This window comes from Papaver somniferum, chromosome 7, assembly GCF_003573695.1.
Source record: "Papaver somniferum cultivar HN1 chromosome 7, ASM357369v1, whole genome shotgun sequence".
Taxonomy (NCBI): domain Eukaryota; kingdom Viridiplantae; phylum Streptophyta; class Magnoliopsida; order Ranunculales; family Papaveraceae; genus Papaver; species Papaver somniferum.
The window spans coordinates 39,925,953-39,998,041 of record NC_039364.1 but is presented as its reverse complement, the minus strand read 5'-3'; the positions used below and the strand labels follow the sequence as shown (position 1 = coordinate 39,998,041).

Here is a 72,089-nt window from a genome sequence, read left to right as displayed (position 1 = left end):
AAAGGTATGTGGAGACTTGAACTCATCTATCACTCAAAACTTTATCTACTCTATCTCCTGTTTGAGACAAAAGTCGTATTGCTATATAGACTTTCATTATACACATTTGCTATTTCGGGCCGACTTTATCTCGCTTATCTATTTCTCGAAATATATGTTGGTAAGCTTTCACTTTGGACAAGTTCATCTTTACTAATGACGAAAGTCATGTTGATCATTTCAATTTCTTGAAAAATGCTTTGATGAAAAATTGTTTGTGAACAACAATTATATAACATCCTCTAAGAATGTTTCAATGATTGAAATGAGAGTTTAGAACATGTAACCATCTTTGGATATAAACATAGTGTGTTCTCACATTTGTGTAAAAGTCCAAAACCGGGAACCCAAAGTATGCGTACCCGTATGCGTACTGGCGGTTGTTGGAAATTCGGGTGAGTATGCGCACCCGTACGCATACTGGCGGAAAGTTCACGTCCGTGAATTTTTGATGGAGTTTGAAAGTGAAAAACAAACTCAATCCGGTTACTTGAGTACGCATACCTGTTCGTATACTTAGGTAGGTTACTTTTTAAAAATCGGTTTGTTCATGAACTAAAACATTTATATGATAAGGAATGCAATCTTTGCAAAATCGATTTTGCAAAGGTTGTGTCTTGTATATTTCTATGAGATCTAAGCAATTGAACAACTCTCTAACTAGTTCATTTGAGTCATTTGAACTAGTTATGGTGAAGATGAATAAGGTTGATATGAAAGTGCTCATATGGCTAACCATTGGTTAACTATTGTTGAACCAACTAGGTGTACATGTTTAGGTACGGTTACCCAAACCTAAATGAAGTTACATTTCATTTGTGTATAACAAGCTAATTTTGATCTAACGGTTGAAATATATTAGCTTGAATCTAATCAGGTTTTCATCTAACAGTGAATATTGAATGCTTTGTTACCAAGGTAACTTAGATTGCAAACCCTGATTTGGAGACTATATAAAGGAGAACTCTAGCAACTGGGAAACCTAATCCCCACACCTCCTGTGTGATACTAGTTGCATGAGCTAGAGTTGTTCTCCTTTAACCTTAGGTTTCTCTGGAGACCTTGTAGGTTAACGACTTGAAGACTTCATTGGGATTGTGAAGCCAGAACCAACTATTTTTTTCTGTAGTTGCATGATCTGATCTTGTTGTCTCTATCGTGATTGAGTACAATCGTAAGATTGGCTTGAGATTAATATCTCTGATAGGCAAGATAGAAAAGTAGTCACAAACTTCTTCGTCTCATCGTTTGTGATTCCACAATATCTTGTTTGGCTAGTCGATTAAGATTATTGTGAGGTTATTGATATTTCTAGACTGTTCTTCGGGAATATAAGTCCGGTATATCAATTGGTTCTTGTTCACCTTGATTTATCAAAAAACGGAAAAAAAAACTCGTAGGTATTTCTGTGGGAGACAGATTTATCTATTACTGTAGACTTTTTTGTGTGATACAGATTTGTTTATTAAAGTCTTTGACTTTTGGCCGTAACAACTCTTAGTTGTAGGTGAGATCATCTAAGGGAATCAAGTGTGTAATATCCTGCTGGGATCAGAGACATAGGGAGCGCAACTGTACCTTGGGTCAGTGTGAGATTGATTGGGGTTCAACTACAGTCCATACCGAAGTTAGCTTGTAGTAGGCTAGTGTATGTAGCGGGTTAATACAGTGTGTGTTCAATCTGGACTAGGTCCCCGGGTTTTTATGCATTTGCGGTTTCCTCGTTAACAAAACTTCTAGTGTATGTGTTATTTCTTTTTCCGCATTATATTTGTTTATAACTGAAATATCACAGGTTGTGCGTTGAATCTATCAATTGGTAAATCCAACCTTTGGTTGTTGATTGAAATTGATTGATCCTTGAACACTGGTCTTTGGTACCGTTCAAGTTATTTCTCTTGTATTCAATCAGGCTCGCGAATCTCTATTTGTTTGAGTAAGGATTGAATCGAGAAATTGAGATATAACTCTTTGATATACTTTTCTTAAGATTGAGTCTGACTGTCTAGTTGATTTTCTTGAAAGTATATTGGAGTTAGTCAATATAGATTGCTAAGAGAAATATTGGGTGTGGTTGTTAGACCCCCGTTTTTCACACATATGTGTACGTATTCAATCAATTAGATACCTCCGCTTAATTGTTACCGATTATGAGACTAATTTCTTGTAGAATTCGTATCTTGAAATATAGATAACAAGTTTAATTACTTGGCGGAATTCCAATTGAATTATTTAGATACGATTAAATTGATCTTGCATATTGATTTTTGAGATCGTCCAAGTACTCTACTTAAGAATCAGGTTCATGGACCTTGTGTCTACATACATACTGATAAAGTAGAGTTTAAGATACTATATACATATTGTCAATGATCATTAAGTTGGTCTACTTGCAATTGTATTAAGTTTTGTCTATACAGGTTGTTGAACGAAAAAGTTGGGTGTATTTGGTATGCCCTGCGTTTTCACATATAGACCAGGTGATTTATTGTCTTTTAATGGAAATATTGTGCTTTTGACTTCCTCTTCTTCAATTGGCCTTCCTAACCATTACTGGCGTTTTGTAGAAATCTTTGTAAATTGCTCAATGTTAAGTTGGGGTCTCCTTGCATAATCATCTTGAAATAAGTTGGTGAAATATTTAATGAACTCATTCATAATATCTTGCTGAAAAAAATTATCATGCCCATCAATTACTATATTATGAATTGTGTTCCTTCTTATTTTCTCATTTTCCACGCACTAGAAGTATCTTATATTATCATCACCTTCTTGAAAGTTTTTTCTTTGGCTCTTGACAATAAATTTTTTTGATTGTCAGCACTAATTTTTTTCAACTTCGATTTGCATTCCACCATGTTCAAAAAATCACAAAACACATAGCGCAAGGTTAGAGTCGGAGCAACATACTACAATACAACCATCTATCTAGTATTATATCTTTTAGAAGCCCGTATCTTAACCATTTAGGCTTAGGGGCATAAATATAACTTAATGGGGTTATTTGGTAACCATTATTATAATGGATTATCAACCCATAATCCATTGTACTGTTCATAATAGATTATATATGTGTTTGGTAACCATTATAATAATTGATTATTTTAATTATAATTGAAAAAAATTATTATTTTCAGAAACGGAAAAAAGTTATTTAAAAATTATTAATTTAATTATTTTTTCTCAATAAAATTGAGTTGAGTTTTTCCTTCTTATTTTAGAGAGTTAAAAAAACACTAGGAAACTTAGTTTTTTTCACTCCTTTTCGCAAGCATTCTTCAAGGATAATCAATTATTTGAGAAAGGTGATTGTGAAAATTTATTATAAAAATGATTATACTAAAATTATTTATCTATTTATGATTATCTATAATCATAAATTTTGCCGAACAAGGCCAATGTTTACCATTTTCCCTGTAAAAAGAGAAAGTGTGATAAGCTTAGGGCAGGTTCTCTTCCCTTTTATGCACTCAATCTCACTACAACCTCACTTTTATGGAGCTTCTTGTAAACAAAAATCATAATACAAATCTAAACCCATAGATGTAGATCTTGGGAACGATCGAACCACATAAAAACTCTTGCTTATGTCTATTTAATATGTTTTTTATTATTCTTTCGTAGCTGTAGTTGGATGTCCATGCTCTAGATCTTGTTTGATGTAGTAGCTAGATTAATGTTTATGCTTTAGATCTTGTTTATCTAACTCTCTAAATCATTAAAAAAGACTATCTTGGTGCAGAAGACGGACAATGCTAATGAGCAATGGAGCTTAATAAACAAGTTAGAAAGATGAAGATCACAAAAAGGGTATCATAGTAGCAGAGCAGTGTTGATAGAGAGTTTCAAAGAGAAATATCCAGAGAATAACAAGAAGAAGAATTAGAAAACTAGGAATTACCAATAGGTACTATTATAATGATACTAGTTAGTGGCAGGTCCACCCACTAAAGTCCAGTAACTAGTGGTCCATAATAAGAAGAAAACATAAAAATGGACCCAATTTTTTAATCCCAGGTCCTGTACACGTGCGGGAAAAATCATGTGAAATTTTCAAATACCTAAACTACCCTTCCAATCCTACATATATTTAAGCAGCCTATTTCAAAGTTTCTAAAAAAAAAAACAGCGAATTCACATCCGGTTTCTGCTCTATTTCTTCTTCTCGCTTTTGGACTAGGGTTTTTGAAGATTTCTTTAGTGATTTTAACAGGTATGTTGCTTAATCTTTTCTATTTTCTTCTTTCTGCTACAGTTTCATGGAGATTGGTTGTGTTCTCTTTGTTTTTTATGAATCTTGTTCGTATTTATTAAGTTATTTGGTTAGATTGTTAAGTGTTTAGCTTATTTTAGCTTTCGATTTGACTATCTTTCTGTTTTCTTTTCAAAATCAGTTTTGTTCTCACTTCAGATCGTATTATCCAGCAGTACATATATGACATACTCATTGTTTATGCTCTTAGATTCTGTTTCTTGCATAGATCTCTCATTTTTTTTAGTTTGACCCATCAGTACGTATGTGAAATACTGTATTTTAATACTGTTACATCTTTGTCACATTTGCAGGTTCAAAACATGTCTGATGCAGAGTGTTCCAATCCAAATACCTACTGCTATGCATACATTTACTATAAGCATCATCATTTTGCTCACCTGGTTACTTTTAAGTCTAGTATTGATGACCTGAGATTTCTTATTTGTGAAAACTGGAGAACCTTGAACCCTTCTGAGATTATCATCACTTATGTTGAGAATGGTGTCAAAGTGCCTGTGATTGCTGACTTTCAACTTCATGGTCTCGCTGCCTTGCATTTTTCAAAGAAATCGGCGTTCTTTGAGCTGCATGTGGATTTTCTTTCTGCTGGTGGATGTAGTTCCTCTACATTCAGCGACGTCGACAACAATTCAGAACTGATTAGGGCAGATAGAGATAGTTATGAAACTGATGGAAAATAAATTGTTAAACCTCTTCTGTCCGATGGGTGGGAGAATGTTTTTGATGATCCTAACAAGCTTTTTCGTGGTGGTGTTGATGTTGTTCGGTTGGCCTGTCAAAAGTATTGTTTGAAGACTGGGTATCGCGTAACAAAGGTGAAGAATGATCGTGAAAGGTTCACAATGAAATGCAGTAAAGTCCCATGCACTTGGATGATCCATGCAGTTGCTATTGATTCTACTTGCGATGTTTTTAGGATAAAAAAGTATGTTGGGAGGCACACTTGTGGAGCTGGTGTGAAGTTGAGAAGTCCTAAAGTATCGAAGAAGCTGGTACACAACCTTATTCATGATCGTGTGATGCATAACCCACTTATCAAGCCTCGCGAAATTGAAGATTATATAAAAGTTGGTGCTGGTGTTAATATCAAATATCACCATGCATATCATGGTTTGGAACGGTCACACCATGAAATTTTTGGGAATGATGTAAAGTCTTACTCTGATCTGGTTTGGTGGGTGAATTCATTGAAAGAAACAAATCCTGGCTCTTATGCGTATTTTCAGTTTAACGATGCAACTCAGACATTTGAAAGGTTATTCATCGCAATAGGCACTTGTATTGAAGGTTATAGACTTTGTCGACCAATGATTTTTGTTGATGCAACTTTTCTGACCGGGAAATTTAGAGGTACCCTTATGGCTGCTACTTGTCTGAATGGGAATCAAGGCAAGTGCTCTTTGTTACGTTTTAATTGTTATTGTTTACAAGTTATTCACTGCTTTTAATCGTTGGAACTTTTTGAGTATACCATTTATGTACTGAAATTTTATTGTGTCTAACACACACTAATTCATATATGTAAGCATAAGACCTTTTTTTGAGTACAATATGTCTATTATGTACTGGAAATTCTTAGTCTATTTTCCAGTACATAATATATGTTACGTCTATGAATATAGCAACATATTTAGTGACAGTATATAATATATGTACTGTTTGTTTTTTCAGGTTTTTATCCGCTAGCCTTTGCATTGGTCCCAGGAGAGGATGTTGACAATTGGGATTGGTTTATGTGCAATCTTAGCAACATTGTTGATGACCGTCCTATCACCTTTATGTCTGATCGTCATGAAGGATTGTTGAGGGCTATTCCTAAACACTTTCCTACTTCCCATCATGGCTATTGTTACTACCACTTGCAAGGAAACTTACCAATCAGGAAATCGGACGAGAAGTACAAAGAAGTTATGGCTTGTTTCAAAAAAGCAACTTATGCTCTCACACCAGCAAGATATGAAGAAGCACAATGGAGTTAATGGGAAGGCCTGGGGTTGCTGAGTATTGCCGCAATATGCCTAGGGAACATTGGTCCAGCGCGTTCTTCACTGGCTGTAGATTTGGTCAGACTACATCAAGCGTTGCTGAGTCCTTCAATAATTGGATTCGGAAAGACAAGAGGTTGCTGCCTGCGCCCTCGTTGACATGATCAGGTTTGTGTGTGTGTTTTTTTGTTGGTGTTTTCTTTGTTTTTGGTTCATTTTTTTTTGTTCAAAATTTATTACAGGTGTTCTTTTTGTTCCATTCATAGGTTACGCGTTATGGAGTTGATGAATGAACGTCGCGAAATGAGTCTTTTGATGGACCCAGAGAAGCTCACTCCTACCTACGAGGCGTTACTTAAAGAACATATTCAAATTGGTCGAGTTTGGAATGTTACTCAGTCATCTGCGTATGAGTATGAGATTCATTCGCCTAGGTTAGCTTTATCCCATAAAACAACTTTTACTGTACTATAGCATACATGTAGGAGTGAATCATATGTTTTGTTTTTTTGTATTTGTTTGCAGTGCTGCATATATGTACTGCTTTTAAGTTATTTGTGCTGAAAAGCTTTTTACGCATCTGCAGGTCTCACACTGTTGATCTGCTGAACAAGACTTGCACCTGCCAAAGATGGCGTGTTTATGGTTTTCCATGCTCTCATGCTACACAGCTATATCTGCCAAGGGTTCGATACGTAGATTATATCGAAGACTACTTCAAAGTTACAAATTTTCAGCAGCTGTATTCAATTGCTATCAGACCAATCCCCAACTACAACATGCCAGAGCAATATCTGCCAGAGGATACTATTTTTCCACCTCATCCACGAGTTCCACCAGGTAGGCCAAAGGGAAATCGTATCAAGAATGCATGGGAGAAAGTTAGGAAGTCCGTCCGTTGTTCCAACTTTAAGAAGAAAACTCACCACAACAAGGTAACGTGCACTGTCATTCCTTCATACCCATGAGTTTTAGATTTTCAGTTCTCCCTTATTAGTTCTATTGGTCACAATGAAGATTCTGTTTTGCGCATCATTTTAAACACTTTTGTCTTTTTTTAGAGTGCTGAAATTATGTACTGTTTGATATCTTTCTGGGACAAGGTACTTTGTGCTCATTTAAGACTCTTTTAATGGTACTTTGTACTGCATTATCCACTTTCAATATTATTGGTTTTTCAGGTTGATTTCCAAGTTTGTTCAAGACTTTCTGAGCACAACTATTATGTACTTTGTGTTCAATTAAGACAAACCAAACAAAGAGACCAGCTCTGAGATTCATGTTCTCTCCCATCATGATTAAAAAATTTAGAGAGTCATATTCTTCAATTGACTCTAATAGCTGGTCTATGTTACATAAGACACACCAAAACACTTCATACTATGGACTTTTACCATCCAACATGTCAACATTTTTATAAAGCCAAACAACTGTACATAGATTAAACACAAACACCATAGTTTCGAGAACAATTGTTATCAAAATAAATAAGAATAATTACTAAACTTTGATATTGTCTAAAACAAACTAGGAAACTCTGAATATGTTCTCTATGATAACTTCTACTATGCATTCCTAATTCATATAAGCACTGTCTTAAAAACCTTTTGGAGCATGAATATTCCATCTCTCCTCAGGAGGAGATGTTGCTGAGAGTATTTTGCAGGCTAAAGAGATCCTCTTCTTATGTATTTTGTCCTTTAGTTCTTCTGGGTCTCCCAAGCTCATTCGCACTCCATCAATTACTTCCTCCTTTGCAACTTTCTTCATGATGTGCATGATATATATTGCACAATCTGGATAGTCTCCCTGTTGAGGTGTTGGGTAACTAATCATCTTTACTCTGTGTACAAGTGGAAGGAGCAGGCTCGACAAGCGTTCATTAATTGCTAACAAGCAGTATTCTGCCATAAGATTAGCATTATCGAGACACTCTTTTTTGGATACAGCTTCCCAAGTGTTGTAGTGGAAGAATTCTCCTTTCTCGCATTCATACACAAGAAGCGTCCAATGCACGTTTTGGTGTGACATTGGAATAATAATCTTCCTGATTCCTTCCTCCATATTCCTGATGGGTAAGAAGACAACAGTGTTTGCTGCTACTTGATGTACTGGGTCACTTAAATAAAACTGAAAAAGAATTAAATTTATCAGTGTAATAAATATGTACTGAAAATTATAGTGTAAAACACATATATGAAAGCATAATATTTGTTACAACATCAAAAAAAATTGTTTCGTTTTAGTTTCGCAGATATGCTATGCCCTTTACAAAGACATTATGCATGTTGTTTATCAAGATAAATTGGAAAACATACCCAGCCTGTTGGATCAATGTGGAGTACTGGAATGTACTTTCTCTGTCCATTCACCGGTTGCTCATTATGATATGCTTTTTTCAGTTGGTATTGCCTGTAATTTATAAGATCTCCCTCTAAAGCCCTGTTATGTAGCAGATCTTCAAATGTCTCTGCAGATAATATGTGATGACCAATCACAGCAGGAGCTTTCCAAGCACTGTTGCTGCAAATTCAAATAATTCAAATCAATTATAAGTTTGATTCTAAACGAAGTACATAAAGTTTTGTTAAAATGAAAGGGACCTATCCAAGAGAGACTCACATTGAGGTAGCTTTGTCAAAAAAAGGAGAGAGAAGCGCTCTTTGTTGTGAACTCAAATCCTTATGGAACGGAGATTTCCTTAGGCTCAACAACTTGCGTGCATTCTTCACTTTTTTAGTAAGTTTTTGTAGATTTGGATCACCTTTAGCTTTTCTCTTTCTCACATTCTCGATATCCTTTTTCTGAACTTTCTCTGTTGGGCAATCTTTTTCAACTGGGTTTTAGTTCTGGACTTTGTTTTTCGCATTTTAGGTCCCGACAGTCCTTTGCCACTAGCAAACTCAGGATCAACTCTTTTCTGCGGGTGGCTCCGAGTTACTGGCTTCTGAGGGGTGTATGTGATTTTTGGAGTAAGTTTCTTCTCCTTGGATGAGATAGTCGGATTTTTCTTCTCCTTGTCCATGACTGACGTAGTCGACTTCACTATTGGTTTGACTTCAATACTCTTTGTAGCCAGCCTATCTTCGAGTCTCTTGGCAAGTGTTACGTCATCTTCCTCTGATGTTTGACTAACTCCAGGTTCGTTATCCTTCAATATACCATAAACGTAAAAAAAAAAGAGAGACTAAAAAAGTAAAAAAAAAATGAACAGAATAGAACATATGTATTCTTGGATTCTTTTCAGTACAGAAGTTATGTACTTTTAGTTTCACTGAGTACATAACATATGTACTGTTGGGTTTTACCATGTTATTGAACATATGTAACATAAGTGGTCCATTAAATATTGATAAATTTGTTACTTTTCATTTTTTTGGTAATTATAATTACCTTCTGTAGCTCAGAAAAAAGTTGGAGAGTCTCAGCATATGCATTAGCTTTTTCGGCGCTCATATTCTTCTTCTTCAGTCGAGCTTCCTCTGCCTTTTCAGCATCTAAAACTGGATACTTCTGTTTGAGAATCGGCAACATTAGTACATATGCTAAAAGCATCATTAAAAACAAAACATAACTTCATTAAACAGAAGTAGATTTAGGTACTTACAAGACTCTCTAATTGTTTAGTAGGATGTTGCTTTCTGTCATTCTTCATTTTCTTCTTCCTTTCTACTTCATTGAATGGAAATGGGATCCCAAGGTTTCCTTATTCCCTGCATTTGAAACAAATCAGACTACAACTATTTGACCAAAAATTGATATACGTACTGCTGGTTATATGTATCAGAAGGATATATGTACTAGGTTTAGAACATGTTCATACTTCTTGTTCAGGTTGCTGAAGATCAGCTTTCAAACGAGCTTTTTCAGCTGCAGCTAAAACAATTGCAGAGGCTTCATTAAGTGTAGGTGCAGTATCGATTTGAGCTTGCTCATCCGAGGGATCCGTTTGAGCTTGATCTGATGCTCCTCTAGCAGCTGGAGCTTCATTATGCGCAGGCGCAGCTGCAAGATGGATTTGAGGTGGATCAGGTGCACCTAGATCAATTGCAGGCTGCTGCACCTCTTCTCCATTTTGATCACTTGGTCCTAAACCCAAGTCAAAAGTTGGTCTTGAAACTTGTGATGGAGGATCCAGATCTTTAGCATAAAATTTGTCGAAGATTTGAGAAGATTCCATTTTTTCCAAGCTTGGTAAACTACCAGTCGACGGGTACTCCAGACTAAGAATTCCTAAGGATGGATAAGGATCTCCCATAATTTCAGCTTGTAGATATTTTGAGTACTCATCGGTATAAATACCCTTCCCATGGATGGCCAGGTCAATCAGTTTCTCCATCGGCACGGTATGCAGTTCTTTGAGACTCGGCAGCTCACAAACCAAAGGCATAAACTGCATATTCGGCAACATTTCTTCAAGCGATGCACCCTACATAAATGCAATGCCAAACCGTATTATTTTATAGGATGACAAAGTATAAAATTGGTAACTAGTGTAACGTTCAATTCGCTCACCTGTCTATCTCTAAGAGAACCAATTTCCACTTCAATATTACCCAGAACTTGTGTCGCTGCTGTTTGTTGGAGTTCAGCCTTTTCAGTCTGTTATTCAACATAAGGTGATATGTTTTTAATCAGTATTGCAGATATGTACTTGTATGTTTTTTCAGTATAGTAGATATGTACTGACAAGTTTTAGTTTTTTACAAACTAAACTAATACTAGAAAGAATATAACTTACCTGTGATGGTTCTGGCATGCTCTTTTCCTCTTGCAGCTCTTTCACCTTTCGCTCCAAATCAGATCTAGCCCAAATTTTAAACTGTGAAACTTCAATATCGAACTGTGTGAGATTTTCTTCAGAGCCCCCCATAACAGGCATTGTTGGAGTAGCATTTCCCTGTTCATTCGACTTTTCTTGGGTATCATCTGGAATTTCCTGTTCATCCTCTGTTACCAAGGAGTAGTTGCTGATGGAACGGTGTCATCCAAATCATCATGCCCTTCTTCAGAGCTACTGCTAGATTCTTCTTCTCCCGAGTTTGGTTGTGGAGGTGGGTAAGCTCTGTGATATATATCATTCAAAAGCTCTTCTAGGATACTCACATCAATGGGGAGGCCGTCCTCTTTCCTGCTCTGTAACTCACACCATTTTTCTGCAATTGTCAGCCTCAAATCTTCATTCTTTACTTCCAAATCCTCGAATTTTTCTTGCCAATCTACTGTCAATGGCACTTCTTCAACTGGAAGCCTTTGAGCAATTTCATTCAACATTTCTTTTTCATACATAGTATATTCATCCTTAAATTCTTTAGAGAACTGGAAAAGTACATATAACGCACACATATAACCAGTTTTTGTATCAGTATAACATATATGTACTCAAATAAATAGTGCATATGACACACACACAATCATTTTGGTCAATCAGAAAACTGCTTTTCTGATAGTGTCCTACCTAAAACAAATCATTTAAGTATAATTATTTATGAAAACACAAATAATTATACTTAAATTCATCAACTTTAATCAGTTTTTTAGATATGTACTGGTGCATCATTGTTTCCTAAACCAAAACTACAAGAAGCATAATGAAATAAAACTTATCCTAGTAATATGTATTGTTTTTCTTAGGGACTTACTGTGTATTGCGAAGCCTCCATATCCTTTAGAAACTCAACAGATATTTCTTTGATGTTCCACCTTGCCGCTCTTGGAAGGTATCGATCATCTGGTAACGTCACTGGTTTCACCAAGTGAGTATGCTCCGCATACAACAACTATGACAAAAATAACATCAATAGAATCAAATACAGAAACTTAAATGACAGTAGAGTAAATATGTACTTGGAAAAAAAAAGCTTGTACTAGATGATCGATACCAACAAATAGACGACACAACCAGTGATGTCCTCGGGAGTGTTGTAGTTCTGATTGATTTTCTTCTCTAAGAAACTATGTATCAGGTCAGGCCAAGATACATTCTTTGACTTCTCAAGATCATCAACTAAACCAAAGTACTTTTCTTTGAGTTTATGAGCATCTTTTGTTGTAAAAAACAAAGTAATACACATAAACAGGCATAATAGCTTAACCATATCTTCAATTGTTTGTTCAGTTTCTACTCTTGGTATCCTGTACTCCATATCTTCATCATCTTCACTATCGGTTACTTGTTCATCATTGTCATCATCACTGTCTTCGCCACCTTCAGATTTACAATTCTTGATACCAGTACGCTTGAGCAGTTTCAAGATGGCATCTTGTAGCATTGGTCTTGTAACCGTGTTGCTATCACCAAAGTGTCTAATGTAGAATGGTTTCTGCCTCCATCCACCACCTACCATCAAAAGTGTCATCAGTTCTTCTTCCTTCCATTCTTGGCATTCCAAACATTACACCCATTTTTTCTGGTGTCGACGTGATAATGTGTGTTTCACCTCTAACAAACTCAAATGTGCGTTCATTCTTGACTCGACCCCTTTTGTAACACTTCAAGTACTTTTTCACTGCACCTTCCAACTTTTCCCAATGACTTTATGAGTACTTAGTGTGCCAGAACATCAAAAACATCTGTCCATAAGAAGATTCGGCTATCTTTTCCAATGTGGCTTCACTCAAAGTATATTTACTCCTTCATTCTGGCAACCAGGCTATGTAATGCTGTGAAACCAGACCTATACAACTTCCTAACAGATTTTGGCACAACCTTACCTGAAAAATTTAATTGGTTTATTTCAGTACAACATTTATGGACTACACATTCATCATCTCAGAACACAATCAATCACTATTGGCCTTATGTACTTCATATCCAAAGATCATTATCACATAAACAAAGAAACAAAATGAATTTAGAGTACATAACACTACAATGTCTCAGTTTTTTAGTTATGTACTGCCAATTATGTGCCAGAAACACAAACAGTGGTAAATAGACACATAAACAATGTTACCCATTCACTACTGGACTTATGTACTGCCAAAAAACAACCTAATTAAGAAAAAACCTCAGTATTTGATATATGTACTGCTGGCTCTATGTATCAGAAATAAAATGAAACACATTGCATATCACTTTTGATTCTTATTCTACAGTTTTATAGTTATGTACAGTTTTATAGTTATGTACTGCCAATTCTAATTGCCAATTTTATAGTTATGTACTGCCACTTTTGATTGTTCTTCTCTGCCAAGCAAAGTAGAAGTTGCTTGTAAACTCTGATAGGTTTTCATAAATTTTTAATCAGTACTTCTAATATGTACTGGTGGATCTATGTCCCAGAAACAAAAAATATACTGAAAGTGTTAGAAATAGTACCTTTTTTTTCTGAATTGGTGCGTTGTTACTCGGTTTTCTTCGTTTTCTTTTTAGTACATCTGTATATTCATCGTCCGATGAACTTTTTGAAGTTTTTTTCTTCGATTTCGGTGTTTCAACCTTGTTACTCTTTTTCCTCTTTGATTTTCGTCTTGAAATTCCTGATTCTTCTTCTGATGACCTAAGAGCAGTACTATCATCTCTTATTATTTCTTCTTCTCTGATTGTTCTTTTGATTTTTCTTGTAACCATTATTAGGTTTTTAGATTTTTCTCTGAATCAGACGTTGTTTTCAAAGGGAAATCGTATGATTGAGAATGAACTTTGAGATCTGTTTTGTTAGAATATGGATATCTCAAAATGATTGAGATTCTCTTTGAATTTTCTCTGTTAAGATTTCAGTTTCTCTGTGTAACGTTATAAACATTAATGATTTTTCTGACCGTTTCAGCGGTTTTGTACGGGAGTAGATAGTGGGTACTATTATAGTGGGTGCATTCTTCACACATGGTAACTATTAGGATAAGCTCGTCATTTTGCTTTTTTTAAAATATTATGGACCTAGTGATAAGTCTAAAACCCGGTTGGACCCTACTATAACTAAATATATGGGCTTAGGACCAAACAACAAATTTTCCATTAGAAAAAGAAAATATTTTGAAGAACCAATAAGGGTCTTTTATAAAGAAACAAAATCTTGAAAGGGGGAATATCGACCAGTTACAGCAGGTGAGAAGGTCATAAAGGTACGAAACATGGGAAATTTTATTGTGTGGCGGTTACCAAGTGATATTCTTAGGACGTGACGGCAGTAAAAAATAATGGGTGGGATCTTCTTCCCATCATACTCTTTGGGAATATGAAAAGAAAAGGGATTGTGATAGTAAAATATATGGTTGTCACGTGGAGCAATCCAAGAACATTGGAGTAGCGAGAAGATATCACCGAGAAGCACCAAATAGAAGTTAGAAAGTTATCACCTATACCACTTTCATCTGGTGTAACCGCGTGGAAAGCATCTTGACTGCATCCACGGTTGAGTTTGAATTAAGAGACAAAGCATTCAATGCAAAGGACAAGCCTGCAGAGTTAGATTTTTCAGAAGCAAGTGGTGGTAAAAGACACGTTATGAACTGAGCCCAAAAGACTATGCGAGCTTAATAACAAAAGGATAAGTCATGATCCGAACAGGGGAAACAACATACACGAGAGGAAGTGCCCAGGCCACGTAGTAGGTTATATCAAGCAGGATGTTCTACAGGGACATCAAAGCATGATGTATAAGAAATTATGTTTATAAAACCAAAGGAATACCAGTAGAAGGCAAGTAGGTTCTAGAGAAATTAGATAACTAGCTAGGGTTTTAAATATTCGTCGTTTAGTAATATTACCGAACCACGAACTTATGGTGTTCTTTTTCTACCTTATGTTCCATAGTTATAACTTAGTTTTGTGTTTGAATCTATGATATAGATCTTTGTTATTGTGTAAATACATAAGTGGATATCACAATCATGTTGCTGCGGAGGACCTTATTCTTCTAAGAGATTTAATGCATCCAATTTCTCATTTAGATCCTTCTTTAAATCCTGAGACCCACCATAAATTTCCTTGCTCCACCTCTTTAAAATGAAAGAATCAAAGTAAATCTCAATGATGACCACCATAATTGCAAATTGGTTAGGAAAATTTTATTTTGTAACCAGGATGCTTCAAATTTTAAAGATGAGTGTCGTCTAATAATGTTAGCAGTTGTAACTTGTAAGCAGTAAAGGTGATCAGATGGTGATCTAGAAAGTAGATTTCAAGTCAGATGACGGAATTTAGCTGTCAATGAATTTGACACCAGGATTTTGTCTAGTCTGCACCAAGAATGATTGGTGCACCGTGACGTGTGTGCACCGTGTGAGAGGAGAATGGGATCCACTCTCCTGCCCCACTTCCTATCCCGATGTTGAGAGGGAATCCTGGACTGTCCGATCTCCCCTCGGTGCAAATCACGGTGCACAAACTCGGTAAATCTATCAAATTCCAGTCTGCATAATGGTTGTTGTGTCTGCATACTGGACCAAGTGTAACATCTTCCATGTAAAAAAAAATCAATGAGTTCATGCTGCTCCATGAATTCATTGGAGAGTCTTCTGCTCCTTGTTCTGCCTTCATTTGTTGCCCATCAAGTTAAGTCCTCCATTTCTACTTAGAATTCAAACCTCTCCTCATATTCACAAGGGAAATACATATGCAATCTAACGTATTGAAGGACCATAATTATTGTATGCATCGAGCAAAAAACTACACAAGGAGGGAGAGTGGGGGTTGGGCAACCATGCAATCTATTTTCTTTCTACCATATTTATAACCTAGCGTTTTTAGGGGCCACCTCAAAGAATTTAGGGGCCATCAATTTATACCCAGCCAAAGACTCTAGTTAAGGGGTACCCTATATGATATTGAAGTTACATAAATGCCCTTATGGTAAAACTGTATGAAAACCAAATCAAAAAGAATTCTACTCATTTCAACTCTTCTTCTTCCAGTTTCCTATTATCTTTAGATTGTGGAAGAAAAAAAAAATTCCGCTCCGAAGTCAAATGGCCCCAATTAGGTAAGAATCTATCATTTTTGGGGTTTATTTCGCTTTAATTCGGCGAATCGAGAAAAAATAATTCTAGGGTTTTCGGTTATTTATCCAGATTCGGGCGATATTCATGCTCCTTTACTTCCGAATGTAGTCGTGTTCTTCATTTCTCAAGAACATCGACAGTATTCGGGAGAAATATTTGATGGTTATCGGCCGAATATTGTTGGTCATATCTTCCTGGATACAAACTGGTAATAATCGGTAGTTTAATGAATTTTTTGTCTCCCGAATATATTTAAGTAGACACACAGTATTCGGAAGTACACTCACTACCGAATATATATATATATATATATATATATTGAAAAATCTCAAAATTTCTGATATAGGAAAAATTCCATTTTGGGGCCAGTATTTATTCGGAAGACAATATAATGTTATATACTTCCGATTATTTCAATTTCAAAATTTGAAAAGTATAAGTTTTCCCCAAATTCTGATTTTTGGGCCATCGTACATTCGGAACTTTACAAAACAATTATACTCCGAATATAGCAAGTTCAAAACAAACCACGCCTTGGCTCTAGGTGGTTCCAAGGGCCAATATAGAATGTTAGACAGCCCATATTCGGAAGTTTGGGTAACTAATTATACTTCCGATTATTTCAATTTCAAAATTTGAAAAGTATAAGTTTTTCCCAAATTCTGATTTTTGGGCCATCGTACATTCGGGACTTTACAAAACAATTATCCTCCGAATATAGCAAGTTCAAAACAAACCACGCCTTGGCTTTAGGTGGTTCCAAGGGCCAATATAGAATGTTAGACAGCCCATATTCGGAAGTTTGGGTAACTAATTATACTTCCGATTATTTCAAAATTTGAAAAGTATAAGTTTTTCCCAAATTCTGATTTTTGGGCCATCGTACATTCGGGACTTTACAAAACAATTATCCTCCTAATGTAGCAAGTTCAAAACAAACCACGCCTTGGCTCTAGGTGGTCCAAGGGCCAACATAGAATGTTAGACAGCCCATATTCGGAAGTTTGGGTAACTAATTATACTTCCGATTATTTCAATTTCAAAATTTGAAAAGTATAAGTTTTTCATAAATTCTGATTTTTGGGCCATCGTACATTCGGAACTTTACAAAACAATTATCCTCCGAATATAGCAAGTTCAAAACAAACCACGCCTTGGCTCTAGGTGGTTCCAAGGGCCAATATAGAATGTTAGACAGCCCATATTCGGAAGTTTGGGTAACTAATTATACTTCCGATTATTTCAATTTCAAAATTTGAAAAGTATAAGTTTTTCCCAAATTCTGATTTTTGGGCCATCGTACATTCGGAACTTTACAAAACAATTATCCTCCGAATAATATAGTCGTGTTTAGAAATACCAACTTAATCGGTAGATAAGAATTTAAGTTTTCCACCGAATGTCTTATTCGGAGGTAATACGTGTATCGTTAACAACCGATTGTAGTGCACCAATGATACGAAACCTCAACGGCCATATTTTCAGAAACCTCAACGGCCATATTTTCAAAAATTAGATCCGTTGGAACTCTAATCTATATAAGGAGGGTAACCCCTCTCAGTTATTATTGAGTAACAAATCTGAATGAAAAACCTTTTCAATGGCAAGTCCATCATCAATCGACAACATACTTCGAAGATGCAAGCGAACAACTACATCATCAATTGCAGCAAGGGAAGAAGAAATACAAAAAAGGAACAAACAACCCAAAAAAATTAAACCATCGTTAGTGGCAACGGAGGAGGAGGAAGAGGAAATCAAGGCTAAGAAGCGAGGTCAAGAACAATTCCATCATAGAGAAAGATTAAAACAAGTTGAGGAAGAGACCGAATGGATAAAAAATTATTACATTGTGAAAGATCTACCCAAAGAACAGCAGGACGATCGTATATTTTGGATTAACGTTTCATTGGGTCCTTTTGTTGGTAAGTACAAGAAGCCACGCCACAATTATGAACCATCCCATGTTTCTTCAAGGGTGCACCATGTTATAAAATTGTGCACCGAGTACAACCGTATTCTTGCTAGGCACAGAGACGACAGGTTTGCGGCACAAGATGCTTATTCCAAGTGGAGAGGAGAGTCGTTTCTACATTTCGAAGCCGCGTTGATTGTTGCATCTCGGACTGGGAAAAAAGAATAACATGTGATGTTTGAGTGCTGTAAATTCAAATTTTTAATATTAATCGGCGGTTTGATAAAATATGGAATTCCCGAATATGATTAATCGTATTGAAGTGTTATAATACTGTTGTTCCGATTACATAGTTTCAAAAAAAATTATAATCGTGCCTCGAAAAAAAACGATCAAACATCGTCATCATCCGAGGGGATCAATTCGAGTAACTCAGCGGGAAAGTTGTTGTCCATAACACGATCCCAATCAACCATGTTGGACTCATATTGTTTCACCCAATCCTTGCAATGGTTCATCGGGAAGTAATCGTGCCACTTACTCAACGGAGGTAACGGACAATCTTTCTTTACTCTTAAACCGATAAAATGCATTTCATTCACAAATGCCATTACGATTCTTCTATCTTTAACCGACTCGTCGCAAGCCGTTCTTGTGGGTGCAAACGTCATGCTAAGTCCATACATAGGAGGAACGAAAAATGTACCACGCAATTCAAAACGTCCGCTAGGAGATATCCAAATTTAGGCATTGTCATCCAATACTTGGATCCGATTGTCTTCAATCCCTTTCGACACTTCACACGCGCAACTAAGTCTTTGAACTCTTGTTCTTTGTCGTATCTATCTCCTCGCCTCATCATCTCCATATAAAAACCCTTGTCCTTCACTAGTTGTACCGCCATCTTATTTCTTAAATATTGGCATTGGGTGACATCTTCGATATCCGCCTCTCTAAAGTAACCCATTTGTTCCGTAGCAACGTGAAACCCACAATTTCCATCCCCATCAACCTCGTCGGTCGACAAAACAAATGGAATGATAAGTGGAGGGAGTTGTTCCAAATACTCTTTGTATATTGTATATGTGGATCGATTTGGTCTTCCATTAAGATCTCTAGGGCAACGAAGAGTACCTTTGTCCTCTTTTATAGTAAGAATTTCCATTGGTTGGGTTTGTTGCGAGGCGTTCATTTGCTCAACAACTTCTTCGACAACATTGGGTTGACTTACTTGAGAAGGCTCTGTAGAGATCTTTGGCCTTACTTGTCGGGTGGTTGGTCCACTTTGATCATTTCTTGGACGACCTCTTTTCTTAGGTTCCGGCTCATCTTCAAATTCGGCTTCCGAACACTCGTGCCTAGACAATATTCTTTTATTAGACAAATACTCCTTCAACTCTTTTCTTTGGATGGTCCTCGACACTTCGGTGTTCGGCCTACCGGTGTTCTTTTGCTTAATAGGTTCATCAACCTCCCTTAAACAAGGGTGAAGGGCTTCCTCCAAATTATGCATCAATATTTGCTTTTTGGTGCCGTTTGATGTAGCGTAACGCTCGGCTATTCGTGCATACAATTCCGACTCGAAGAAAGACGGACCATCAACTACCGGGGTGTTCGGAGTGAAATTTAATTGCTTCCAAAATGGGTGAATATCATCGATGTCAATCACTTCAACATACCTACCCAACTTATGACGACATGGGAGTCCAATACCTATCATATCCTTGCAAACACAAACCGTATTCTCGTCATCATAAGTTTTATATAACTTCAATTGTTTCATCATGCGATTTATTGCCCATCTTGAAACTTTATGAACAACTCCCCTTAGAAGCAATTTTTCCTTAATATGTTCCATCGGGAATTGGTGTACACTAAATTGCATACATTTCCTAATCTTTACGAGATCACGATTGGTGAATTCATGGATTGCTTCTTGGATCGACACAACTCCATTTTGACTACCAATTAGTATTTTCTTTAGTCGACCATGAGACCCCTCCGCAATGCTTGTCGCCTCGTTCTTGAAGTTACGATATTCATATGTCCATGCAAACACAAACCTCTCCTTAATCGTTAACCATTGTGTTTTACAATACTCAACCGGTTTTGGGTAGTCCGTGCTGTATTCATCCTCAAATTTCTTCAAGTTACATTCGTAAATTTCCTCGGTCATCGACCAAACGATTTTGTCCCATGCTTTCATGAACATTTTCCAAATTATTCCATCCTCCTTCCACTTTTCTTCAAATAGCCTATCCTCTTCCTTACGTTCTTCCAAGGTTAATTTACTAATGCGCTCATCCTCTTCCTTTGACCTCTTGGTACCCTTCCTTGGTCTTTTAGCTTGGAAATGATGATGGCAATTGGTTTTGAGATTGCATTGAATGTGCCACGTACATTGCAAGTTTTGGGCTTCCGGAAACACTACCGCTATTGCATGCATTAAGGCTTGATCGTTATCCGTTACAATAACCCTTGGAAAATTATCACCGTTATAAATGGACCTCAACGTCTCCAACATCCAAATGAAACTCACATTGTTCTCATGATCCATTAAACCTCATGCAATCGTAAACGTGTTTTTGTCCGAAGTATGGCAAGCAATGTTCAACAACGGCATGTTATACTTGTTTGTCTTATAAGTAGCATCTATCAACAAAATTTGATGAAAGCATTGAGCCAATTGGATCATTTCGGGATGTGCCAAGAAAATACGAACCACTATACCATCCTTTTCTTCCCTTCTCACGGTGTAGCCGTGTAACTCCGCTAACCACTCCGATTGTTGCATGACCGTTCTACCATCCCAATCAGTCCTTTTGATCGTAGCTAGGGCCGACTTAATTGTAGACAAAGAAGACAAGTTGTCGGGATCGTCCTCCTTTATTTTACTTAAGATCGCACTCGCTTTTTGGATCCGCATAGACCTCACCGTCTGCATTTGATGTGGTTTTAACTTGGCGACCATTACATGTCCAATTAAATCCAACGGATCATCATGGTTGTGACAACCGTTATCAACTTTATACATTTTATACTCTTTACCTTTAATACCATCGGGCTTATAGAAGACAATCTTAAATGGGCATCCTATCTTCTTGGTATTGCTTCGGTATTTCCTATTCGTCTTCCGTATGTACTTACTATTCTTTCCCTCGTGACTCTTTCGCGTCCCACCTCGCTCACAAATCATTTCAAATCGAGTGTCACTAACATGATTATTTTGAACTACCACGCACATGTTATCTTTTGCCTTGTTCATAAGCCATTCCTTTGCCTCCTTCTTACTTCCAAATGTCTAAACGTGCATAAAACAAAACAAACCTAATAAGCATAACCATTTAACATATAAATTTTGAAAAAAAGAAAAAAGTAGTAATGAGTATACCAAATCGTTTGCATAGTATAGGGAAGTGTCGGGCCTCAAATAGAAGTCATCAACAAACTCTTCAACGGCCTGCATATGAAAGCAACAAATTATTATACTAAATAAGTCAAACTTCCGAATATTCTATATTCGGAATCCTATCGGTTACCCAAAACACCCGATCTATGCAAATGAATGTACACAGTTTACTGAGTGAAAAAAATGATATATTCGGAGGTAATTAAATAAGTCAAACTTCTGAATACTTTATATTCGGAATCCTATCGGTTACCCAAAACACCCGATTTATGCAAATGAATCTACACAGTTTACTGAGTGCAAAAAATGATATAATCGGAAGCTAAAATATATAGTAAAACAGCCGAATATAAATAACCGGGAGATAACTTTAATCGATAAACATCCGATTTTCAAGTTTTCGGAAATTTTATTTTGAGGCCACTGTTATATTCGGCAGTCAAATAATGTTAAACTATTACCGATTGTAAAGGATAAGAATACTGAGTTTTGAAATTTTCTGAGGAATTCGTTTTTGGGGCCATTCGGAGGTAAATAACTCAACATAACTACCGAATGTATATATTTTTGGAAAACCAGTTTGGGGTTTTTCTCATATTCGGCAGTAAACTAGTATCTTGTAACTACCGAATATACATATTTGGTACTCAGTGTGTTATATTCGTAAGTTTAATCTAGAAATTATCTACCGAATCTGGGTAGTTCATGGCATTCAATGCATGCAATAATCGGTTTTTCTTGTTTACAAAAGCACACAAACGCATGCAAATCGAGTATTTGAGTTTCTTAACACAATACCTGTGTTTTACATGCATCGTTAGCTTCAATATCATGCGATTCTCCATTTTCTTCCATGAAAGGGTCGTCTATGTTTTCCTCTCCACAAAAGTTTGGATCATTCAACATATACCCCAAATCGTCTTCTCTAAACGGTCGTGAACCCTCAACATTTTGTTCTTCGTCATGATTCTCACCTTCTTCTTCGTATCCATCCATTTTTGTAGTGATAAAATGGGTTTTCTCTTTTTTTCCTTCACCTTCTTCTCTATAACTCTAACAACTCAAAAATTAAAAAGAAATGGAAAAAATGAAACACAAATCATTCTAATACTGCACCGACTACAATCGGAAGTATGGGAACGATTTTGGCTTCCGATTGCATTCGGAGGGTAACAATGTTATCATATCCTCCGAATATATAAGGGTAATTTCGCCATTACGAATTACGCGAGATAAGGGCTGGCTACATTTTCCCTTTGGATGACCTTTTTTGTTTTATTATTGGCCCCTAAATCCTTTTGAGTGTCCCCTAAAAACGCCTGCATTTATAAATCATATGCATCTGATGTTTATTTATTTTGAAGCAACTACAAAGGGACAAAATAACAAGGGAAAAATGCGGATCTAAAATAAATGAGGTTTTGACTAACAATTTTGTTTTTTTATTCGTTTGAAAATGTCTTGTTACTATTATATAAGAGCAACTCCAATGGGACCAAATTAACATATTTTCCCATGTTATATCTACAGTGGAACTGACAAACACTCAAAATGGATGAATAAACCCTCAAATAAAAGGGTTTGTCTATCCCGTTTCAGATTGAGCCAAGCGTCTCAATTTGAGACGACCACATTACCTTATGACGACCACACCAACCTGTGCCGAGCCCCGGCTCCATTTGAGACGACCACATCAAGTTGAGCTAAGCATAGGCTCAACCGAGCCGAGGAGTATTATTTTAATATTTTAAAGTTAGTTTTTAAATCATGTTACAGTTAGAACCCACTCCCACTATCAAATTTTATAACTTAATTTATTAAAACTGGTCCCACAAAATCATAAATAAATACTCTCTCCATTTATAAGAAATAAGTTGGTTTCCTTTTTTGGATATATCGAAAAAATAGGTTGGTTTTCATTGAAAGTCAAATATTATGAGTTTACTAGCACCCATGGATCACTTCTCTCTTTTTTCTTTTTCCTATCTAACACAAAAAGGGAACTATTTTTTTTCTTTTTTTCTTTTCTCTCCAAGAACAAACTAGAAAAAAATATGAAAAAATAGATACAATGATTAATCTTTGTACAAACCACCGGAATCTATAACGGAGGGAGTGTTAGACTAGTCCCATTGGACAAACCATCAAATTAGACTAGTCCCATTGGACTTGCTTTAACTCAATTGCTAGAGGTCATATTATGATGGGGCGCACATGCTTATGCGCCAATTGTGCTCATTCCATTCTTTTCAGACTGTCTACAGGAGACGATGATAATTTCTCTTGTTATAGCTTCCCCGCCTAAGTTCTGGTTTGCTGCAAGGTAATATAGTTACCACAATTCATCCATCTCTGTACCACCAAGATGACCATGACAAGAAAAGGTGGAATGGTTCCAAATATTACAACTCAAAGTTTAAAAGAAAGGGGTGATTTAGCATGATTTATAAAGGGGATACCAGTTCTACTAAATGCTGATACCGTTTCATATATAACAAAAAGATCCCACCGATCCTGGCCGTTGGATCGATGAAATGGTATCTAGGACTGGTATCCCCTTTATAAATCATGTGATTTAGGGAGTACAGCCAAGAGAAATTAAAACCATGGAAGTGGTGAGGAATTACATTGTCTTAAGAATTTTATAAGGCCTTAAACTTTGTGTCTGTACTCCACAAAAATGTCAAAAATGCAAGAAGGAAAAATGCTCACCAATGGCTCAATTTTAACTCTTCATATTAGTCTTCTATGTATACATATGGTATATAACTATAAGCTTGATAAAAATAAAAATAAAAACTTAAATTTACAGTTTTCTAGTACTAAATATACAGAAGCCATGGAAAATGTAAAAATTACCAGAAAATTGAGCTTGTATATCTGAATGAAAACCTTACTTGTAGTACACCTGTAACAGCACTATCATATGCTCTTGAAAGGCTGAACTCCCCAAAATGAATAGATGTAATGATATCTTATAGCTGAACTCTGGGAGTAAAGTGACACTCCCAAAAATGAATAGTTGCAATAGTTTCTTATGGTTGATCTCCCGGAATAGGCTGAAACTCCCCGAAAACAGTAGCTCCGACGGCTCTTAAAATTCCAATCCTCAAGCGATCATGAATACCAAGTTAGGAGTAAGCTTTTACACCACTTAATGAGCACTAACTGTTCTCTCCCCAAGATCTTTCCTCTGCTGCTGAGTTGATTTGCGGTGCTCAATCTCCTCTCTGCAAAGATGTGATTAGGGAACTAAACAGTTAAGCTAAAGACATGAGGTTGAAGTTTATCACCGTTACCACAAAATTAGAATACTGAAATCTCTTGACATGTACAACCCAAGTTCCATAAATGGAGGGTTTAGGTTTAGTTATTTAATCCTCTGCTTTCCCTAAAAACTGATCCATATATAGGAGTTTTAGGTTTCATGATTTAACCCTCTGCTTTTAAGCTGTTGTGCTTTACAGTATACAAGTAAAGTCTTCTCATAAGTTTTAGAGATATATTGCCAGTATAAGTGGGTTACTGCAAAATTCTCCCAAGAGATTTAACATTTCATGTGCAGACCTTGATTAATGTCAGAAAACCAAATCAAAGTCAAGCCATGGGCTTATAGAGACAATGTGACCGTTGGTAGTTGTTTTTCGTCATGAAAGACAGCTTAGTGACTGAGAGAGCTGGTTCACCATGTTGTTTTTCGACCCAAAACTCATGATTCTAAGCGAAATCTATCTAGTGGTGCTCTAAACATCTAGCCAGTTGTTGCTTTCTAGATTACAACTAAACTATATGGATTAATTCACAGCCTTCACTTAAACATCAAAACCAAAGGAGCCACAAAAAAACAAATTAAATTGTCTAGTTGAGTGTGTTAAACCTGAAGATTTTCCATTACAAACTGTAAGTCCAAAAGTGTGGACAAGTTCATATAAAAACAATAACCTAGCCGTTCTAATGGGCAGTCCCATGACAATAGATTGTCATTCGAGCAGATGTTAGACAGAAAACTTAAATATATTGTCAGTCAGCACACGGTGTGTCATCTTTACTCTTTTTTTTTTGACGGGTAGGTAGGAAACTAGCCTGTGGACGAATTTCGAAGTGGAAAGGAGCGACAAATTAAATATGTGTTTCATCGTTACTCTGTAGGAATCTAGCCTGTGGACGAGTTTCAAACTCAGGTCATGGGTATCACACCCAATCACTAAACCACTCTACTAGATAGGCATCTGCAAATTGAACTGTTTTATTTTACTTAGAAAAAACATTAGAAGGTGAAGATATGCAAATTAAAGTGGTTTTAACCTGATGTAGCGCCAAATTGAATCATAATGAAGAAGGGCAACAACTCTTCGTTTCCGCCTTCTGGGGTCACCACCACGTTTAACAACAGGCAACTGTCTGATTCCTTTAGCCTCCATTAGTTCCTTTGCAGTCTCCAAATCTGTATCCGGGAAACAAGTTAAAAGGCTACGTTCGGTCCCACGATATTGTATTCCTCGGGTGCAGACAGAAGACACAACACAGTTATTCACCTGTTAAAATTCGATTAGGTTAAACAACTTAAACTATAGAAAGAGTATATTCTAAAGTATAGCCTCTTAGGAGGCTACAAATATTCCAGACAACCACAAAACTTATTCCAGTAAAGAAAAAGAAAAGAAATATCTATCAAATATGGGGAAGTTATATTTGCCTCTTAGGAGGCCAGAAATAAACAAGCCATGAGTGAGATAAAATCTTACGTCCTACCAGACAAAGAAACTAACAGCCAGTGTTAAATACCATTTGACTCAACTAATTCACATAAGTCAAGAGTTCGAAAAGTTTTATCCTATATTCACACTAAGCTTTCATCAACAAATAGATAACCTTCCGGAATTCGAAACTAACATAAAAACATTTGGTATGAATGTGGCTCAACGTTTTAGCAAAACTCTAATTTTACAAAGATCTATCAACAATTTCTACACCTCCCTTTTAGTTAAGTTATGACGTTATGTGATCCTGTTTTACAATTAGCATAAATAATCTGAAGTATTTATCAGACAGAATAATGTTTCGAAGAAAAGGAGGATCCGGACAAAATAGATGAAATGGAAGAGATTAGAGTACGTACATCCAAAAGTGTACCGCTGTTGGTTGCATCACCATACATCTTTGGCACATGTCTCTGAATATCCCCTAGTGTAAGAATTCCTTCAAGAAGATCTTCAGCATCTACAACAAGGACACACCTCTGTCGCTCGTCATCCATAAGTTTTATAGCCTCTTTCAATGATATTGCTGCTGCAACCTTCACATAGCTTTTTGACATGACCTGAGACACCTGGAAATAACAAGAAGGGATACGGAACAGAGTTGAGCACCACATCAAGATGTTCAAGACAGGAGCATTAATCATTTTCGCTCATGAATGAACTTGGGATAAACAATGGACGTTCTATGAGTTAAGAGAGAAACCAAGTGGAAAGTACATCAAAAACATTTTAAAGAGATAATAAGATGATAAAACCTTCAGATCATCCAAAAGCATATCTTCAGTAGTTCCTATAACAGAGAGTTCCAGACCATTCCCATCAACATCCCGCTTCCAAATGTCCTCATGTTTGTCTTCAGTGGGAGAAACGGAAGAATAACCTCGTGATGCACCCCTCGGTTCAGATGCCTCACTCTCCTTGGGTTGGTTTGTAACAGATGGGACCCATATTGCTAGTCCAACTGCTCCCTGTCACAATAGAAAGGAAAGGATATAAAACAAATTCATCATTTCTCCCTTAAAAGTAATATCTAAGACAAATGGCATTTGAAGCTATATAAAGGTATGACAATCTAGCAGGGTAGTTAGCAAAGCAGGAAAGTAAAGGATTTCTAAAAAAAAAAAAAAGAAGTAGTAGTAGTTCACTATCGATTGTTTCCCTAGAAATTCACAATTACTACCACACAAATGTCACAAAATAAATAATGCCACGTGGCCTCCTAGGAATCAAATCCAGGATGGTGGGAGCTGATATGCTAAGCAGCCGCTAATGCCAAACCACAACATCGAAACTTGAGACTTATCGAAAGCAACCTAAGCAAGAGCGTTCTTGAGGTTTTCAATCAAAAAACTTATCGAGTGATGTGAAAAAGGAGGAGAGGCAAAAAAATGAAGAAGAAAAAGAGAGAAAGAAAAGGCTACCATGAGAGGAAGCAAAATACGATAATCTTTTGTCAGCTCAAACAAAAGAAGCACTGATGTCAAGGGAACTGAACAAACTGAAGCCAGTGTAGCAGCCATCCCAACCTGTATCAAGAAGTTCAAAATTCATATCAACTTGCACCAATGATATAGTGATATTCACAGAAAGAAAAGTTAACCACATTTTATAACTAACTTTAATCAAATAGGCGGAAGAAATCTAACCAGAGCATAAGCCTGCGGCTGGGCAACAGCGGCATTTCCTGGAATAGCTGAATTAATAATTTCTGCAGCGGAACCCCCAAAGACAGCACCAACAGCAGCACCGATCATTAGGCTTGGAGCATAAAGGCCACCTACGAGCCCAGACCCCTTGCACAGAGCGGTAGCCACAACTTTAGCTGCGGCCAGTTGAGTTAGTAACCAGATTCCAGGTGCTGAAGCACTCTTTCCTGTGTGTAGGATTTCTTCAACATTTGTGAAACCCCAGTACAGAACTCCTGGGTACTTGAGAGCTATTATACCAGCTCCTAGCGCTCCTAAAGCAGGGCAGACAACAGGAGGAAGGCCAAATCTCTCCTTAATATATTCGAACAACTTGGTGAACCAATTTACCAAGCGAGTGAACACCACACTTACTACTCCACATAACATACCTAGTATCAGGTACAAAGGCAGTTCTGCAAAATTAAAAAAAAAATCAAGTTCTAAAACAATAAAATCCATATCTCATACCGCCAGAACTAAGAAACCTATGTTATAGATATTCTAAGAAAGTAATGAACCAAAATGCACATTATATCTTCAGATTCTTCTACTTGGCTTGAACAGCATGAAAATTTGCATAGCAAGAATTATCACATATATCAAAATAAGAAACCGCACTAGCAATTATTCATGAGTAATTTTTTTCCAGTAACATACAGTACATTTTGACAACTAAAAATGCCACTGAGTTAAGAAAAGATAGAATACCAGCGGCAGATTTCAGTTCATAGGCAGGCACTATAAAAGCTGGTCTCTCTCCAAGTAAGACATTTGAGACAGTGGATGATATAACAGATGCCAGTATAATCATTGCAGTTGTAAAAGGAGGGGAATTTTCTGCACGAAGAGGCCTTAAAACCGTTTCTATAGCGAAGAAGCAACCAGCAACCGCTGCGTTAAACCCTGAAAATCCAGTTGAGAATCACAAAAGAACATTTAGTAGATGAAGCTGATAACTCAATGAGCTCTAACTAGTCTGATGCTTTTCAAAAATACAGGTCATGGGAAAGTGCATATTGCCGAGCTTCACATGCCCAAATGAAACCGCATGATAAAATCAATTCAAGGAAAGTGACTTCCAGTTACATGTGATGATTGGGCTGACACGTAAACCAGTGTTATGGGCGTTCTCTTAGTGTGAAGATTATTTGCATACTTGAGATTCTCTTAATAACTTCCAATCTAAATTTGTCGGCTGAAAGATGTAAAAGTTGTTGATATCCTCAATGAAGTTTAATATAAATCAGAAAGTCCTGGATTCATTTTCAAGAGGGGATGATAAATTTAAGCAACTCTAGATGTCACCATTTCGTATGCCGATGGATCCCGGCAGTATTACTTTCTTCTCTCCTCTACTCGAGGTACACATTTATTCCCTGGATGTGCTCGTTACGTGTCTCTCATATTACTTTGACTCTATCATCTCGACACTCTTTTCTGTTTACTGTATCTCTAATCGAATACAAAATCCCACCAAAAAATAAAGAGAGAAGGAGAATATCTTCGAAATTCAAGAGCTTCTATTTGCCACATAGTAAGCATTATCTTCTGATGGCAGTAAGAATCAACCAACTGCATTTTTCATCAACGAACAAACAAGGATTGCTCATGGATAATCTCCACATAAAAGTATCAGACTGACAATTCACATTTTGAATATGTTCAAATGACAATGTAGATATATTTGGATCTCATGTGGTGTAGATACCTGAAGCAATGCCAGCAGCAGAGCCAGCAGCAATGAGAGCTATTTTTCTTTCTCTGTTATTTTCCATCAACTCAGAGCATCCATTAGCGCACGCTCTTCCTATATCCACACTTGGACCTTCAGGACCTAAGGAACAACCAGTACCTAAAGTTACTGCAGCTTGAATTGCCTTTATTGTGGGGAATGCTCCAGCAAGCAAATCAAAGCTTCCTCTTGGTGAAGATCTGGACTGATTTATTTGTTCAAATATTTCAATTAATCCATGCATCATGCCAACAACAACTCCTCCTGTAACAGGTATCAACAGTATCCGGTGCCATGTGTCAGCTAGTCTTTGTATCCGAAGCCAAGCAGCACCTTCATTTGGAGTACCTGCCCAAGCCCATTCATGTATGACATGAACCTATATAACAAATTAAAGCTCATTAGAAAGATCCCGGCACATAGAGCAAGAAAAAACAGAGAAGAAACTTGAAACACATTGCTGAAGAGGAATCTCATGAATCACTTTAACGGATAAGCAAGAAAGAAACACAGCAACAGTTTTTGATTACTAGCTCAACCTTGTCCTTTTTGAGACTTCATAAAGCCTCTAAACAAAGTTCAACGGAAACATCAAGAATATGAATTATTGATAGTATGACCTGACTTGATCCTATTAGTGACATCCTTTTGTAAAAATGCAACCACCATTCAAATAGATTCCCATTGACTGCCTTATTAAGGTGTATTTAGAACATAATGATAAGAAGAAAACATCTACAGCAAAATCTACGATTCTATAAACAAATGAAATGGATTTAACACGATAAAAAAAAAAACACCAATCCCAACCCAAGGAAAAGCTTTCCCTGAGAACTAGTTTTTGAGTACCTATCCAACTAATGTAACAATTGTAATTTATTAAGAGATTGTTATCCAGCTTCACATCTCTGTTGGAAGATCATATTAATCAGCTCAACAGAGGTAAAGAGGGGAGTTGGGTATTCCAACCTACTAAATCTGAGCTTAATGAGCTTAATGCATATATATAAAAAGATAACAAGTTTATAGTTTTACCTACAATCTTAGTTCGAGTTCAATATCTTTAGTTTAATGCATATACAAATACAAGTAATTAGAGAAGTTAGGGCATAAGAAAGAAAGAAACTAACTGACCCCATGATTGAATGCGGCAACACAAAGACCAGTAGCAAGACCAAGAAGACAACCAATTAAAAGCAACGCCCATTCAGGTGGAGCACCATCAGCAAGAGGATCATGATTTGATGCTGAAGACGATGATGATGCTAAAGGTGAAGATGATGATGTAGATTGAACCCTATTATTATTATTACTATCTAAATTCTTTGCACTCAATCTTCTACCAGAAAATCTTCGATCTAATTTGTTTAATAAATCAGTTAAACCTTTTTTCTTTGATCCCCCATGTACTACTTCTAAATCTGGTTCAGAAGATGATGAATTTGACCTAATTAGAATCTTATGTTCTTCCTCATTACCACTATTGTTATTACTAGACATCTTCTCTCTCATAACAAATTCAACCTAAATTCCATCAATCTTCTTTCTGTACAGGAGATTTCTCATTGAATTTTGATGAAAATGAATCAAATGAATAATATAATATAAAATTAATTGCGATTTGATTTGAGTATGTCTGAATCTGATTTTCTTGTTCCTGTTTTCGGTTTCAGAAATTCTGAAATCAGATCTTCACTCGCGCTCAATTTTGTTTCTTTTTTTATTTATTTGTCAAGGTAACTAACAGGGACATTATAAACTATTCTGCCAAAAATACCCTCGTGGCATGTCTTCAGCGTTACGTAGCTGCAGGCTCACCGGCCACGGCCAACTGCCAACATGAACCTATTTTAGCAAGAAAGTGCAGCGGGTTCCATAAAAACAATATCAAGGTCTCATCTGTCCGATGGTTAGAAAGTTAGAACGAACAAGAAATCCCGTGTATGAATCGTCTGTGATGGGAAATCTTACTAGCCATCATTACCAAACTAGACCTAACGTAGTTGTTGGTCCCAGAGTGTGGGCGTATGAGGTGCCTACAACTCTGGAACGAAATATGGGTACTGCACTATCTATCATTTTTTATTACTCCATCTGAAAGATATTTTATTTATCCACCATGGTCGGGATTCAGGGGTGAGCAGAACACCCAAATCCATGGATTTTTACGGAAAATCCGATCCACATTTGGACGTGTGGATGCCTGGTCGGTTTCTTGGCAGATTGGACACTGAGTGAATTTTTGAAACACGTAATTTTTACGGGTTAAATAGAATAGAACATACCCATCAGGTGGACACCTAACCCTAAAAAATAAAATATATGTATATAGAAAATTGGTAGATAATGCTGGAACACCGCTACCACGGTGGGAAGGGTCGACCGAAGAAAAACGAAACACTACTGTAGTTGGACTCTTAACGAAGCACTACTGCAATTGGTCCGTAACGAAACACTGCTGCAGTTGGACCCGTAAAGAAAATTTGTGCCTAAACTGAAAGTATCACTTTTCCTGAAACGGATGGAGTACATCGTTTTATTAGTTGCAACCAGGGTCGTACCAACTGCTTAGGAAACATAGACAATCGCCTAGGGCCCCCGAATGATAGGCCCCCCAATTTTATTTTATTTAGCTATGTATTCAACCGTTAGAAAGAGAGAGAGAAAAAAAAAACTACTGTCAATCCCATAATCATGATCAACAATTGAACATTGGACTAAAGCGATTGTTATCGGTTTTTTCTTCCTTTAGTGTTAATCATGTAAAAAGAACGGCAAACAATGTGGCTCATGTAATAGCCAGCAAAGCTATAAATTTTAAGTCTTCCTTTGATTTTGCTAGTAATATTCTTATAGAGATAGCTGATCTAGTAAGGGAAGAAAGGAAAATAATTAAGAAGTCATGTAATATGTTGGTTTAATATATTGGTTTTTTGCATCAAAAAACAAAATTGAACATTGGACTAGTTTTAGTGGATTGGACAAAATAATAGAGCAAGAAAAAAATATACATGGTGTTGTTTTATTTGTTGTTTAATTCAGATGTTAGTTCTTCTTTGAATTATGGGACGTACAACATTGTGTCCCATAATTCAAATGTTATTTGCCAGAAGAAACTTAAAGGCCTGTTGAAGTGTTGAGTTTCTTGAAATATATGAAGGTTGCTACCCAAATGCAAAAATTGCATACAAGATCTTATTGACAATTCCAGTTACAGTTGCTTCTGCAGAAAGAAGTTTTTCGAAGTTAAAGTTGATCAAGTCTTAGCTTCAGTGGAAAATGTCACAAGAAAGATTAAATGACCTAACAATATTATCTATCGAGATCGACATGATAAATAACATTGATTACGATATGATAATTGATGATGCATCAAGAAGGCCAGGAAGATCAATTTTTCGTAGATTAACTATTCTTGTATAGTCGTTTTCCGTTTGAAAATTTTATTACATACTTAAGTTATTGTTTGTTTTCGTAGATTAAGTAATTTTATTACAATCGCCTAGGGCCACCGAATGATAGGGGCCCCCAATTTTATTTTTTTTAGCTATGTATTCAACCGTTAGAAAGAGAGAGAGAAAAAAAAAGATTACTGTCAATCCCATAATCATGGTCAACAATTGAACATTGGACTAAAGCGGTTGTTATCGGATTTTTCTTCCTTTAGTGTTAATCATGTAAAAAGAACGACAAACAATGTGGCTCATGTAATAGCCAATAAAGCTATAACTTTTTTTGCTAGTAATATTCTCATAGAGATAGTTGATCTAGTAAGGGAAGAAAGGAAAATAATTAAGAAGTCATGTAATATGTTAGTTTAATATATTGGTTTTTTGCATCAAAAAACAAAATTGAACATTGGACTAGTTTTAGTGGATTGTACAAAATAATAGAGCAAGAAAAAAATATACATGGTGTTGTTTTATTTGTTGTTTAATTCAGATGTTAGTTCTTCTTTGAATTATGGGACGTACAACATTGCGTCCCATAATTCAAATGTTATTTGACAGAAGAAACTTAAAGGCCTGTTGAAGTGTTGAGTTTCTTGAAATATATGAAGGTTGCTACCCAGATGCAGAAATTGCATACAAGATCTTATTGACAATTCCAGTTACAGTTGCTTCTGCAGAAAGAAGTTTTTCGAAGTTAAAGTTGATCAAGTCTTAGCTTCAGTGGAAAATGTCACGAGAAAGATTAAATGACCTACCAATATTATCTATCGAGATCGACATGGGAAATAATATCGATTACGATATGATAATTGGTGATGCATCTAGAAGGCCAGGAAGATCAATTTTTCGTAGATTAACTATTCTTGTATAGTCGTTTTCCGTTTGAAAATTTTATTACATACTTAAGTTATTGTTCGTTTTCTTGAAACATACTTATGTTGTCGATCTTCTTACTTTAAATGATCGGAGAAAAAAAGTTTTCGGCCCCCTATTTTCGGTTTTCGCCTAAGGCCCCTAAAAAACTTGGTACGGCCCTGGTTGCAACGGAAAATTAGTTGATGCATAAACCAAAATATGGCTGCATAATGTGTTGTGGATCCTTTGTGGTGGTTTGCATAATGGTCATGTGTTCAATTTTCAAATTGTGCTTAAAGCGAAAGTATCATTTTTCATGAAACGGAGGGAGTACATCGTTTATTAGTTGCAACGGAAAATTAGTTGATGCATAAACCAAAATATGGCTACATAATGTGTTATGCATCCTTTGTGGTGGTTTGCTTAATGGCTATGCATTTAATTTTTGAAAATTGTGCCTACAATGATAAACACATCTGAATTTTTCGTAAAAACTCTAAATTTGATATTGTTGTTTGTACTCATTGTGTAGATCTCTTTAAAATCTTCCCAAAGAGATAAAATTTGTAAAATTCCAAGGCACATATATTTAGATATGTTATTTTCTAGTTTGTTTGCCAATTATACCCCTGAAAAAGTATGATACATAAAGAGTTATAGTAGTTGGACTCAAAGGAGGATTGATTTTGTCCAGTGAAAAAGTAAGCAAAAAAAAACCACACGAAATTTTACTTGTAACGGGAATCTATAGGAGAATATTCTATCAAATTAAATTTTTTTATCAAATTGCACATTTGCGTTACTCTTCATTTTTTTTAAAACATTGTCCATCAAAGGGACTCCCTCTCTTTGGGCCCTCCTGTCGGTCGGCCCAATAAATAGTTTCATATTCAGATGCATTGAAGTTCCTCAAAGAAATTCCGAAAATCTCCATTGAAGACCAATATATATATTGGTCGTTAAGTTACTCTTGTTATATTGCAATTACTTAGATTCTAGTAATCTAAGATTTGAAACTAAGTTACGTCACTCTCATTATGTTGCAAGTACTTACATTTTAGTAATCTAAATTTTAAAACTAAGTTATATCATCTTGTTAAATTTTTACTTTGTTTTCGTTAACTGTTGTTAAAATATGCAAATCCATTTGCATCCAGTCTGCTCATCCGCTCACCCGTAGATATCAAATCTAACGGGTGACGGATTGTACATGGATAAAAATCTCAAATCCGCCAGTCAGATGGATTAGACGGGGGTGATACCAAATCTGCATCCACTCAGCCATTGCTTACCCCTACTCTGGAGCTTCATAATCATACATGAAAACTCAGGGGATCAAAATAAAGCTAGCATGTTAATTGGACTAACAGTTAAGAATCGAGATACCAATCCAGGTCCTTCCTCTTGTTAAAATGATATCCATACATATGTAGTGTCAGCCGAGATTAGTCAGATAGGTGTATTTCATAGTAGAAATTATATATAGTCCTAGAAATAATATAATAAAGTTAGTTTGATCATGTTGACCTATGCAACTGCCTGGTTGGTCATTTTTTAAAATATATATTGTTATTTGGTCCTGAAAATTATTGTTTGGACCCAAGGTGGATAATACGATGATGTAATTGTCTTTTGGCAGTGGCAGAAATACCCTTTTGGACCATATATATTCTCAATTATTAAGAGAAAATGGAATCATTTTCAGATTTATTTTCTCTCTCCTCACTTTTCAGATTTACTTTTTTTCTTCTTCTTTTTGCTTATGAAGAGGATGAGGACGACGATGATAAGGATGATGATGAAGACAATGATAATGAGACGATGATGAAAATAATCCTTCTTATTTCGTTTTTTCTAGGTTTTTGACGATGAAGATGATGATAAACGATGAATACTTTTTGTATTCTTTTTCTCTGCTTTGTTGATGTTGTTGAAGATGATGAAGATTTAAAGAATGAACTCTATTTTTAGATCTTTTTATTAGGTGTTCATTCGAAAAAATAAACTCTGATTTTTGTTATGTGTTCATGTTGAAGATCTTGAATTATTAGGTGTTCATTCGAAAGAATGAACTCTGTTTTTTATGGATTTTTGTTGTGTGTTTATGTTATAGAATGAACTATGTTTGTAGATCTCGAGTCATCAGGTTCATTTTAAAGAATGAACTTTGTTCTAGGTTTGAATTAGTTTTTTTTATAGGTGTTCATTTTGACGAATGAACCCTGATAATAATGAACTTTGATTGGGTGTTCATTTTGACGAATGAACTCTGATTTTTGTTCATAATAATAAACAAAGATTAGGTGTTAATTTGAAAGAATGAATTCCGATTTTTTAATAGCAAATCATGTCAGTGCCGCTATGGCACTGGTTATTTCTAGTGTACACAAACAAAATTTGAGTGAATTTGAGAGATTGGAAAGAAAAAACAATCAACAATTGTTTATGAATTTATTTATGAATATCTTCCTGAACTTCCTCTTTCTAAATTGTTTATGAAAGTGATTGGAAAGAGAAAACAATCAACAACTTTAATATCAAATCATGTTAGTGTGGTTACGGCACGGTTTATTTCTAGTATACACAACAAATACCTATCAACTAATTACGCCACATAAGATGGAAATACAAGACATAGTCTCATAAGAGCTTCTGCAATTTTCAATCTGTTTTTCTTAAGATGTAGGAATATGTAATGAAAAATAGACCCTGTAAACTCCAAAACACTGATCAACATCAAAATGGAGAAATCTGTATACCAAGACCGTTCACAAGGTTGGCAACTAAATTCCCCAATTTAACATTATCATTTAAACGAGTGTCATGTGAGGTAAAAAACTTGTGAGGCACTTGTAGTTGTAACTCTTTGAAGAAAAATAAATCATAAATAATAATTTACGAAAATGGTGAATAGCAATAGCTTCTTGAGAATCAGCACCTTTCTTATTAGCTACTCCGACGATGCATTTTTTTCCACTGCAAAAACAATAAGAAACCAAAATCGGACTCAAGTTAAGGAAACTTTTGCAGAAAAATCAAGAAATAAACTAAGGAAAAATGCAAAAACATCCTAAATGTTTTTGGTCAGATATATCAGGTCAACAATCCATGTGCTCCACATTATGAAGTGAAAAGTACATATATTCATTCACTCAAAATCCTTAACGCAGTACTTAGATTTTGAGTTGCGAGAATATGACAATTTAACTAAGAAAAACTCTTTTGTATTTGGTACTGATAGTAATGTTATTGTGTAAAAGCAAGAATAATATGATGGAAAAAGTAGACATTGACATGACCCCACGAAAGTAACGGACAAAATGAATTTACTTGTGATATCCACACTATCAAAGCAGGCTCAATCATTTGTATCTAAAAACAGACAGACAGGTACGGATGCACACAAATCTCTCAACAGAAAACATGTAGACACAAATCGAACTAAAAAATTTGTGAACAATAATTAATTAGTTGCATACTGCAAATGAAACACTAACCAAAACCCCATGAAAAAAACGAATTCAACTCAATTCAACCATTACTCATTCTAGGAAGATGATGAGAAAACCAAACATAATATCTATTAGAGAGGTTAATACAATGAAATGTTAACACTTAACACACCATAGTTCAAGTCACTGAAATACACCAAAAAGGTTAATACTAACAATAAAAAACATAACTGGTGATTAAATCAAGGCTTTTTGAGTGATACTCAGAAGAAATCAAAGTTGAACTAAGCAAACCCAAGCATTTGGTTCCTTCACATGTGAATACATCATTATTTTCTCCACATTTTGGTTTCTCATGGTTAATAAATCCAATAATTCTGAAATTGAGAATGCAAATTTGGTTCAACATGGTGTGTCCCCGGCAGCGGCGCCAAAAACTTGGTGGCTCTCTAAAAGAGTCACAGAAATAATACCTGCAAGTGCACAGGGTCAGTTGCAGTGAGTGTGCAAGCAGGGTTTGTCCACAGGGACAAGGTGGGCATATATTTGCTATTTTTGGTTTCTTGCTTCTTTTGCTAACTTGTTCTTAGGGGCAGTGAACAGTGAGGTTGTGTGGTGTTATTAACACCACAGTGGACAATTGATGGGCTGTAGAGACAGCAATGGAACAAGAGAAAAAATTGAAGGAAAACAGAAAAATAAAAGTGGACAGTGAAGGTGGATGAGTGAAGATGTTATGGATGGAATAGGTGAGAACTAGGGGTTTGAATTCACCCTAGATTAAGCTATGCATTCTCCTATAGACATGTTAAACTCAACTATGTTCTATTATTTCCAAAGCACTAATTGTCTTTCTAAGGTACAACTAGTCAAAAGATTTATGAATTCAGCTTCAGTTGCAGCTTATCAACAGCTCATGAACCTAACTACAAAGTATACTTGGCATACATTGTGAGAGTGATCTGTCACTAAACTAAGTTCATTCAAACTTGCTTAACATTCAGGAATACTACACAACAGGGCTAGGGCTTCGTCAAGTTTTAAACAGGAAATTAAACTAACTAACATGTGAGAAACAAAAATTGAAAGATGGAATTAAACAGCAAAGAACAAACATGAACAGAAATTGAAGAACCCTAAATATTAAATTGAAAATTAAAACTAAAATTAAACAGTGATTAACCCAAATTTGGGGGTATCTCGGCTAACCAAGAACACCCTGAAATTGCTCTACACACTCTCTATTTATAGCATACAAAATACCCAATTTTTGTGAACCCTAATTTTGAAATTAGGGTTTTGAAAATCCGAAATTTACTCACCAACTCTCTGATTTCGCCTTGACCCATGCTTCATCTCTGTTTCCTGTTCTTATCCATGCGCCTATTGATGCAATTTCTCCCTAATTTGAGGTGTTTTATCAACCCTCACCTAGGTCAGTTGGTGAGAGGGGTTAAAGCACTTCGAATTAGGGGGATGGGTCGTGTCGGGTTTGATGAAGATGTGATAGTACTGCAGAGGTGAGGTGGGAGAGATGGTGGAGTTGATGGAGGTGGTGGAGTTGCAGACGGGGTATGGGGGTGAAGAAGATGAAGGTCGGCTGGAGAAGAAAACGATTTGGGTTTTCTTTTGGTTTTGTTTGGGAAATAGGGTTAGGTAGATTCGGTGTGATGCGGATCATCAAGTTTCGATGTCTTGCGATGCTGAGCCGTGGATATGAAGCTGATAGAATGATCCAACGGCGAGAAATGATGAGGCTAGTAGCGACCGTTGGATTGTGTGATACAACGAAATCAACGGTGCGAGATAGAGTTAGGTGATGTGGTGTTAAACGGAAGTATCGAGATTTGATGCACATGCATAGGAGCGACCGTAGGATTCAAATGCAATCTAATCTGAAGGCTTGGAATTTAAGCGCTATGGTGTTTGACAAGGACTTCAGATTTTGATGCATGATGAAGGAGCGACCGTAGGATTTAGATGTAATCCCATCTAACGTCTGAGAATGGAGGCGGTTATGGATATAGAAAATGGGTTTGGGTAAGGGTTTTGGGCCTTGGGTATGCCAAGCCCATATCTTCTTTAAGAACAAATCTTCCTTCTTGAGCCCATTTCTAGTCTTTTGGGTTTATGCGCACCATTCTTTGCGGCTTCCTTGCGTAATTTCTTCCGGCTTTTCACTACTTTTCTGCTCTTTTCGCTCCGCAATTCATCCAAACTTTATTTATTACCTAAAAATATAAAATTAAGTAAGAAAAATATTTATTCTTGAAAACAATGAAAATACAGAATATGGGATAAAATGTAGAATTAACGCACAAAAGATGAGTTAAATGCCAAGAAAAATATATAGAAATATGCACTTTTTAGCACTCATCACAACACTTAGTAGAAAGAGTGTTATTAAGCATGTAATACCCCATCTAGTTTTACGAAAATTTCAAAGCAATTAAACTGATTACTCAACTTCGCCCCAAAACAACATTTCATCATATTTTATATATAAAAAGTAAAATTTGCAAACTGAATACTTATTTTCTCTCAGGATAGCTTTTTGTCATATTCAATAAAGATGTAAATTTTGAAAATTTTAAGTATAACGAATACCATTCTTACAAAGCTACTCTAATACATTCACATACCAACAATTCGAGACTAAATAAATTAAAATTCGTAATTTCGGAAAAACCAATTCAAGTGAAGTAATTATTATCTGAACAACCTAATTCACAAACTAAAACCTAATAGAAAAAAATATCTTACCAAAGACTATACGATTTTTTTTAATCAAGATAAGAATTGAAAAGCCTAAATCTGGACGATTGCTATTAGACATGAAAACAATGAATGGATTATACCTCCAAGAAGAAGGTGTTTATATATTCCACATGCTGATCTCCTAAGTGGATGAATTAGAAGAAAATGAAGGAGAACAAGTGCTTTATTACGCAATGGAAGAAAACCCAAATCGGGTGATTGAGGCATTTCACGGGAACAATAGCGGTGAATTTATTTTCCGCAAGGAAATGAAACGGCTCAATGAGCTTCATCAAACGTTATCAATTAATAGCCGTAGATTTATGTTTCACAAGGACAAATCCTGACCACTTTTTATCTAGGCTAACTTAGCCAAATTGTGCTTTGTATTCTAGATTTCCGTAACTTTTCTATTTCCATAATTATTTGATTTAATGCTCCCTAAACTTCCTACTTATTTTCTTGCAGGAATTCATTCTGTTTGATGAACTAACCCAAATCGGTCTCAAAGAGGATGCTCATATGAAAGCAGCCAAGTTGTAATTTGACGAGCATATAACTCATCAAGGATATTGACATTTCCCCTTTTTCTTTCATGAAAATCTTCAGAAAAGTCAATAGAGTTAGTCTCAAGAGAATTAACAAGAGGAGGACAAGAGATACCTGAAGTTGCTGCCTTCCTTGCCTTCTTAATGCTGCGCTTGAGTCTGTTTAGTTCCGAAACACGATTACTGATATGAATATGCTCAGGAACGATTGAAGCTTTTGATCCAACACTTCCTTTAGTCACGGAAGAAAAGTTCGAAGAAGTTTTCTTGGTCATTGGATCAACAAGACAATCCTTGGTCTGTATAACACACTTCTGTTTACATTTGTGGAAAGCCTTTGTGTTATCTTTATAGGCAAGACTTGGCTCATCACAACATTTTTCTTGTATGAGAGTTGGACAATTAGGACCAGTAATATGAGAAACCGGTTTGATTGCTTCCTTCGACATCCAGATAAGAATGTCATGAAGTTTTTCATTTCCAAACGAAAACGAAATCTCCTCTCAAGATGACCTTTGTTTCGCAATAATAACATATGTATGGAGACTTATTAACTTTTCTCATATGACTAGTTTTAGGAGGGAGACTACCTTTATTTGTTAAAACTTCTGCTTCCAAAGGTAAAGTTTCACTTTTGCTATCAGTGGAATTCTTGTGCTGGAGGTTGTCATTAGCGCAGACAAATTTGACCACACCAAAGCTTGGAGCGTCTATTCCTTCATAGCCCAAACCTCGTGTATCACAATGTTTTTTACATGCTCCCAGCGCAATGGATAATTTCGTCGAGCTAGCATTGAACTTTTTCAAGTTCTCCTCCAGTGATTTGACTTTATCAAGAGCAGCTTTTAGGTCAGTCTCTAATTTTTTTTCTTTAGCGAGAAAAACGAATTCTCTGTCACTAAAACAATTTTGTTGAGAGTCATATCTTGCTTCAGATTCAGCAAGTTCTTCTTTCAACTTAAAGAGATTTCGACGAAGATTTTCACATTCAGAATTCTTTGAACGCACATCTTCTTCACGATCTTTAAGAAGGGATTGTAAGACATTATATCCACAATCATAACCTTTAAAGAGCTTTCTCATTTTCTTGTTTTCTAGACAGAGAGGAATCAGAAACTCAACCAAACAAGATGTTGACTTCTTTTTCTTTATGAGATGGTCAAAAAGATTGATATATTGAGATACTTCCTCATTAACATCATATCCATTGTCTGATTCACTTTCATCTGAAAGATCATCCAATTGTTCATCTAGGCGCTTTTCCCAGTTATACACAGTCTCCGACCATGAAGAGGATGAGGAAGATTTCTCGGGAGAAGCATAGCTTTGGACCAAGTCAAAACGTTTCTGGACTGGTGATGCGTTGTTTGAGGTAGCACTACTGTCCATAGAGTCATATTACTACAAACACAAACTTATGAGGTCTTAAACATGTTTGCCTGCTATGATACCAATTGAAAACCGTGGGTCTAACAAGCACACCCAATATTTCGTTTAGGAAATTTGTATGGACAAACTTCAATATATTTCCAGGAGAATCAACTAGACAGTCAGACTCAATCAAGGAAAATACATCCAAGAGTTATATCTCAATTTCTCAAATCAATCTGCAATCGAACAGATAGAAATCTGTGAGACGAATTAATATGAGAAATAACTTAGATGGTACCAAAGACCAATATCCAAGCATCAATCAATTGCAATCAACAACCAAAGGTTGGATTCACCAATTGATTGAACTACGCACAACCTGTGATATTTCAATTATATAAAAATATAATGCGGAAAAGAAATAACAGAGACACCAGAAATTCTGTCAACGAGGAAACCGCAAATGCAGAAAACCCCGGGACCTAGTCCAGATTCGAACGCCATACTGTATTAAGCCGCTACAAACTCTAGCCTACTACAAGTTAACTTTGGGCTGGAATGTAGTCGAGCAATAACCAATCTCATACTGATTAAGGTACAGTTGTGTTTCTTACGCCTCTTGAACCACGCCGGATTTTGTGCACCTGATTCCCTTAGATGATCTCACCCACAACTAAGAGTTTCTACGACCCAAAGTCGAAGACTTGATAAACAAATCTGTCTCACACAGAAAAGTCTATTGAATAGATAAATTTGTCTCCCACATAAATACCCATGAGTTTTTGTCCCGTCTTTTGATAAATCAAGGTGAACAGGAACCAATTGATACACCAGACTTATATTTCCGAAGAAAAGCCTAGCAATATCAATCACCTCACAATAATCTTAATTGTATGGAGGCTAAACAAGATATTGTGGAATCACAAACGATGAGACAAAGATGTTTGTGACTACTTTTTATCTTACCTATCGGAGATTAAATCTCGAGCAAATTTTAGAGAAGATAGTACTCAACACGATAGAACAAAGTAAGATCAAAACACGCAACTACAGAGAAAATAGTTGGGTATGGCTTCAAAATCCCAATGAAGTCTTTAAGTCGTTAACCTACAATGGTTTTAGGAAAAACCTAGGGCAAAAGAGAATCGACTCTAGTTTCAACTAGTATCACACATGAGGTGTGGGGATTAGGTTTCCCAGTTGCTAGAGTTCTCCCTCATATAGTCTTCAAATCAGGGTTTGCAATCAATGCTACCTTGGTAACAAAGCATTCAATATTCACCGTTAGATGAAAACCTGATTAGAGTCAAGCTAATATCTTTCAACCGTTAGATCGAACTTAGCTTGTTATACACAAATGAAATGTGACTTCGTTTAGGTATGAGTAACCGTACCCAAACGTGTGTGCATGGTTGGCTCAACAATAGTTAACCGAAGTTAGCTGTATGAACACTTTCATATCAACCTTGTTCATTTTAATCACAGCTAATTCAAATGACTCAAATGAAACTAGTTATGGAGTTGTTCAATTGTTTATATTCTCATAGAAGTATACAAGACACAATTGAAGCAAAATAAATTTTGATTAACTTGAATCAATTCATGAACATTATAGCCATGGTTTGCAAAAGATTGCATTCCTTAATATATAAATGTATTTATTCATGAACAAACCGACTTTAGAACTTAACCCACTCAAGTATGTAAACGGGTACGCATACTTAGAGTTCCGGACTTGGTCTGGGTTCGCCAGTATGCAAACGTGTACGCATACTATCGTACGTAACCAAACTCAGTTGAATTCCCGAACTTGAACTTTTAGCCAGTACGCATACGGGTATGCATATTAAGTTCCCGGACTTCAACTATCAAACCATTACGCATGCGGGTATGCAAACTATGGTTCCCGGACTTTGAACAACTTGCAACAATTAGCATACATGAACGCATATTGTGTTATATCCAATCAATAGTTAATCGTTCTAAACTCTATATTTATCATTGAAACATTCTTGGAAGACAGGAATAGCTGTCTCACACAAACTATTAGCTTTAAAGCAATTTTCAAGTGATCAATAGATCAATATGAAACATTCCGAGTCTACATCAAATGACTGTCTCACACAAATCATATAAGATGTTACAAGGCGATTTTCATATGATCATCTTTTGACTTTCGTCAAGAATAAAGATGAAATTGGTTAAAGCGAAAGATTACCAACACATATTTCGAGAAATATGTAAGCGAGTTACACCCAACTCGAAATATCAAATGTGTATAATTTAAAGTCTTTATAGATACACGACTTTTGTCTCAATAGGAGACAGAATAAAAATAGACTCCTGAGTGATATATGAGTTCAAGTCTTCACATACCTTTTATTGATGAAGTTTCACAAGCTCCCCTTAATAGTTTTTCGTCTTCAATCGATGAACGTCATGAAGTCTAAAGCTCAAATACACATTCTATCCTAATCCGAGACATATCTATAAGTAGACTAGAAATCAAGACTTATAGTTTTGGAAACTAAACTTGACAAACAAGCTTGAGATAACAACGCTTACGAGTTCGACCGAGCAGTCCTCTAACAATTTTCCCCTTTGTCAATTTTAGTGACAAAACTATCAATACATATGGATAACAAAATAAATAAACTTTGTAGTTTCTCATCCAAATGCTTGATTTCCTTGGTTCTTCAACATTACTCGAAATCTTCGTCACTTCTAAGTACTCCAGTGATTCTGAACGTGTTCAACTCGGCATCATAGTTTTTGAAGATCCGAAGCCATAATAATAATTCCACAAGATTGTTTTCTTATTGTTATACAGTGTCATAGTATTGTTACACAACATCAAAGTTCAATTGTATCACAACTTTGACAATAATACTACGTTGATATGTATCACTCCCCCTTAGTCAATACTTCATATCACAATGAAAACCACTCCCCCTTACATAATGATCCGTAAACCTTATATATTTGTAATGTGAACTACATAATAATTCTCCCCCTTTTTGTCAATATAAATTGGCAAAGGTACGAAAACTAGTGGGATCTTCAAGGAGTTTATAAAGATACAAGAAATTAAAACTCTTATAATATTCCACAGCCACACTCCACACAAATATTTGGCAATTAAGCACAAGTTCAGATAAGAACGCTCCCCCATAAAATATCGTTCCCGAAAGGAACAACAAGAGCGACCTTACTTTTGCACGAAAATGAGGATTTCTTTGGACATAAACAAATTACGTGAAACATGAATTTGTATCCAGAAAACTCAACTAAATTAACCACAAGAGAACCCATGATTAATTTAATCGGAAATGCTCAGCATAAGAGAACTTATGGAGCCATACAATACTTTCGCATAGAAGTGGATGTTGAAACAGCATCCGTTACAAACTTTTTCGTAACAACAAAGAAATTACTGCCAGTCAACCTTGACCTGGACAAAGCCAGTCAATAACGACCAATTTTGACCAGGTCAATATTGACCGCCAGTTCATTGTCGTCCTGAAAGTATGCCGGAATTCCAGCTGCATACACTTTACATTATCCATCGTCCACACTCAACAATAGTTTCTTCCATCAATACATTCATAACATCACGTTCAATCAATTCATATCAAAAAAGAACTCAAATTCTATAAGTACCAAATTATATTTTGTGAAGTATCAGACTCCAAGGGAATACATAAAGTTCCAAATCATTTTTACTTAAGTTCAGCTCATACACTACATAGTAACTTACTCAAAGCTTGCAGATACTTCCCAAACACTAGTTGCCAAGAATTCTTCATCACGTTCTTCATAATCCCTCGCTTTAAGTTCATAATGCCCAACCCATACTACATGAAACAAACCAGAAAATCTACAAGGCTACCAAATTTATGAAATGTACAAGCATAAACAACTGAACATACAGAGAGGTCACAGGCTCTCAACATTGTAGATCATACAGAAATGAAATAGCAAGAATATCCACACCCTATATAGAGCTACTACTTGGTATGTGACACACAACAGTTCAGATTCATAGCCATGCCAAGATTTTCGGATGCCTAAAATAACACAAAAGTGGGTCAAACATTTTTAACTGCAGTTGTTTTTGATAGAAGATGAACACAGTAAAAGACTGATGATGCAAATATATATTTATTTCAGCTGGAGTATTTTAAATAGTTGGAACATTCATGTCAATTATAGTTTTACTAAGACGCACATGAAGCAATATTTTTCCTAATAAGTTACACTCACAAAATATAGGAGAACAATGTAAGCATAAGTGTCCTAACATCTAATTAGGATATATAAGCATGATCAAATCGATTTATCACATAATACGACATTATAAATAAACAAAATCAGCTTCAGCAAATATGAAAAGAAAAGAGAAATAATAGAAAAAAATTATCAGGATCGAGCTATTGAGAACCTAAATCATTTGTTTTTTTATAGAAACTGGTTCTAGGCTTCAGGTTAATCAAGTAAACCATGAAGGTCAGAAGTTCAATCAGAAACAATTAAGGGCATTAAGAACATCTGTTTCTTTACAATATAATTTTGGTAAGGATTAGCTTTAGAAAATACACGGATTTACCTCCTCCTCAAGCTTTTGTTTTAACGCCTGGAGATGCTCTAACGATATTCCTTTTAAACTGCACAAAATAAACCCAGAATAGCTTAGTTGCTTGAACCAATCTATGTAGGGGGGATAATAAGAAGCCAAAAAAGTAAATACAACAAGGATAGCCAAGATGGGGGTCACGACTGAGAAGTACTTGAGAATATTTAGTATGTTGAACATGGGTATATCGGGTAGACCGGATAATTTACCATACAAGTTGAGAAATTGGGTAGAGATATACAATTGATGACTAACTGGATGGTCAGATAATACTTACAGAACTTAAAAAAAGAAAGAAAAGGAATCCATAACTTGCATGAAAAAAATCTCTTATAGTTTGCTAGTAGGTGAGTGAGTATGAATATTTTCAGTAAGGGGTGAATAATTAAGTGAACATCAGGTCAATTTGGGATTTGGCCCAACAAAAAGGTAGCCGCCAACACAATATAATCAAGCAAAGTAACCAATAAAACCATTTGTCCGTCATTTTACCAAGGCATTAGCACAATATGCAAGAATAACCACAACGACATGCCCGAGATCCTAAAGGTATCTCGACCAAATATACATGGCCGATGTAAATAGTGAATGGTATTTCAATAGACCATAATCAGCAACAGTAGGGTGTTTGACTATGAAACACGAACATGAGGCAATATACTACAGGACCAGTCTTTATATGCATGTTTTACCAACCTTTTCACGTGCAGAAGTGGTGGCTCATCTGGGTACTTTTCAGTGTGAGCAAAAACTAAAGCCAGCAGAACTGCAGCATAAAACAACATCAAAATGTTAAGTAACGCGATTAAAGTAACAAAACTTCGCGTAATGCAAAACTGTTTAATGTGTCTTTCTACTATCCTGTCCTTTTCTATCAGCAATACTGCCATACCTTTAGATGTCTCCTCATCGTCTTCTTCCTGATTACCAGAAAACCCAAGGTTTAGGGTTCACTTCTATATGCCCAGACATAAAAATAAAAATTAAATAAGAAAGTAAGAAAAATCTTACTTGTGGAGAGATTGTAATCTAGAAGCACCTATTTGATGTGTTTAATCCACTATCACTAGCATCAATTTCTGAAAACAAAAACATTAAATTCTGTAAACAAATTTTTATAGCGGTTCGATTAAGGTCATCAAGTAAGCAGGAGGAAAAGATAAATCATGATTAGCAAACACAAATCAATCAGCATCAGCTCGCATCTGAGTGCCTTAACAGCAACGACATCAACACCAACATCATTTCTTCCCTGTAACATTCAAGTCCGACATCAATTCGCAGCCCTCCAGTATTACTGCCACCTTCCCTTCATGCCTGCACAACCCATTTCCTGCACTTCAGTTCAGCATCAACCACAACTGCCATCACATTCCAGCTTGCACCTGCAATTCCAAGTCAGCTTCATCATGACTGCGACCATTTCCTTAAGCTATTCTTCGCAGCAGCAGCATCTCAGGCATTCAACAACCCACCAATAACCACTCATTTCATCTCAGCTGTACTGCAACATCTCATTCTACCAACAGCATCAGCTTCTGCTCCCAAAACACACAAGCTTCTACCTGCAACTGCATCCTACACATACATCTATTTCAGTCCATTGCAGCTTGCCATGGTCACCATCATCTGTTTTAGCTCAGACCCATCCATAACTAGCTTCTTGCTCCCATCTCTACCGCAACAGCATAACCCATCTTGTTTTCTGTCATGAACCTGTGTTTCATACATTAACAGCTCTGCTAATTCGATTTCCAAAACTATTGTCATAATAATTCAAATACATTAACACTTTGTGTATTAACTAACCAAATCATACTCCTAAATTCAAAATCCATGATCACAAATTAGACTAGGGTTTACCAAAAAGGCCAAAAACATAAACAGAGATAATAATCAAAAGAATTAAAGAAATACCCTGAGATTCAAAACAAATCCAGCAGAACCCTTTAGCACAAACCTCTGAATTCAACCTCATCTTCTTTTCTCTTTGAACTCAATTTCTTCATCAATCTGTTCTTCCTTTAACAGTGGCAAACACTAGAACCTCCATCTTCGATCTTCAACCATAACAGCTACAAATTTTGATTCCACGAAACCCCTCTCAAATTATCAGCAACAACAGATGAAGGAACCCTAATTCCTAATTTCATCTGTTTAACAGTAGCAACATCAATCTCTTCTCTTTCTTTCCTGTAAGATAAGATACATATCCTCAACTTCATTTCACAATCCACAAAACCGAAAACCTCATCTGAATCAAACCCATCTTCAATTTCAGATCCATTCAAACCTCATTCGAATCTTCTCGTTCTTCGACTGATACCCTAGATTTTCTTCTTAATTGATATGAAAAAAATTTCATTCTGAGAAGCATAAAAACAAAGAACGTAAGAAGAATAAGGAAAAAGAAGAAGAAGATTCCTTCGATCTTGTTTTTTTCAGGATTTTGAGTATCTGTATCTTCTCACTGTGTAGAGAGATCGAGAGAGGAAGAGGGACGAAGAGGCGGAGTTAAACAGATAGAGAAAGAGAAAGAGATGAAGAAAAATATGGTGTAGGAATAAATTTAGGGTTTTATTATTGAGATGCATCTCGAGACTAGAATGAAGGGTAGAGATGTTACCTTAGGCATATACGGTGTAAGATGAAATATAATAGCACGCATGTGAATGGCACACGCACGTTCTAAAGGTGTTACCACCCTGGTTGACCAAGCGTGTGACTGGCACGCCTAAAAAACTTTTGGTAACGGCTTCAGCCTGTTACGAATATTTTCTAACGGGCATTTGTAACGAACCATAACCCGATACGAATTTCTGTTACAATTCCGGAAATTTGGTGTAGTGACATAGCTATAAGTAGACTAGAAATCAAGACTTATAGTTTTGGAAACTAAACTTGACAAACAAGCTTGAGATAGCAATGCTTGCGAGTTCGACCGAGTAGTGCTCTAACAATCTCCCCCTTTGTCAATTTTAGTGACAAAACTATCAATATATATGGATTACAAAATAAATAAGCTTTGTAGCTTCTCATACAAATGCTTGATTTTCTTGGTTCTTCAACATTACTCGAAATCTTCGTCACTTCCAAGTACTCCAGTGATTCTGAACGTGTTCAACTCGGCATCATAGTTGTTGAAGATCCGAAGCCATAACAATAATTCCACAAGATTGTTTTCTTATTGTTATACAATGTCATAGTATTATTACACAACATCAAAGTTCAATTGTAACACAACTTTGACAATAATACTACGGTGACATGTATCACTCCCCGTTAATCAATACTTCATCTCACAATGAAAACCACTCCCCCTTACATAATGATCCGTAAACCATATGTATTTGTAGTGTGAACTACATAATAATTCTCCCCCTTTTTGTCAATATAAATTGGCAAAGGTACGAAAACTAGTGGGATCATAATGAAATTCTCATAGAGATACTTCATGACTAAAAGAGAACATATCAAAAAAATTTCGATGATTTCACATAGTCGAAACTTAGTGTATTCATCAAGGAGTTTATAAAGATACAAGAAATTAAAACTCCTACAATATTCCACATCCACACTCCCCACAAAGGTTTGGCAATTAAGCACAAGTTCAAATAAGAACTCTCCCCAATAAAATGTCATTCCCGAAAGGAACAACAAGAGCGACCTTACTTTTGCACAAAAATAAGGATTTCTTTGGACATTAACAAATTACATGAAACATGAATTTGTATCCAGAAAACTCTACTAAATTAACCACAAGAGAACCCATGATTAATTTAATCGGAAATGCTCAACATAAGAGAACTTACGGAGCCATACAGTACTTTCACATAGAAGTGGATCAGAGAAAGATCAATACTGTGGAATATTTAAAGATTCATTCTATTTTTCATCAATATTTTCATAATGATATCGTAGACTTAATCTTCTTAATCAAAAGTTCATTATATTTTACATCAATATTTCTATAATGACATAATAGACTTAACTTTTGACATATATGGGACAATGATAGTTCACGAACGCAAACACGCATATCCCATGGCAATTTTTGCAATATATAAAACCAATAAAGATTAATACTGCAAAATCATCTTCCAAATAAACTTTATAATTTAAATAAATAAATCTAAAAACATTGCAAGATGAAAAACGTTGGCAATAGCAATGTATAATCACAAAATAAGCTATTCCAAACCTAGTTATCCTTCTTAAAACACAAGAATAAATTCTCATAAGAAGTTTCCTAGACAAAAAATATAACTCCTAAGAAGAACAGAACTGAAAGTCTTCAGACATAACCGCAACCAGAGATCGAACAAAAACAAGTTCATCGGTTGCTTTCTTCAGTTCGTTTTTCAGAAATTCAAGATTCTTTGTTGCAATTCAAAGTTGTTCACGTACAACCCCAAAATCTCGAAGAAGATTTCCCACCAATTGAGATGACATCTGAACTGGAAGTTTGTTTTCATGATCAACTGCATGGTAGCAGGATATGATAACGGGGTTCTCATGAAACTCAATAACCTTGCTCTCTTCAACATTGTCCTCCTTTTTGCATCCATCCATTGTGCACACCAAAAAAATTCAAGAGAACTCTTGAAGTCACGGGACGTGTATGTATCAGAAGAAGAGGAAAATCATGATACATATATATGAGTGCTTCATAGAGAAACCCTAGGGTTACTCGTTTACGTTCGGTAAGGGTCGGGTACACAAACGTCTGTGGTTATGATCCAGGTCCAAAACCAAGAAGCCAATGGAGCACATTCTAATGACAAAATAGCTTAGCTCAGAAGCGAGCACAAGGTAGTTATTGAATTCAATAAATCAACTTTCATTAGGAAGAAAAACGAGAGCTTTCAAGGTAAAAAAAAAATATTCTCAAGAGTTATCGATCAAAAATATATTACATTATGTAATAATTAACCGGAGCAAGGATCAACAGTAAGATGATCATTTTATGCTTAAATCAAAAAACAGATACAACAAAGACCACTTTGTCAAGAAGAAAAGCTTCTTGAGAATTATGAGCATCCTCACACGGACTCAAAGAGGATGCTCACATGAAAACAACCAAGTTGTAATTTGACGAGCATATAACTCATCAAGGGTATTGACATTTTCCCTTTTTCTTTCATGAAAATCTTCAGAAAAGTCAATAGAGTTGAGTCTTTTTATGCTAGTCTTTAGTTCCGAAACACGATTACTGATATGAATATGCTCAGGAAAGATTGACACTTTTGATCCAACACTTCCTTTAGTCACGGAAGAAAAGTTCAGTTTTCTTGCTCATTGGATAACAAGACAGTCCTTGGTCCGTATAACACAATTCTTTTTACATTTGTAGAAAGCCTTTGTGTTATCTTTTCAGGAAAGACTTGGCTCATCACAACACTTTTCTTGTCTGAGAATTGGACAATTAAGACCAGTAATATGAGAAACCGGTTTGATTACTTCCATAGACATCTAAATAAAAATGTCATGAAGTTTTTCATTCCGTAAACGAAAACGACATCTCCTCTCAAGATGACCTTTTTTTCCGCAGTAATAACATCTGTATGGAGACTTATTAACTTTTCGCATATGACTAGTTTTAGCGCAGACAAATTTGACCACACCGCAGCTTGTGTTAGAGCATTGCTCGGTCAAACTCGCATGCGTTGCTATCTCAAGCATGTTTGTCAATATTAGTGATCAAAACTATAAGTCTTGATTTCTAGCCTACTATAGTTAAGGTCTCGGACTAGGATAGAAAGTGTAGTTGAGCTCAAGAACTCCATGACAATCATCATACAAGACGAAGGACTACTCAAGGAACTGGTGGATCTTCATCGACTAAAAGGTATGTGGAGACTTGAACTTATCTATCACTCAAAAGTCTATCTACTCTATCTCCTATTCTTGAGACAAAAGTCAATTTGGTATATAGACTTTGATTATACACATTTGCTATTTCGAGCCGAGTTTATCTCGTCTATCTATTTCTCGAAATATGTGTTGGTAAGCTTTTGCTTTGGCCAAGTTCATCTTTACCTAGTGACGAAAGTCATGTTATGTTTCAATCACTTTGAAAATTGCTCTGACGAAAAATGGTTTGTGAATAACAACTATATAACGTCCTCTGAGAATATTTCAATGATTGAAATGAGAGTTTATATTACATAACCAATGATAGATATAAGCATTGTGTGGTAACACATATATGTATCAGTCCTTTTTCCTTGAACCGAAGTTTGCGAACTTTGTTGATCAAGAGAACCGGATAGTGGCGTGAGCTAAGTCCGCGAACTCAGTCCGCGAACTCAGTCCGCGAACTCAGTCCGGCAATCCAGTCCGCGAACTGGCGGAAGTTCTCGACCCGAGAATATCTGCTGGAGTTTGTGAACTCCTTCCGGTAACTCAAGTCCGTGAACTAAGTTTGCGAACTTGAGTTGGTTATATCTAAAAACGATTGTTTGTGAACTTATTCATATTAACTAAGGAATGTTAAATGCAAACCGTGGCTATATAGTTCATGAAAAGATTCGAGTGAATCAAATCGTTTTTGATTCGATCGTGTCTTGTGTAGTTACATAAAATTTCCTTGCAATTGAAAAACTCTCTAACTAGTTCATTTGAGTCATTTGAACTAGTTATGGTGAAGAAGAACATGGTTGATATGCAAGTGCTCGTATGGCTAACCAATTGGTTAACTATTGTTGAACCAACAAATGTTCATGTTTGGGTACGGTTACATAAACCCAAAATAGTACATTTCATTTGTGTGTAACAAGATAAGTTTTCTATCTAACGGTTGAGAAATATTAGCTTGAATCTAATCAGGTTTTCATCTAACGGTGAATATTGAATGCTTTGTTACCAAGCTAACATTGATTGCAAATCCTGATTTGAAAGACTATATAAGGGAGAACTCTAGCAACTTGGAAACCTAATCCTCACACCTTCCGTGTGATACTAGTTGTATTATCTAGAGTCGATTCTCCTTTAACCTTAGGTTTTCTTCTTAAACCAGGTTAACGACTTAAAGGCTTCATTGGGATTGTGAAGCCACACCGATACTACTTTCTCTTAGTTGTGTGATCTGATCTTGTTGATTCTATCGTGTTGAGTACAATTGTAATGATTGGCTTGAGATCTTTATCTCCGATAGGCAAGATAGAAAGTAGTCACAAACATCTTCGTCTCATCGTTTGTGATTCCACAATATCTTCTTTCGCCGCGTCGATTAAGATTATTGTGAGGTGATTGATAATACTAGGTTGTTCTTCGGGAATATAAGTCCGGTTTATCAATTGGTTCCTGTTCACCTTGATTTATCAAAAGACGGAACAAAACTTGTAGGTTTATCTGTGGGAGACAGATTTATCTATTCTGTAAACTTTTCTGTGTGATACAATTTTGTTTATTAAAGTCTTCGACTTTGGGATCGTAGCAACTCTTAGTTGTGGGTGAGATCAACTAAGGGAATCAAGTGCGTAGTATCCTGCTGGGATCAGAGACGTAAGGAGCGCAACTGTACCTTGAATCAGTGTGAGATTGATTGGGGTTCAACCACAGTCCAGACCGAAGTTAGTTTGTAGTATGCTAGTGTCTGTAGCGGCTTAATACAGTGTGGTGTTCAATCTGGACTAGGTCCCGGGGTTTTTCTGCATTTGCGGTTTCCTTGTTAACAAAATTCCGGTTTCTGTGTTATTTCTATTCCGCATTATATTTTGTTATATAATTGAAATATCACAGGTTGTGCGTTTAAATCAATCAATTGGAAATCCGACCTTTGGTATTTGATTGAAATTGATTGATCCTTGAACATTGGTCTTTGGTACCGTTCAAGTGATTTCTCTTGTATTCAGTTAGACTCGCAGATTTCTATTTGCTTGAGAAAGAATTGAATCAAGAAAGAGAGATATAACTCTTTGATATATATTATTAAGACTGAGTCTAGTTGATTCTCTTGAAAGTATATTGGAGTTTGTCCATACAGATTGCTAAGCGGAATATTGGGTGTGGTTGTTGTACCCCCGCTTTTTCAGCTTGGAGCGTCTATTCCTTCATAACCCAAACCTCGTGTATCACGATGTTTTTTACATGCTCCCAGCATAGTGGATAATTTCATCGAGCTAGCATTGAACTTTTTCAAGTTCTCCTCCAGTGATTTGACTTTATCAAGAGAAGCTTTTAGGTCAGTCTTAATTTTTTTTCTTTACCGAGAAAAACGATTTCTCTGTCACTAATTATTTTTTTTTGAGAGTCATATCTTGCTTCAGATTCAGCAAGTTTTTCTTTCAACTTAAAGAGATTTCGACGAAGATTTTCACATTCAGAATTATTTGAACGCACATCTTCTTCATGATCTTTAAGAAGGGATTGTAAGAGATTATATCCACAATCATAACCTTTAAAGAGCTTTCTCATTTTCTTGTTTTCTAGACAGAGAGGAGTCAGAAACTCAACCAAACAAGATGTTGACTTCTTTTTCTTTATGAGATGGTCAAAAAGCTTGATATATTGAGAGACTTCCTCATTAACATCGTATCCACTGTCTGAATCACTTTCATCTGAAAGATCATCCAACTGTTCATCTAGGTGTTTTTCCTAGTTATACACAGTTTCCGACCATGAAGAGGATGAGGAAGATTTCTCGGGAGAAGCAGAGCTTTGGACCAAGTCAAAACGTTTCTGGATTGGTGATGCGGTTGTTTGAGGTAGCACAACTGTCCATAGAGTCATATTGCTACAAACACAGACTTATGAGGTCTTAAACGTGTTTGCCTGCTCTGATACCAATTGAAAAACCGAGGGTCTAACAACCACACCCAATATTTGGTTTAGGCAATCTGTATGGACAAACTTCAATATATTTCCAAGAGAATCAACTAGACAGTCAGACTCAATCAAGGAAAATACATCTAAGAGTTATATCTCAATTTCTCAAATCAATCTGCAATCGAGCAGATAAAAATCTCTGAGTCGGATTAATATGAGAAATAACTTGGATGGTACCAAAGACCAATATCCAAGCGTCAATCAACAACCAAAGGTTAGATTCACCAATTAATTGAACTATGCACAACCTGTGATTTTTCAATTATATAAAAATATAATGCGGAAAAGAAATAACACAGACACCTGAAATTTTTGTTAACGAGGAAACCGCAAATGCAGAAAAGGGACCTAGTCCAGATTTGAACACCACACTGTATTAAGCCGCTACAGACTCTAGCCTACTACAAGTTAACTTCGGACTGGAATGTAGTTGAGCCCTAACCAATCTCATACTGATTAAGGTACAATCGTGTTCCTTACGCCTCTTGAACCATGCCGGATTCTGCGCACTTGATTCCCTTAGCTGATCTCACCCACAACTAAGAGTTGCTACGACCATAATTCGAAGACTTGATAAACAAATCTGTCTCACATAGAAAAGTCTATTGAATAGATAAATCTGTCTCCCACAGAAATACCTACGAGTTATTGTTCCGTCTTTTGATAAATCAAGGTGAACATGAACCAATTGATACATCGGACTTATATTCCCGAAGAACAACCTAGTAATATCAATCATCTCACAATAATATTAATCGTATGGAAGCGAAACAAGATATTGTGGAATCACAAACGATGAGATGAAGATGTTTGTGACTACTTTTTATCTTACCTATCAGAGATTAAATCTCGAGCAAATCTTAGAGAAGATAGTACTCAACACGATATAACAAAGTAAGATCAGAACACGCAACTAAAGAGAAAATAGGTTGGTCCGACTTCAAAATCCCAATGAAGTCTTTAAGTCGTTAACCTATAATGGTTTTAGGAAAAACCTAGGTCAAAGGAGAATCGACTCTAGTCGCAACTAGTATCACACATGAGGTATAGGGATTAGGTTTCCGAGTTGCTAAACTTCTCCCTTATATAGTCTTCAAATCAGGGTTTGCAATCAATGGTACCTTGGTAACAAAGCATTCGATATTCACCGTTAGATGAAAACCTGATTAGAGTCAAGCTAATATCTTTCAACGGTTAGATCGAACTTAGCTTGTGTATACACAAATGAAATGTGACTTCATTTAGGTATGAGTAACCATACCAAAACGTGTGCACATGGTTGGCTCAACAATGGTTAACCGAAGTTATCCATATGAACACTTTCATATCAACCTTGTTCATCTTAATCACAACTAGTTCAAATGACTCAAATGAAACTAGTTATGGAGTTGTTCAATTGTTTATAATCTCATAGAAGTATGCAAGACACAATTGAAGCAAAATAAATTTTGATCCACTTGAATCAATTCATGAACATTATAGACACGGTTTGCAAAAGATTGCATTCCTTAATATATAAATATATTTATTCATGAACAAACCGATTTTAGAACTTAAACCACTCAAGTATGCAAACGGGTACGCATACTTAGAGTTTCGGACTTGGTCTGGGTTCGCCAGTATGCGAACTTGTACGCATACTATCGTATGTGACCAAACTCGGTTGAATTCCCGGACTTGAACTTTAAGCCGGTACGCATACGGGTATGCATATTAAGTTCCCGGACTTCAACTATCAAACCAGTACGCATACGGGTATGCATACTATGGTTCCCGGACTATGAATAACTTGCAACAGTTAGCATACAAGTACACATACTGTGTTATATCCAATGAATGGTTAATCGTTCTAAACTCCATATTAATCATTGAAACATTCTTGGAAGACGAGAACAGCTGTCTCACACAAACCATTAGCTTCAAAGCAATTTTCAAGTGATCAATAGATATATACGAAACATTATGAGTCTACATCAAATGACTGTCTCACACAAATCATATAATATGTTACCAGACGATTTTCACATGATCATCTTTTGACTTTCTTCAAGAATAAAGATGACTTGGTTAAAGCGAAAGCTTACCAATACATATTTCAATAATTATGTAAGCGAGTTAAACTCAGCTCGAAATATCAAATGTGTATAATATAACTCTATACAACTATAGAATTTTGTCTTAATAGGAGATAAAATAGAAATAAACTTCTGAGTGATAGATGAGCTCAAGTCTCCATATACCTTTTGTTGATGAAGTTCCGCAAGCTCCCCTTAGTAGTTCTTCGTCTTCAATCGATGAACGTCGTGAAGTCTAAATCTCAACTACACATTCTATCCTAATTTGAGACATAACTATAGACTATAAATCAAGACTTATAGTTTTGGCAACTAAACTTGACAAACAAGCTTGAGATAGCAATGCTTGCGAGTTCGACCGAGCAGTGCTCTTACGAGTATGTTAAGTCATAACCAAAGAACTCAATTACTTTTCTATTTAATATCACACATACACATGAGATATATGTATCCTTCAGGAAAAATTCCATATAAATGTTAACTATACAATTAATTATTACTGGAAAAAGTACTTGAAATTTAATTATTGTTCAAATCTAGTCATTAGATCATGAACCTATATACTAGCATCACCCACATGCAGTAATAGTTTAAAACATCTCAATTTGTCATTTTAAACATATATGCATTTCAACAATAACCATTATGATAATCAAGTAACACATACACTTCTCATTTATATTACCTAATGAAAAGTTTAAACGTAGTACAAGGAAATATGAATGATCACAAACAAAGAAATCAGTAACAATAAAATTGAGAGATATGCATTTGCTAAATCATCAAAAAAATGACTTGAATCACTAATGCACAATACCCATATGTTAGATTATCCAAATAACACAAGAATTGGTTGAGACAGTTTGTCGGTCACCTTGTATACGACCCACTTCTTTCATAGGTTTCATCAAACAATGGTATTCACCATGCATGTGACATATAATATAACTACTGTATAGAGCAACCAGGTTTGGAATTACCAATCTAATATGCGTATCCCTCTTGTTATATTTTTTGATCATCGGTGTCTTTGTCGGCTGGTTTCTCTACGAAAAATTCAATCTCATATAATTCATAACCTTGAATGAAGCCATACTTATTTCTGATTCAAATGTTTTCAAATAACGTTTTATGATTATAAGAATTTTAGGGTATGTAATTGAAATTTCAATGGCTTGAGGCCGTGTAATCAGTTTTCTTAAAACGTTATTTGTTCCCACTCACTAAGAGTTTGTAGGGGGGTTAAATGCAAATCGTTTCCAAGGATACAATCAAGCCTTTGTATGATCGACGATCAACATTAATCGACGAATCACCCTTGAACTCTAATTGGTATTCACTACTCGTTAAAGAAAGAGAGCGAAGATTTTGAATACAATACTTGGAAAACCCTTTATATAAATTACAAGAGACATGAACATGTATCTTCAACTATGCAAAAAGAAATCAATAAAACCCCATCATTTGGACATGTCTTTTAGGCATCATTAATACCCATTCACCGTGGACATGTCTCTTCATTCCGTAACTGAAAAATTTGTAACTAATTTATGCCTCTTCAAATCAAAACAGTCTTATCATGTTTTTTTCCCTCAATCTTGTAGGTTACATCAATAATCAAAACATATATTTAATACCCTATTTGAATATTGATCAGATATTCAACAACATGAGATCTCTAAATTTTACTTTTATGATATTTGACTTTTAGAGGTCTTTTGTACTTTGTATAACTTTATTTTTTCAACATACATCTTATTTCAAGAAAAGGACATTCAAGATTGGTCACACGGGTGCAATTTTACCGAAAAACCTAAAAAGTAGATAAATGCCATAAGGGGGGAAAATTTTGCAAGATACACGATCATTTGCTGGCTAGAGTTAGAAATTGTTGTTGATAGTGAATCAAATTATTCTTTAACCGTGGACCAGAGGAAAATATTATTTTTTATTTAACTTCTTCAAGTAAATTCTCGCCCAGTAATGCACAAGAATGATATGCTAATTCATTAGTGTAAACATGTGTACACACGCTCATTGTATACATAGTTCTTTAGATAATTCATGTGATCGTACTTTAATACATGGAATCATCTGACAATTCAGGGTATGCAATAAACTTATTCAATGAAATTCAGTTGAACTATCTATTTAACCAGTTGCAATCAAGTGTGATTTCTCTAGGCTAAAACTCATCATATATTGTATAATACCATCTTATATTTCATGGCTATGCACAAAATTCACCCAAATATATTGTATGTACTTCCCTATAATTCATCAATACACCTTCGAGAACTTACAATTAATGAAGGTGAGGTAAAACATATAGCAAATCACTTTGGGGTGAATAAATCACTTGGCAGAGTTGTCTTTATGTATGGGATATATAAGGTTCGGTGACTAATTTTAAAGCATGATTTTAATGATGGTATTAAATTTTTATTTTATGCTAGTAGATCTATGGATTCTAAAGATTCGTCATATCGTTTGTATTTCTAGTTCATATAAAGGAATACTCAACAACTCACAAAGCCTTTGGGTCATTGAGTCTTATAAAATATGGATAAATTACTTACTCGATAAAAGATAATTCATTAGGTACCAATATGACCCGTGTTGTTCCATTATTGGTGTGTTGTTACCCGTGTTGATAAGGTTACCCATATTGTAACAACATAGAATTAACATTGTTCATTATTATTCACCATCATCCACCATTTCTACAGACATCGGCTCTACCACCACATACTAACACCGTCACAACCACCACTAACATCTAATGGTATAATTATTTTCCAAATTAAATATCAATTAATAAGGTTGTTTTGATGATTAAATCTGTCATTATCTTGTGGAGCTCGAACGATGATACGTTTCGAGATATTTAGATAGATCAAATTTTATTTAAACATGGGACATTTTTTTAGATGCATTGTTTTGAAGAAAGTTCTTTAAGTGTTGAGGCTTAGTTTCCTCCATCTTGCAATTTCAAAAGTTTTTTAATACCTATACATATAACTTTTCAGTATTTCAAAAGAAAGCAAAATAAAAAAAAAATTACTTCAAAATAAATAAATTTAATATATCGAAAGTTTTTGACGCTTTGTTACTAAAGTGCAAGACACATGAGGAGTAGAGAATATTTCTAAATATATTAGTTATTTTAAAACAGGCTTAAAAAGCTAAAACATGCCAGTCCTTTCGGGTTCTACTCAAGATCAATTAAAATAGTGTTTGAAAGGGAAGAATTCACGACAAATAATGTGCCACATAGGTTTGGATGACACGTCATTCATATATGTTTGTACAATACTCAATATGGTGTGTTCATATATTGATTCATTACTTGGCCTCGGTAGTGCATCTTGCTTTAGAAAAATCAAAAAACAAGCTCAAATATTGTATAGTTCACCATTTTGACTATTTATTCACCAAATGGCATTCAGTCTGCCGTATAGTGTGAAGGGTTTAAACCCTAAAACTTAGAAAAATGTATATCCAAGAGACATGGGTATGAAGATTAGTCAACTAGCATGATGCCTTATGGATCCAAGTTCTTAAAGCCAAATATTTTCCAAAACATAGACCAATACATTCAGTAGCTAGGAAGAAGAACACTTGGAAATGGAGAGGGATAACTAAAGGTTTAGTAGTGGTTAGACATTTTCATATATGGTAAGTGGCTACCTGTGATGATACATTTGACAGGACAAGTGGGTGGTCATGGATTCACAAACTCTTGTCGGCCAGCAGGATTATACTCAGGTTTCTTAGCTCATTAATCCTTATTCAAATGAATGGGATGAATTAAGTTTTGCTGGAACATTTAATAAGGAACCAACTGATCACATCTTGCACATTAGACTTCCCTAATTTGGTAATGATTGTATCCATCGGTCTCTTATAATTTATGGAGATTTCTCCACCGCATTTGTGTATAAGCTTTGTTAGCTAATCAATATAATTTTTTGGCTCAACAATAAAAACAACGGATTAGGTTGTAGCATATGTAATCTCTACTAAGGTTCAAATTGTTTATTTTGAAGTATATTTATAATATTTTATCTCTGAAAAACTATTTGTTAGATTTGGTATTGTGCATTTTAGATACAAAATCTTTTGATCATTTGTTTTATCATTTCATGTTTGCTAGAATCATCTGGTTTAGATTCTGTTCTCAAGTATTTGTTATTATCCATTATTTTTCTTCTCTGAGAGACTAGATTCTACATTGGTTTGATCCTAGATCTATTTTCGACACGATCAAAATACACAATCTCTGTATTTTGTCATGTACCTGACTTATACCAAGGATTGTGCGACCGATTCGCTTAACTGAGTCAGAGCTGTGACTCGCTGAGATAGCTAAAGAAGTCAAATGTCTGCAGTTGTGTAGGAAATCTATTTCCTCGACTCTCGTGTTTATCTTTCTTTATATTTTTGATGTAATCTGGATCATTGTTGTCCTTCTTCTCAGATTGGTGGTTATATAAACCAATCATTGTAAGACCCTAAAAATCATCAATGAAAATTATTTGCTTTCAATTTTGAAGGTTAGGCTCTGCTTGCAGAGAGAAAGCAGCTTGTTGCTAGTTATCTTGATCAAATCCTTGTAGTTGTACCTCATTACACTACAATTAGTATCAGACTTCCTTCCTGGAACCTGTAACCATGACCACCAAACAATCCGTTGCAGATCTCACTGTTACAGTTAATCAACACACCCAATCCATTACCAATGTTTAATCTGATATCACTTCATTAAAATCATCAGTATCTAATGTTGAATCACACCTTGCTATCATTCGTAATCTCCTTGAAAAAACTATTCCACCGCAATCCGATCTACCGCCAGATCCAAATCAAGGTGATGACGCAGAAACTTCAAATAATTCCTTCAATGGATTTCATCAAGTTATCAAGCACTTATCTGCTCCACCCAATAGGTTATCTCGCACACCTAAGGTGGATTTTCCAAGATTCAATGGTTCTAACCCTCGTGGTTGGGCTCTCAAGTCTGAAAGACATTTTGCGTTTCACAAATTTCCGGATGAGGAACGTGTGGAAATGGATGCAATTCATTTCGATTCACAGGTAGATTCATGGTTTATGAACTATCAGCAAGGTAAAGGATCTATTCGTTGGGATATTTTTGTTCGAGATTTATGTATTCGTTTTGAATATATTACTCATGATAATTATGTGGGAAGTTTTAATAAATTGGCTCAAACTACAACCGTAGAAGATTATTTCGATAAATGGGAACACTATAAGGGGTTTATGGTAGCTAATAATCCTACCTTACCTGAAAGTTTTTATACCCTCAGCTTTATTAGTTGGTTAAAGGAGGATATACGCGCTACTGAGCAAATGTTTAAGCAAGAAACAACAACTGAGGCTTTTGTCTTAGCAAGACTGCAACAAGCTTCGTTGGTTCACCACCCAAAATCCCCAAAAACATTCTCTAGGCCTTTTGTTCCAACACCATTATCCGTGTCTCATCCACCCTCCATTGTTAAACCATTTTTGTCTCCTCATACCACTTCCAATAAACAACTTACTTCTTCCAATCCAATTGTGACCCACCCAACTTCTCCACCAAGTACTTCCACTGACAATTCTTTACCACCTATCAAGAGACTTACTCATGCCCAAATGCAAGTGAGAAAAGACAAAGGGTTATGTTATAATTGTGATGAGTTCTATAGACAGGGACACTGGTGCAAGACACAACAATTATTTATGCTCATACCTGATGATGAGATGGAGGACTCAACACCATTTTCCCCTGCTGACTCCACTGTTTCTTCACTAACTACTAGTGACTCTAATATTGAGATATCCTTACAGGCTTTAACATGACATGTGGTTCATGATACAATTCGCATTTCAGGTCATCTGAAGAAACATCTTGTTATGGTTCTAGTGGATACTGGTAGTACCCATAGTTTCTTTGACTCCAACATTGTCAAGAAGCTAAACATTCATGCATCTCCCACAGGGAACATGGTGGTGACAGTAGCAAATGGTGAAAGCATTACTAGTCATGGTCTTTGTCAAAACATTCAATGGGAAATGCAGGGGCATCAATTCTCCTCTGATTTAAGGGTGCTTCCACTAGGGGGATATGACATGGTCTTAGGAGCTGATTGGTTACAAAAGTTGGAGATGTCACATTCAACTTTGCTCAATTGAAGATTTCCTTTATTCATCATGGAAGCTATATTACACTTCAGGGAAGTTCTTCTAAACCTTCTCTTCATCTATTGAGGGTTCTTCCTTGAGAAAGTTTATCAAAGACAATACCCCAACACTAATTGGACAATTATTTGTTGTTTCTACATCACCTTCTCCACCTATTCCTTTTCCAATTAGTGCAGTATTGGATACCTTTTCAGATATCTTTGCAGAACATACTACACTTCCCCCTTCCAGAACTTTGGACCATAAAATTCCACTCAAGCCAAACTCTACACCTACTTCATAGAGACCTTATAAATTCCCTTACATTCATAAATTTGTGGTAGAACAATTGGTCCAAGAGATGCTTTCTGTAAGGCTTATTCAAAATAGTAATGGTCCATTTGCTTCTCCAATTGTCCTTGTGAAGAAGAAAGATGGCACATGGAGATTTTGTGTAGATTATAGAAAATTAAATGAGTTAACCATTAAGGATAAATTTCCCATACCATTGATTGATGAGCTATTGGATGAACTCAAAGGAGCAGTTATCTTCTCTAAAATAAACTTAAGGCATGTCTATCATCAAATCAGAGTTTTTGGTCCTGACATTCACAAAACATCTTTTAGAACTCATCATGGACATTATGAGTTTAAGGTGATGCCTTTCGGCCTCACCAATGCACCTGATACCTTCTAACCTCTGATGAATGAAGTATTTCATCCATTTTAAGGAAATTTGTGCTTGTTTTCTTTGATGATATACTCATTTATAGCAAATCCATGGAAGATCATGTTCTGCACTTACAATAAGTTTTCTCTCTACTCAGGCAACAATCATTATTTGCCAAATTGTCTAAATGTGTTTTTGCTCAGCCTCATCTAGACTATTTGGGACATCTCATCTCTACAGAGGGGGTAGCTGCTGACCCTGATAAAATTGCTACTATGACCACTTGGCCATTACCTGCCAACTTGAAACAGTTGAGGGGATTCTTGGGTATCACAGGTTACTATAGAAGATTTATTAAGGGCTATGGTACTATCTCTAAACCTCTTACTGATATGCTTAAGAAAGATGCATTCCATTGGTCTCCATCAACACATGAAGCTTTCAATACACTCAAAAATGCAATGACAGTGGCTCCAGTGTTGTCCATACCTGACTTTTCAAAGCAGGTCATACTTGAAACTGATGCTTGTGTCAGAGGAGTGGGAGCAGTTCTCATGCAAGAAGGCAGGCCATTATCATCTTTCAGTAAATCCTTGGGTCCAAAGGCTTTGGCTCTATCCACCTATGAAAGGGAATTCTTAGCCATTGTCATAGATGTGCGAAAATGGAGATATTACCTTAATCACAGTAAATTCATTATCAAAACTGATCACCAAATTTTACAATATCTAATGGATCAGAAACTTTCTAATACCTTACGACATAAGTGGCTAGTCAAGTTGATGGGATTTGATTGTATCATCCAATATAACAAGGGTACAGACAATGTGGTTGTTGATGCTTTATCCAGAGTAAAAAAGCAGGGGTCTAACAACACCACCCAATATTTCGCTTAGCAATTTGTATGGAATAACTCCGAAATACTTCTAGAGAATCAACTAGACATTCAGACTCAATCTAGGTAAAAGTATCTCAAGGAGTTAATATCTCTCTCTTGATTTGATTTACTCAAGCTAATAGAAATCAGCGAGTCCTAATCAAATACAAAAAATAACTCGGATGGTACCAATATCCGAGGATCAATCAATGACAATCAACAACCAAAGGTTGGATTACTCTAATTGATGATCTAACACACAACCTGTATTATTTCAATTATAAAGATAAAACAATATAATGCGGAAATTGAAATAACACAGACACCAGAAATTTTGTTAACGAGGAAACCGCAAATGCAGAAAAACCCCGGGACGTAGTCCAGATTGAACACACACTATATTAAGCCGCTACAAACACTAGCCTACTCCAAGCTAACTTCAGACTGGACTGTAGTTGAACCCCAATCAGTCTCCTATTGATCCAAGGTACAGTTATACTCCCAACGCCTCTGATCCCAGCAGGATACTGCGCACTTGATTCCATTAGTTGATCTCACCCAAAATTAAGAGTTGCTACGACCCAAAGTCGAAGACTTGATGACAAACAAATCTGTCTCACACAGACAAGTCTATTGAAGGATTAATATGTCTCCCACAGATAAACCCTAAAAGGTTTTGTTTCGTCTTTTGATAGTAGTCAAGGTGAACAGGAACCAATTTATAATACGGTATTATATTCCCGAAGAACAGCCTAGAGTTATCAATCACCTCACAACAATCTTAATCGTATGGTAGCGAAACAAGATGTTGCAGAATCACAAACGATGAGACTAAGATGTTTGTGATTAATTTTTATATCTTGCCTATCGGAGATATCAATTCAATCCAATCAATATGATTGTACTCGTACGATATAAGATGCAAGATCAGATCACACAACTACGATAAAGTAGTATCGGTCTGGCTTCACAATCTCAATGAAGTATTTAAGTCGTTAACCTGGTTTTAGAAGAAGAAAACCAAAGGTTAAAGAAGAAACGACTCTAGCACGCAAACTAGTATCGCTCGTAAGGTGTGGGGATTAGTTTTGCATTGATGCTAGATGTCCCTTTATATAGTCTTTCAAATCAGGGTTTGCCATTAAGTTACCTTGGTAACAAAGCAATCAATATCCACCGTTAGATGAAAACCTGATTTAGATTCAAGCTAATATTTCTCAACCGTTAGATCGAAAACTTAGCTTGTTACACACAATTGAAATGCACGCTTCTAGGTTTGTTAACCGTACCCAAACGTATGCACTTGTTGGTTCAATAATAGTTAACCAAAAGGTTAGCCATATGAGCATTTCATATCAACCATGTTCTTCTTCACCATAACTAGTTCACATGACTCAAATGAACTAGGTAGAGAGTTGTTCAATTGCAAAGAATTCTTATGTAACTACATAAGACACAATTGAAGCAAAGATGATTTGATTCACTCGAATCGGTTCATGAACTTTTATAACCACGGTTTGCAAACTGCATTCCTTAGTCTTTTTAAGTTTAAGTTCAGAAATCATCTTTAGATATATAACCTTCTTAAGTTCGCAGACTTGGTTCGCGGACTTAAGTTACCGGGCAGAGTTTACAAACTCCAGCAGAAATTCTCGGGATGAGAACTTCGCCGGTTCGCGGTCTGGGTTCGCGGACTTAGCTTCACGCACTAGTTTGATACCTCCAGCAGAAATTCTGGGGTTTGAGAACTTCGGCAGTTCGCGGACTTGGCTCACGCCATTCTTCCGGTTCTCTTGATCAACAAAGTTCGCAAACTTTGGTTCAAGGAATAGAACTTATACATAAATGTGTTTCCACAATAATGCTTATGTCCACATTGGTTATGTAATCTAAACTCTCATTACAATCATTGAAACATTCTTCGTCAAAGCAATTTTCAAAGTGATTGAAACATATCATGACTTTCGTCACTAGGTAAAGATAAACTTGGTCGAAGAGAAAAGCTTACCAACACATATTTCGAGATATAGATAGGCGAGGTATACTCGGCTCGAAACACCAACTGTGTATAATCAAAGTCTATATATAGCATACGACTTTTTGTCTCAAGAAGTAGGAGATAGAATAGATAGACTTTTGAGTGATAGATAAGTTCAAGTCTTCACATACCTTTTTGTCGAGAAGTTCCACCGGTTCCTTGAGTAGTTGTTCTTCTTGTATGATGAATCGCCATGAAGTCCTTGATCTCAACTACAGTTTCTATCCTAGTCCGAGACTTAGCTATAGTAGACTAGAAATCAAGACTTATAATTTTGATCACTAACATTGACAAACATGCTTGAGATAGCAACACATGCGAGTTCGACCGAGCAATGCTCTAAAAATCTCCCCCTTTGTCAATTTTAGTGATTAAACTATCAATACATATGGAATACAAAAAAAATAATGAAACTTTAGTAGCTCCTATTTCACATGTCTAATCTTCAACGTTCCTCGAAATCTTCGTCATTTCCAAGTACTCCAATGATCCCAAAGGTTGTAAGTTTAGCATCACCGTTGTTGAAGATCCTTAGCTATAACAATGAGAAAACATAATTCTCTATCATTGTTATACAATGTCATAGTATTATTACACAGTGTCAAAGTTCAATTGTATCACAACTTCAACAATAATACTATGGTGATATGTATCACTCCCCCTTAGTCAATACTCCATCTCACATGGAAACCACTCTCCCTTACACAATGATCCGAAAACCATATGTATTTGTAGTGTGAACTACATATTAATTCTCCTCCTTTTTGTCAATAAAATTGTCAAAGGTACAAGAACGGGATCATAGTGAAATTTCCGTAAGAGACATTTCATGACTAAAAGAAAAAATACATACCAAATAATTTAGATGCAATCATAAAGCCGAAGCTAAATGCATTCACCAAGGAGTTTAAAGATACGAGATAACCCCTCTAAAATTCCACAGCCGCACACCCCTCAAGATATGACCATTAAGCACAAGTTCAAAAGAACTCTCCCCCATTTGATGTCATTCCCGAGAGAACAACAACGAGCGACCTTAATTTCAAAAGAAAAGAAGGATTTCTATTGGACACCAAAACCATAAGAATGATTTTTATATCCAAAAACTCAATCAAATTAATCACAAGTAAACCCATGATTAATTTAATCGGAATACGCAACGAAATTAAACATAAAAAGTGATCAATTTAATTGATTATGCTCAACATAAGTAAACTTACGGAGATAAGACTAAGTTTAACCATAAGGAATGATTAGCTTAACCGTTCATATACTCAACACAAGAAAAACTTATGGAGTAATAACTAAATAACCAAACAAGATGATTAATTTAGTTCATAATGCTCGACATATAGTACCTTACGGAGCAACAACAAAGCCAATCAAAAATAATCAACTTGGTTGTTTAGTGCTCAACATAAGACACGTTATGGAGCCTCACAGTATTACATAAAACATGGATTAGTAAAGATCAATATTGTGGAATACACAAGGATTCATTCTATCTTCCATCACTATTCGCATAACGACATTCAATAGACATAATCCTTGCAAACAAAAGATTTTAACCTATCTTCCGTCAAAGATTGACAATATAGGCTTAACTTTTGTATTTGTCAAATGTCCATTCATTCTTTATCCAATACATGAATATTGATCACAAACGACTTTACTTTTGACAAGGTATGGGACAGTCTAAGTTGACGGACGTAAACACACATATCCCATAACAAATTTGCAATATAAAAACCATAAAGATTAATACTGCAAAAATCATCTTCCAAACAATTTTAGGATTTAAACCAATAAATCTAAAAACATGAAGATGAAAACGTTGGACATAGCTATGTGTAATCATAATAATGGCTATTCCAAACTCTAGTAATCCTTCTAAAAAAAAGAATAAATTCTCATAAGAAGTTTTCTAGGCATCAGGACAAACTCGTAATGCACATATAAGATGATTTGTCCTTAGAGGGTAGAATCAATCTTTTTCGCATGGATTTACACCAATAATATCTACCAAAGGCGTATAAAAATATTTTCTTCACAAAGAAGAACATACAAAGTCAATAACGACTATGCACCATAGTTCACAAAGGATGATTGTGAACATTCAAGAATTCCATAGCACTGCGTACTACTTTCCATTCTTGAACTTCCTTCTTTGTGATTCACCAACAACATTCTTGTAAAATCTACAAATTAGCTTAGAAGAGTAGTACTCCAAGAATCCAAGTGCCCAAGTTCAAGATAAGTGGAACAAGTGCAACGAAACAGAGCAAAATACTCAAAAACAAGAGACAAGAAAAATACCAATATTAACTCATCCAAATTCAAGGTTTCTCATCTCCATTTTGAATATAATCCAAAGAGGAAGAGATTCAAAAAAGAATGAGGTCAATCCTAGTTCGGACGAATAAGTTACGGCCAAAATAATTTTACCGAATATCGACGTCAAGTATGCATACGGGTTTGCAAACGAATTTTCGTATCCTGGAGCAGTATGCAAACGGGGTTTGCGAACTTAAACCCCTGATTTTGGTTTTAAATGATGTTATGCATACTTGGTATGTGTACCATAAAGTCCAAACATCCCGAGCTAATGTTTTCAAACCTAAACATTTAAGAACCTTAAACACGGATCAAGTTAGGTAGAAATGAACGATAAGCAAGGTACATGGATCATTATAAGTACTCAAACAAGTAATAAAAACATAAAACTTGCTCAAGTTTATAGACATACCTTTTCAGAAAAGTCCAATTGAATTCTACAACCTTACCGAATATAATCTGTGCGCCCCAGTTGTTGTGCTTCCCTCACCGTATACATAGCAGGGAATTTCTTGGTGAGGATGCACTTTCAACACAAACAAGTTGTGTTGAGGTGAACAATGTCTTGCTCACCATGGCACCAAGAAAGAGTTTCTTTCCAACAACTCTTAAATCTTGTAGTGTTGAGAAACACCCAAGGAACTATATTTTATAAATCTATCAAAGAATTTAAGAGAACCCAAAAAGATTTGTGTTTCTGATTTCTTGTTTTCCAACTTATAAAAAACAGTTTCTGCAGATGGTTTTTAGTACTGCGAAGGGAAACTCTTTTGATAAAAAGAGACGTCCTAGATTCTTCATAAAAGAAGACAATACTACTATCTTGATAGGAAGTATCAAGAATTGAGTAACGAATCAATTCATGCTTTGAGGTGATACACTGATATTTAGACTCCTATTATAATTCGTTTAGTTTATCACAACTAATTGGATTACACAGAGGAGGAACATTGCTCTCACTGATTAGTAAATCAATATCGACCTCAACATGAATATTATTCATCATAACTTGATTTATCCTGTCAAGAGATTCTTGCTCTTTCTGGAGGTATAACTCAACATCAAGAGATAAGCTCTCAAGCTTCTTTTCAAGCCCTGAAAATACTTCAAGGGATTTTAAACCTGGTGGAGGTTTAGATAGAATTTCTTCTACAGATTTTATTAAATCAGTCATGGAAGAGAATTCTGAAGTGGTGCATTTTGTTAAGATAGCACTACTGTCCATAGAGTCAGATCGCTACAAACACTGACTTGTAAGGTCTTGAACGTGTTTGCCTGCTCTGATACCAATTGAAAAAGCGGGGGTCTAACAACACCACCCAATATTTCGCTTAGCAATCTGTATGGACTAACTCCGAAATACTTTCTAGAGAATCAACTAGACAGTCAGACTCAATCTAGGTAAAAGTATCTCAAGGAGTTAATATCTCTCTCTTGATTTGATTTACTCAAGCTAATAGAAATCAGCGAGTCCTAATCAAATACAAAGTATAACTCGGATGGTATCAAAGACCAATATCCGAGGATCAATCAATGACAATCAACAACCAAAGGTTGGATTACTCTAATTGATGATCTAACACACAACCTGTATTATTTCAATTATTAAGATAAAACAATATAATGCGGAAATAAAATTAAAAGGACACCAGAAATTTTGTTAACGAGGAAACCGCAAATGCAAAAAAAAACTCGGGACCTAGTCCAGATTGAACACACACTGTATTAAGCCGCTACAGACACTAGCCTACTCCAAGCTAACTTCGGACTGGACTGTAGTTGAACCCCAATCAGTCTCCCACTGATCCAAGGTACAGTTGTACTCCTTACGCCTCTAATCCCAGCAGGATACTGCGCACTTGATTCCCTTAGCTGATCTCACCCAAAACTAAGAGTTGCTATGACCCAAAGTTGAAGACTTGATGACAAACAAATCTGTCTCACACAGACAAGTATATTGAAGGATTAATCTGTCTCCCACAGATAAACCCTAAAAGGTTTTGTTCTGTCTTTTGATAGTAATCAAGGTGATCATGAACCAATTGATGATCCGGTCTTATACTCCCGAAGAACAGCCTAGAGTTATCAATCACCTCACAACAATCTTAATCGTATGGTAGCGAAACAAGATGTTGCGGAATCACAAACGATGAGACGAAGATGTTTGTGATTACTTTTTATATCTTGCTTATCGGAGATATCAATCTCAATCCAATCAATATGATTGTGCTCGTACGATAGAAGATGCAAGAGCAGATCACAC

At 35.8% G+C, this 72,089-nt stretch overlaps 2 protein-coding genes and 1 long non-coding RNA gene across 5 annotated transcripts; all 3 read right to left on the bottom strand.

Annotated features, from left to right (window-relative positions):
- Positions 1–11,253: 11,253 nt before the first annotated feature.
- On the bottom strand, positions 11,254–12,659 carry LOC113294552. Its single transcript, XM_026542945.1, has 4 exons — positions 12,464–12,659; positions 12,183–12,343; positions 11,943–12,080; positions 11,254–11,619 (listed from the first exon to the last, which is right to left on the bottom strand). Exons 1-4 carry the CDS (start codon positions 12,657–12,659, stop codon positions 11,254–11,256), a joined length of 861 nt encoding a protein of 286 aa, XP_026398730.1.
- An 11,600-nt stretch (positions 12,660–24,259) lies between these two features.
- LOC113297050 (chloride channel protein CLC-f-like) lies at positions 24,260–31,636 on the bottom strand. Its single transcript, XM_026545448.1, has 9 exons — positions 30,884–31,636; positions 29,726–30,128; positions 28,726–28,920; positions 27,976–28,430; positions 27,751–27,855; positions 27,085–27,297; positions 26,689–26,898; positions 25,875–26,104; positions 24,260–24,799 (listed from the first exon to the last, which is right to left on the bottom strand). The coding sequence occupies exons 1-9, from the start codon at positions 31,259–31,261 to the stop codon at positions 24,724–24,726; spliced, it is 2,265 nt and encodes a 754-aa protein (XP_026401233.1). The 5' UTR covers positions 31,262–31,636; the 3' UTR covers positions 24,260–24,723.
- A 14,173-nt stretch (positions 31,637–45,809) lies between these two features.
- On the bottom strand, positions 45,810–49,331 carry LOC113297049. Of its 3 annotated transcripts, XR_003333258.1 has the most exons (6): positions 48,735–49,331; positions 47,829–48,533; positions 47,710–47,737; positions 47,514–47,583; positions 46,791–46,848; positions 45,810–46,251 (listed from the first exon to the last, which is right to left on the bottom strand). It is a non-coding gene; the product is annotated as an uncharacterized LOC113297049 (long non-coding RNA). The 3 variants fall into 3 exon arrangements; XR_003333257.1 differs by having other exon boundaries at positions 45,810–46,848; XR_003333259.1 differs by having other exon boundaries at positions 45,810–46,848; positions 48,778–49,331.
- Between the last annotated feature and the right edge of the window lie 22,758 nt (positions 49,332–72,089).

Coding starts and splice junctions, on each gene's coding strand:
- LOC113294552 (XM_026542945.1), bottom strand. CDS start 12,659: ATGACACTTTTGATGGTAGGTGGTGGATGGAGGCAGAAACCATTCTAC. Junction 12,081..12,182: donor GTTGTGTCGTCTATTTGTTG/GTATCGATCATC, acceptor TTTTTGTCATAG/TTGTTGTATGCGGAGCATAC. Junction 11,620..11,942: donor TGGAGGCTTCGCAATACACA/GTAAGTCCCTAA, acceptor GTACTTTTCCAG/TTCTCTAAAGAATTTAAGGA.
- LOC113297050 (XM_026545448.1), bottom strand. CDS start 31,261: ATGAGAGAGAAGATGTCTAGTAATAACAATAGTGGTAATGAGGAAGAA. Junction 28,921..29,725: donor TGCTGCTGGCATTGCTTCAG/GTATCTACACCA, acceptor CTGGATTTTCAG/GGTTTAACGCAGCGGTTGCT. Junction 24,800..25,874: donor TCAATTTGGCGCTACATCAG/GTTAAAACCACT, acceptor ACATCTTTGCAG/AGAGGAGATTGAGCACCGCA.